The sequence below is a fragment of the Hylobates moloch genome, unplaced genomic scaffold (assembly GCF_009828535.3).
Source record: "Hylobates moloch isolate HMO894 unplaced genomic scaffold, HMol_V3 SCAFFOLD_16, whole genome shotgun sequence".
Taxonomy (NCBI): domain Eukaryota; kingdom Metazoa; phylum Chordata; class Mammalia; order Primates; family Hylobatidae; genus Hylobates; species Hylobates moloch.
In genome coordinates, this window is record NW_026652291.1 from 9,656,533 (window position 1) to 9,728,621 (window position 72,089).

Consider the following 72,089-nt stretch of genomic DNA (forward strand, 5'->3'; position numbering starts at 1 on the left):
ACGAATAGCCAATACGTGGCAGTGTTGGGACTTGAACACAGGTTTTCTGCTTCTGAATCCCAGTTTCATTTCTGGATAACTTCCTGGCTCTCAGAAAAAAAAGGGGGTGGTCCTTGAAGAGTGAGGATCGGCTTTCTGCACACACTTACTGCTTTAGTACTCACAGGCAATGGAATTATCCACCAACTTTCCTGGAGGAAAATGGGATAGGTGAGAACTATCAGCAGCTTGGGTGGCCAAGCCAACAACAAACCAGAACAGCCTCTTGAAGCTGAGTTCACACAACTCTTCAATACTGAGGCAGTCTCAGAACTTCAGAACCCAAAATTCTATAGTATAGTCTTTAGAACTAAAAACACTAAAGCGAGCTCTTTAGAAATGAAAACAAAGTACCAAAGAAAGAACATGGCCACAGCTGGGCGCAGTGGCTCATGCCTGTAATCCCAGCACTTTGGGAGGCTGAGGCAGGCAGATGAGAAGGTCAGGAGTTTGAGACCAGCCTGGCCAACATAGCGAAACCCTGTCTCTACTAAAAATACAAAAAATTAGCCAGGCGTGGTGGTGGGCACCTGTAATCACAGCTACTCGGGAGGCTGAGTCAGGAGAATCACTTGAACCCGGGAGGCAGAGGTTGTATTGAGCTGAGATCACACCATTGCACTCCAGTCCGGACGGCAGTGTGAGACTCTGTCTCAAAAAAAAAAAAAAAAAGAAAACGAAAAAAAAGAACATGGCCAACCTTGGTCAGGACGACAGAGGCTCGGGTGGCAAGAAGGGGAGAGAGTTATGGTAACCATGGGCAGGACGCCGCACTGTGGCGGCTGCCCAGTTTCTGTTCTGAGAATTATGAATCTCTTTGGAAACTGACTGAGGGGCTAGGCAAGCTAACCACACATCCCCTCCAATAGAAGCTACACTGTTCATTCTGGCATGCGCAAGCTCGTGAGGAAGCGCCTGAAGTCAACCTTCCCTGTCTCGAGGTCTCAGAGATGAAACAGCCTGTCTGCATCTCGGCAGCTTTGAATTGTGGCTGGACCACACGGATGGTTCAGTCAATCTGTGCCTTTGGCCTTTCGTGCTAGAAACAACCCCTTCCTGGTTAAGAGAAAGATGAGATAAGGGAGACATAAAGTGTAGGCTTTGGATCTTGCCAGAATTAAGGCTGACTCACCTCTCTGTGTTTGTTCAAACTTTGATTCTTTTAGTCCCAATGAGATAGATACGAGTTAAAAGCGCTGCCCTCTTATTTGATTAACTACAATGCTTAGGGCTATTCAGCTATGACCCGCCTGCTTCCTGCTCTTGGCTGGGAGGTGGGATATTTCTGCTGCCCCAACATGATGCTGAGTTGTGCTGTCCTCTTGGTAGTCAGGGGCGGATGACAGTGTTGGATGTCTCGGCTTTGAAGCTGAGCATCTGTCTATGTACCTGGCAGCTGCTGTGTCAGGGAGGGAGGTGCGAGGACCTTTCATTACTTTCCCGTGGAGACATGCAACTATGACTCTTACCCCATTCTGGAAAAGTTTCCCCATTACTCTCTAATGGAAGTGGAGAAAGTAAACAAATATGGCTCTTAACAAAGAGTCTTTCAAGAGAAAATTTACAGCTATGTAATCTTGCTTCTCCTGGCAACATGTAGCCCATCTTCTGGGAAAAGTATCTAAAGTTTTATGTAACATGTTTATGAACAACAGAAAATATTGACAGTCTGTTCATCCCATCTGCTTCCCATGACAGGGAGGAATCATTGCGTAGTGGTGCCAGAGGGTCTCCTGTTCCATAAGGGGATCTTTCTGGAGGTGTCCTGTTATAGGGGTCCTGCCTTCAGGGAGATGGAGGCCACAGAAGTCTCCTAGGTGAGCTCTTTTGGAAGAGGAATCAGGAATTTGGCCTCTGGAACTTTCTCTTCCTAATGCATGGCATGCTCCTAGCCAGTCTGGGCTCATGAAGTCACTGGTAGGAAAGTGCCTAAATGGCCAGTGGGGTTGTTGGTGTGGAGAACAGTGAGACAGGGAAGGGGGTGGGCTTTCTCATGCTCTGCAGGCAGCTGGTGGGAAGAAGGCCCTAAGCTAAGCATGGGGGTGGCAACATGTAAAGGAGAGGTAAGTGAGCTGAGGCCCTGGTGTTTAGAGGAGGAGGAAGGGGAAGGAGAAAGGAGGAATAATAAAGAGAAGGACAGAGGGAAAGGCAGAGGCAGATGGAGAGGGAAAGGCAGAAAGCGAGGAAGGAAGAGGGAGAGGCAGAGAGGAACAGAAGGAGAGGGAGATAGGGAGGGAGGGAGAGGGAGAGAGAGAGGGAGGGGCAGAGAAGAGGGGAAGAGGAGGAGGACAGAGAGGCAGAAGGGGGGGGAAGAGGAGAACCAGAGGAGGAGAGGAGAAGGAGGAGGGAGAGGGACGGAGGGAGAGGGAGAGAGGAATGGAGGGAGAGAGGGATGGAGGGAGAGGGAGAGGCAGAGAGGGAGGGAAAGAGGCATATGTCCTTGAAGCTTGCTGTAAGTGACACTACCTGAGACCACTCTAGGGGATCATGGGGGAGACATGGACAATGCTTGGGATGCTTTAAAGAGCAAGGCTGTATGGTTCGTGGCAAAACAGTGACAATGACCTTAAGGGTCAGCAGTAAGAGAACAGGGGAATTTGTGATGGTATCGTCTAAACCACAGAACACTGAACAACCATCACGAGGGCTTGCCCATATAGATCCATTGATGTGGAAGCATATTCATAGTTGCCAATGACAAAATTATTTGGAGGCAATGCTCATAGCATGAGGCCATTTTTTGTAAATTACAATATCCAATCTACTGTTAATGTCTGGACAGCCATTCAAGGATGTCATCTAGAACATCTTGTGACCCAAGTTACAGAAATGTGGAGAACTGTCCACTGCAAGACTGCAGGGGCCACGGGGGCGGTGGCCAAAGAGTGTGCCCTGCCTGAAGACAAAGAGATTTCAAAATTCAAGAAAAAATGGACTCACCAAACAGATATGCAAGCCACCTGCTCTATAAATTACACACTAAATATTAATAGTGGTTACTTCTGGGTGGTGAGATTTGGGAGTTACCTTAATTTTAAAAAGTGCTTGTATAGAGTTTTTAGAATTTTAATTTTTTGACTGTGACTATGAGTGTGTGATTTATGAAAAGACAAGAAGAGTAGGACTGAGTTGCCATGTGAACTTCCCTTTCTGTTGCTGGCATAAGGCCCCTCTCTGGTCCTCCCTGCAGGCGAGGGAACCATGCAGACTGGAGGGAGTGAGGCCAGGAGAGGCCCCCAAAATATATGCCCAACGGCTCCCTGACTGCCTTCATGTAGCAGCAGGAGCTTAGCATGACCTGAGCATGAGCTATGGGCCAGGCCTGGTGGTGCCGGCAGCTTCAGCTGGTCAGGCTCCTTTAATCCTCGCAAAGCTCCTCCAGGTGGGACTGTTGTTATCCCCTCTTACAGAGGAGGAAAGCTGACACTCAGAGTTCCTGTGAGCTGCCTGCCATCACTTAGACTGAAAGAGGCAGAGATGGGACTCAGGACCAGGAGGTTTCTGGCCATAGAGCAAGTCCCCTGTGGCTCCAAACCACCAGGCTACACTTCCAGCAGCATGGCTGGCCCTCCAGGGCTAGGATCTGGCCTTTCAAAGTTGCCTTCCCAGAGGAGAGGTGAAAGGCCAGTTGTATTGTGATCAATACAGGGCCAGCTGTATTGTGGTCAAGAAGTGCCAGGGCTAGGCCGGGCGTGGTGGCTCACGCTTGTAATCCCAGCACTTTGGGAGGCCGAGGCGAGCGGATCACGAGGTCAGGAGATCGAGACCACAGTGAAACCCCGTCTCTACTAAAAATACAAAAAATTAGCCGGGCGTGGTGGCGGGCGCCTGTAGTCCCAGCTACTCAGAGAGGCTAAGGCAGGAGAATGGCGTGAACCCGGGAGGCGGAGCTTGCAGTGAGCCGAGATCGCGCCACTGCATTCCAGCCTGGGTGACAGAGCGAGACTCCGTCTCAAAAAAAAAAAAAGAAGTGCCAGGGCTGATGGGAATCTGTATATTGGGACTGTGCCAGCCAGATGGTTCATCACACCACCTGGGCCAGGCAAGGTGCTGACGGCTGGTGGACATGGGGCAAAGACCTGATTCTGCTGGTTTCTGGTTGTGCAATTTCAGAAAAGTCAATTTGCTTTTTTTCCTCATCTTGTAAAGTGGGGATAAACACACACACATCTCATGGGATTGTTCTGTGCCCAACAGGATGAGTAGAAAGTGCTTGGTAGAGTAGACGGCCCTGGCGTTGTTTTGGGTATTGCTATTGCTGGCCAAGCCTGGGCTCGGGGCTCACTCAGATGTTGAGGATGGAGGGGCACTGCCAGCCTCTCCCTTCCATGTCCCTTCGCGATGGCTTCAGATCTGGGGGAAGCTATGAGTTTGCCCAGTGTGTGTTCATGGTTTCTACTAAATTAGAAAGGAAACAAGACAGGGCGTGCTGGAGCTATGGGAAAGGGTGTCACTGCTCTGTTCAACATTGAACAGGCAGCTTTATTTCCAGGCTGTGGATTAGCACAACTTAGAAGAACCATCCCGGGAGCAGAGGACTGGAAGGGCACTTTTCCCCCTCAATACATTTCAAATTCGTATACTTGAAAAACCACTGAGGCTTCTATAGTCCACACAAAACAGTCTCCGTTTAACAGCATCACATTGTTTTTTTAAATAAACACTATGTACAGGCAAAGGAATGACATTGAAATGTTTTATATCCCACAATGTTGAAAGAAAAGACATGGAGTATTTTTTTCCATTGCACCTTTATTGTTTATTCTGTTCACTGTTCAGAATTTTCATACAGTCTTTCTAGAACCACACAGAGCCTATTGAGTAGCTCCTTCCCCCGACATTGCTTTATTTCTAACCAGCCTCCTCTCGTCCCTTGTCCTTGGTATATGATATTCTGCTAGTGTCCAGGGAGTTCCCAGGGTTGTTTTTACAGGGGAGAGAGAAGGGTGTGCAGTGGTATTCCTGCAGCTTTCTCTCCTCTCCACCTCCTTTCTTGTTCAGCAGCCTCTGGACCCCCAAGGGCTAAGGAATCAGACACATCGGGTTTGGATCCTGACTCCACTAGGAGCCATGTGATCTCAGGGACATTTCTTGACCTCTCTGAGCCCTTTTTCCTTCTTCTACAACGTGCAGGAAAGACTCCCTCTTTCACAGGGTTACTATGAGAATTCAATGACTCCAAGTACCCAAGGCATCTGGCACAGTGCCTGGGCACACAGTACGCCCTACATGCACCTTACCTTCCTTCCTTCTGGCAGGGAAGAGTAGATACCTGATAAGTCAATGCCAGAGCCAGCTGCTCAGGGGCATTTGCTTTATGAAAGAGCCTGGTCCCTTTAACAGAGCCCAAGAAATGACTCTCTAATGGTGGAATTTCAGACACCATAGCATGGGTTAGGGAGAGATCTGGAGGCATAGACTATAGAAGCCTCAGAATCATTTGAATCCAGCCAGGCAGACTGCTGCTGCTTCTGCCCAGGGGCAAGGCTGGTGATTGATAGAGTTTGGCTGTAACCTCACCCAAATCTCATCTTGAATACCCATGTGTTGTGGGAGGGACCCGGCGGGAGGTAACTGAATCACGGGGGCAGGTTTCCCATGCTGTTTGCATGATAGTGAATAAGTCTCACGAGATCTGTTTTAAAAATGGGAGTCTCCTTGCACATGTTCACTTCTCTTGTCTGCCACCATGTGAGATGTGCCTTTCACCTTCCACAGTAATTGTGAGGCCTCCTCAGCCACGTGGAACTGTAAGTCCAATAAACCGCTTTCTTTTGTAAATAGCTCAGTCTTGGGGATGTCTTTGTCAGCAGTGTGAAAACAGACTAACACAGCTGGCAATGGCAGAAGGAATACCAACCTTCTCTTTAAGGCCATGCCACTGTAGCCAGGCAAGGGCCCATTTCAGGGAGCCAGGAGAAGGGAGCTAATTTGTTTTTATGCAACCATCCCTGCCAGAGAGGAAGTAGCTTCATGTGGGTGTAAATAAGGGCTTTAAAAATACAGCAGTCCTTTAGAGCAATCATTAAATCCCCTCCTCATGCCCCTGAAAAGTCACTTGTCACAGGGCTGTCCTCACAGCCTGAACCACCATGAGCTCTCATGGGGGAGTTCTTGTGTCATTTATACCCTACCCGCTTTTGAAGAGGATCCCAGGTATCTTGCAAAGGAAGGAGTAATGCACCTGATACTGAGCTTTCCGCCTTGTTCTTCCCAACTCTCACGGCACATGACCACTAAAATCAAAATCTGATAAATGAATGGTCACAAGAATGAAACAATAACGCTGCCAGTAAGAAGCTGAATATTCTGTTCAAAAGTTCATCTGCAAATATAGCCACGCTCTTCTTCCTCAACGCTAGTCCTTTTAATTAATTTTAAGCTGATCTATCACTCAGCCCTTATTCATGCATAATTCTCAGTAAAGATAGGGTGCATCTAAGGTCTGCATGCCCACAGTCATTTTATATCTCCAAGATAACAACAAAAAGCCACCCAATGGACAATCTTAAAACATGCACCCAAAACCACGGCTGACAGTATGGGAAAATGTCCTTCAGACCAAAGAGGCAGAGAGAGAGAGGAGAGAGAGAGAACAAGAGCACAAAAGTAAAAGATTCAAGATGAGACAAAAGGACTAGAATGGCTACACAATAGAACATCTGCAGTTGGGGGAGGAGGGGACAAAGCAGATAAAACTAAGGAAAGCTCTATGGATCTGGGAGCGCCTCTCCAAGTATTTGGTTCATGCTAAAAAATAGAGCACATTTATTAAAAATATATATTTATAAACCTTGATATGAACAGATACACATGTCAAGCCAATGAAAAAAGAAAAATAAGTTATCTCCCTGGTATCAAATAGTTAGACACTTTTGATGAATGGGATGCCTGTCAAAGGGCTGCCCCTGTGGTTTTTCCACTAAATAGCTCGTCAAGTGAAGATGAAACACTTGTCCTGGGAGACACACATCTGAGCCATGTCTGCCCTATTCATCTTTTCAAATATGTGATATCCGTCAGCGATCTGGAATAATGAATTTCTGCACCCATCCGCTCACCGATGGTGTCAGAGGCTGGTCTTCCAAGCATTCTTCTGGGCCCCCTGCCAAAGACGTTGAGTTCCTAGTGCTGTGAATGAGTTTTGTTGGAATCATTGTGCTTTAGTGTCTGCTCCCTGCAGCAGGATCGGTCTATTTGTGTGACCTTTTGTAAAAAGTTTGAAGGTGCATTTGATTGGGTGGTGTGTGTGGGTCAAGCCTGGTTGTTCTCGCAGGGTCTGGTCAGTGATGCGCCGACACGCAGGACTTCCGTCTTTGGCCATTCCAAGGCCTCTGAGGACGCTCTGGGCCATTCTGGGCCATTCACAGGGTGGTGTATATGTAGACAAATATGATCACAATCAGATTCAGAATGGTCCCGATAATCCCCAGCATTGCCAAGACACTCTCCTCTTTACTTTCTTTTTCTTGACCTCCTCTGTCTTCATCATTTCCACTCGTGATTACCATCTTGGTTGCAAATGTCTTTATCTTCCTTGCCAGGCTAACCTGTAATTGGAAAGAGGCGGCACAAAAGATGATCATTTATAAGCATGCCCTCCACAGCCAGGCAGATCTGCAGTGGGTAGTGATCTGCTTGCAGATCAGACCATGGTGGGAGAATGACAAATCACACAAGGATCCTATTTTGGGACGCCTTGCTCTTGGCCATGGGAAAATGGCAGAACACGGCTAATTGGTTTAGAAGATGAACGTCCTGACATTGGTACAAAGAGAGGAGCCTTAGAAGTCTACCCGGGCATCACCCACTTTGTTGAGCTGGTTTTCGTCCTTTCCCTTGAAGGAGAAACTGGGTCAGCTGCACTGCAGTGAAACTAAAGTCTGTGCCCTCCGTCCTCGTGGTGGGGATTTCACATACTCTCACATATTGAGTTACACGCAAGAAACATGCTTTCCTGAGCATACACAAAGTGTGTATGGGCATCACAGTCCTACCATGCTAAAGCTCTGACTGCGGTATGGGTAGGAGTGGCTGGAAGCCAGGGAAGGTGATTCATTGAGACCAGCAGGATGGTAAAGGGTCTATGCACGGTGTGGATGAGTAGCACCGTGAGAAATTCTCATAATCCCTGGCAGAAATAGATATTGCTACAATCATTCCAGAAAGTTTCCTGGAATTAGCTAGAAAAGTAACAGACATATTCTACCACTGGGCACCTGCTCTGCCAGGTTATACCCTAGAGAAAGCCTCACTTCTGTGCACCTGGAGACATGGACAGGACTGCTCCCATGGGCTTCATCTGCCATAGCAGAGAACTGGAAGTTACCCAGATATGCACCGAGAGAAGAGCAGATGAACATGTGGTGGTCAGTCTCTACAATGGAATATTATATGATGGTGAAATGAATGAATTACAACTACATGCAACAGGAATAACAAAGCCCAGACACTTAGCGGAGGGAAAGAGCACATGGCAGACAAATTTGTGCAGTACAATTTGATTTATAAAGGCTCAAAAGCAAAATCAAGTCATCTATTGTTTTAGAGATGTGCTCTTTGATTTTCATAAGAAGTAACGGAATGATTGGCACCAAAGTGACTAGCGCAAAACTCAGGAGAGTGGCTTTCTCCAGGCAAGAGTGGAGCAGGCTGCCATGAGGGAGGGGCACCAGTAGCCTTCAGATACTAGTCATCTGCCATCTGTTAAGCTTTAAACTGTTCCTTTAAACTGCAGGCGTATCTTCTAGCTACTCTTTTTGTATGCATGATATATATTGCAATAATCAAAATAACTTTTTATTTTCGAAGACAGAAAACATGGCCATCCAGGAGGCAGACTGGGCAGCCAAAGCCTTCTTTTCCACCAATTGCTGGTCCAAACCATATGTAAAATAGGATCAGTGTGTGTGCTGGTGGCAGCCCATCCACTTGTGACGTGATGTGCACCAGGCCAGCCCCATAGCTCATTTCCTCCATTGGAGGGCTGCGCCTTTAGAGCCAGAAGGCTTTTCATGCTTCAGGGTTTGATGATAGTTAAATTTATGTGTCAGTTTGACTGGGTCATGCATGCCCAGATAGCTGGTCATGCGTTATTCTGGGTGTGTGTGTCAGGATGAGATTAACATTTGAACTGGGAGACTGAAGAAATCAGACTGTCCTAAATGTGGGTGGTGACTGACCAATCAGCTGAAGGCCCGAATGAAACAAAAAGGCTGACATTCCCCCAAATTCCTCCTGCCTGCCTGCCTTCAAGCTGGGACAATGGCTTTTTCCTGCCTGTCAATTTTCAGGCAGCTCTTCCTGGGACTTGAGACTGCAGGGCTTCGGATGGAACCACACCACCGGCCATCCTGGGTCTCCTGCTTGCTGACTCACCCTGCGGATCTCAGGACTTGCTGGTCTCTGAAATCACATGAGTCAATTCTGTATAATAAATCTCTTTATATACACCTATATATATCTTACCGGTTCTGTTTCTCTCATTTGAATGCTATCTTAGGGCACATATCCAGGAAGGATCACAAACAGGAATCCAGGAATGTGGGAATGTGAAATGAGACGGGAAATGAAATGTCTGCAAGCCCTCCCTCTGTGCACGTGAGCCCCTGAAAGGGCTGAGTTGCTCGCACCTTACAGAGCGGCTCTGGATCCGGAGCACAGTACATGTGAATGAACATCTGTATGAAGGAGAGGCAGGCACATCAGTGAAGAATGCAGGAACTGATGCAACATGAAACTGTGCATAAGTGAACAAATGAACACCCTAAAGGCAAGTTTCATATTCTTCACAACTTCGGTTTACTAGATAGGCCTACAGTGGGTTCCTACTCCCATAGCTCAGCTAGGGAAAGCTTCTAGTTGGATTCATTTGGTTTTCCTGCTTTTCCTCCCCTCGTATACTTTTAATGATGTATAGTAAACATGCAGGAAAGTGCATAAAGTTTAAATGTACAGCTTGATACATTTTCATATCTGTTTAGCACCGAGATCAAGAAACAGAGCCTTCCAGCACCCAGGGGCCTCCCACAGTGCCCCATCCAGTCACTGTCCCTAGCTCCTGAAAATCATTATTGTGGCTTCTAACACCATTGATGAGCTTCGCCTGGTTTTGAATTCTGCGTAAATGGAATCATACAGTATGTTCTCTTTTGAGTCTGATTTCTTACAACACCGTGTTTGTGAGATTTGCTCACGTCGTTGTGTATAGCTGTGGCTCGTTCACTCTTATATGTGAACAGTATTCCATTGGATCACTACACCCAAAATTTATGTCTCTATTCTATGGTTGATGGGCATTTTCACTGCTTCAAGTTTGGGGCTATTATGAATAATGCTGCTATGAACATTCTTGTATATATCTTCAGGCAAGCATATATATACATCTTTCCCAATATTTCATATGAAGTTTTTTTAACATACAGCAAATTTGAAGGAATTTTACAGTGAGCACCTATAAACTCACCATCTCAAATCCATCACTAACATGTTCCCATACTTGCTTTGTCACATATCTGCCCATTCCTTATTCATCTATCTTCTTTTTTGGGTGCATTTTAAACTACATATATCGTTATTACTATTATTATTATTATTATTTTGAGACAGGCTCTTGTTCTTTTGCCCAGGCTGGAGTACAGTGGGGGTGATCACGGCTCACTGCATCCTTGACCTCCTGGGCTCAAGCGATCCTCCTGCCTCAGCCTCCCGAGCAGTTGGTACCATGAGCGTGCACCACCACGCCCAGCTAAAATTTTTACGTCTCTTTTTGTAGAGACTGGGTCCCGCTATGTTGCTGGGCCGGTCTTGAACTCCTGGGCTCAAGCAATCCTCCTGCCTCAGCTTCCCTAAGTGCTGGGATCACAAGTGTGAGCCACCATGTTTGGCCTAAACTGCAGATATTATTTCATTTCCCCGTAAACACTGCAGCATGCTGCATGTTTTAAACTACAGTTCAGTATTTATTTACAGTTTTCTCTTTTAATGTAAAATTCACATGTGCATTTCGTATTGACTACATACATACCTAGAAGAGGAGCTGCTGGGCACAGGGTATGCGTATGTTTGACACTAGTGGATCCTGCTAAACAGCTTTTCAAAGTGGTTGTGTCTGCTAGTTTGTAGGTATTAGTGGATCCCCCCTCCTTTTTATTTTGGTGACTCCATGGCTCAAACTTTGCACAAAGCCATGAGAAGTTGGTTGTAAGAACCTTAGAAATCCACTCCCTTTACTGCCCTGGACAGATGTCTATCCAAGCACTAATCATCTCTTTAATGGAGTCTCTGGTTTATCATCCATCTTGTCAGAAAGACTGCAAGCCCTTGGAGGAAGGACTTTTGAATCCCCACCTCCAAGTGTGGTGCCGGGCATGGAGCAGGCACTTAAGAAAATTGTGCTGAATGAATGAGTGGGTGCTCTGGGGCAACCTGGCATCTCCCAGTCTCTGCAGGCCAGGGAATAGATGGCCAGGGTTGGTTTAAGAAGATGCAATTAGTGCTGCCTTTATAACCAAAGACCCATCATCACAGTCACTCAAGCAAAACAAAGTGCCTGTCATGGAGGCTGCTTGGTTTCAAGGCTTAATTTAGCCTCTTCCCTGAGTTAACTCGAGACAACTCTGACTCAGGAGGAAGTGGAGGGGAATAATCAGGTCGGCTGTGTTTACTTTCCGAGGACTCTGAAGCAAACAAAGACCTAGAAGAGACCTTCTCCGACTCACAGAAGAGTTGCATCTCGAGTGTTTGTTTCCAAGTTGCTTAAGTCATCAACTTGAAAACTTCAATTCCCCTGTAGACACCACGTTGGGAGTGTGGCTTGATTCCCAGGGGGGTTACTGAGGGCTTCCTTAAATGGAGTAGTTAGAATATTGTTTTCTTTGGAAAAAGTTATTTGGCCAGGGTCTGGAGGATGAGCAGTGATGGAGGAGACTCATAGAATCCAGGAGATTATCCTAGAAACCAGAACAATAACAGAGATGCGAAAGGAAAACAAACGATAAGCAACAAGTATAATAATAACCGCACATTTTAAAATGGATTAGAGAGTGTAACGGGAATATTTGCAACTCAATGGATAGATGCTTGAGGGGATGGATACCCCATTCTTCATGATGTGTTATTTCCCACTGTGTGCCTGTATCAAAACATCTCAAGCACCCCATAAATATATACACCCACTATGTAGCCACAAAAATTAAAACTTAAAAAATAAAATTTAAAAAATTAAAAATAACAAGCAAAGGCTGGGGCCAGTCAATGTCTGACATAAAGCTTGCTAAAGGTTATACATTCATTAATCCACTCAATCATTTACTCATTTCTTCCTGTCAGGGGCTGGGTGGAGGGGGAAGTGGGGATTGGCTGATAACAGTAAACGTGTTTCTTTTTGGAGTAATAACAATATTCTAAACTTAGATTTTTAGTGACAGTTACATAACTCTAAATACACTAAATATACTAAAGCCATGAAACTGTACACTTCAGATAGATGAATTTTGTGGTTTGTGAATTATATCTCAATCAAGATGTTAATTTTTAAAAAACAGTATTTGCAATAGTATCTGAACTATAAAGTGCCCAGAAATCTAATAAAGATTTTTTAAATTTGATGAAGAATACTGTAAAACTTTACTGAAAGACATAAAAGCAGATCAACATGAAAAAGAAGACATACCATCTTCATGGAATGCTAGATTCAATATGCCAGATTCAATATCCTAAAAACAACAGTTTTTCCTAAAGTGTTCTATAGGTTTGTTGCAGTTCCAGTCAAAATGTCTATGGGGTTTTTGGTGATATTTGACAAGTAGGTTCTAATATGTGTATCAAAGAGCAAATGGACAATAACAGCCAAGATGTTTACTAAAGAATAAGGTAGGGAGATCTGCCTCATAGGGCATCAATATGTCTTAGGTCTAAGGCTTATACAGGCCTTAGACAAATAGGCCAAAGAAACAAAAACAAAAAGTCACACACACGTAGACACTGCTGATCCACAGGGGTAAATGGGTCTTTGATGAGCAGTGTTGGAATACCTGAGTAACTGTATGAAAAAATAAATGAAATCAAATCAGTAGTTCATCAGTTCCAGATGGATTATAGAAAAAGAACACTTCAAAACTTTTATAAGGCAATATAAAGGAATATCTGTATGACCTTGGGGTAGAGAGAAGGATATCTTAACAAGACATAAAAGCTCAAACTATAAGGAAAATTATGAAATTCAATGACCTTAAATTCAGTATCTGTTTATCAAAAATAAAATATCAAAAGTGAAAAGTTAAGCCACAAACTGGGATATACACTATACATCATTTTAGTCTCAAATGAGTAAGAAAATGATAAATATCCAGCAGAAAACTGGGCAAAACCATGTCCAGGCATGGTTTACAAAAGAGTAAACAGCCGTAAAGAAGCTAAACCTCAGTATCAGAGAAATGCCCATTGAAACACAGTGAGCTACCATCAAACAGCCATCAGATTGGCAAGAACTAAAATATCTGACAAGACCACCGAACACTGACAGAGTCTGTAGGGTAGCAGGGACTCTCAGATACCTATTGCAGGAGTATCAGTGGATACTGTCACTTTGGAAAACAGGATGGCATTATCTCGTAAAGCCAAACATACTTACACCCCAGCGACCCAGCCATGCCACCTTGAGATACACACCGAGTACACCTGCACATGAGCAGCAGGGTACATGGATAAGAGCATTTAAAGACAGCAATGTCAGCATAAGCGAAATGCTGGACCCAGTATCAATGGCCATCCGCAGTGGCCTGGTTCTACCGTTGTACGTTCTCATGCTGGAAAAACACACAGTGTTGAGAAAAAAATGAAATGCTGGAACGTGCCATCACATGGATGAATTGCAAATACAATATCGAGTGAAAAAGCATGTTGCAAAAGACCACAGAAAGGATGTTCCCACTTATGTGGGAAGTTCAGAAACAGGGAGAATCTAACAATATTTTATATGGAGATACAAGTGTGATAAAAACACAAAGAAAAACAAGAGAATAATAAATCCCAAAGCCGACGTAGCGGTTCCCACTAAGTGGACAGGATGGAGAGGATGCTCAGGACTCCCTAAGCCACTGGCAATATTTCTCAAGCTGGTGGTAGGTACGTGAGCGCTTGCTCTTTATACTTACATTCTAAATATGCTTCTCATATCTATCCCATACTTAATAAGTTAATTGGTGATTTAATACTAGTTAACTGCATAATTCACAATAAAACAATACTGATATTAAAACTAATTAATTAGCAAAAACAATTTTTTTTTTTTAAAAAAAAAAGGGTTTTAAAGACTGGGTATATTAAGTGCTATGCTGAATGCTAAAAGCCCTGCATGGTAACCAGGAAGGGAGCCACTTTTCTGGAAAGACAGAGTGCTCCTCATCAGCACCCCTACTGTGCTAAGGCGATGGGCGACTCACTTTCAAGCAGTTCCCAGCAAGCCAGTCCTCTGCCGGGCTGCTTCCGATGAGCACACTTGAGAATTTTTAATCATTTGCTTAATTAGGATGCATGTCTTGGAAAATAAACCACGAGTATACAGTGACACAGTGCTGTGTGTGGCCTGGGCCTAGAGGCTGCAGGGCCGCTAGGGAGAGCCCTGCAGGGGGACTCAGGGTTCAGTGTGGAATCCCAGCCGGTCAGGGCTAGAAGGCACCGAGATCATGGCTCACTGGGCCTGCCCAGCATTCATGGTCTTTCTTTGGGTATCAGTGTCTCGATTTTCCTCTGGAAAATTACCCTTCCCAATGGAGGCTGTCAATCAAGCTGCCACGGGGATGGGTCTGGATCCTGGCTAAGCCTATAAGATGCCCTGTCTCTGGAGCCTAGTCTTAGGTAGGGTGATAGCAGGTGGCTTAACAGTAAACACTGACTCATCCTAGCCACAGGGCTGAAATGAGGTTCCATTAGCTGCTGCCGCCTGGATGCCTGGAGCCAGGCTGACTTTTGCCCTTTTTAAAGCTCAGCTCACCATTTCCTTCTATCCCACGAACTACCCCATATCCCTGCAAAAAACAGTGTTTCTGCTTAAGGCAGTTGGAACCCATTTCTTACCAGTATCTGTTGCATGCAACCAGAGCTTTTACTTGTACAGAAGGGGTATTCAAGGTTATTTTGTTGGCTTCTTTGAGCTCCCCCTAGAAGAACACACAGTGCTAACCAAGCCTCCTCTTGAAGACTTCCTATCATTCTGGAATTTACCACCTCTCAGGAAGTATATTCTACCTGCCGACAGCTCAGTCAGGAAAGCCCTTTTGCTTTAAAACAAAATATTCTCCCTTAGCTTGCACCCACTGGAACTACTTTTATAACCAGGAACTAAACAAAACCAAGTTCTTGCTATCCTCTGCAAGGGAGCACCACGGTTTTTGAAAAATTGATACTGAAGGAATGACAACTCCGGCTTCAGATATAGCTGGGATCCAATCTTGTCTCAGTGGTTTATCAGCTGTGTGACTGGGGCAAGCTGCTTCATCTCTCTGAGCTTCAGTTTCCTCACCTATAAAGTGGGGATAATAGTAGCTTGTAGGATTAAAGACATTAGTTGTAAGTCTCCTAGCTTGATGAATGGCAGCCACTATGATTAAGTGGTGATGATGATGATTGATGATGATGACAATGATGATGACAGAGGCTCATTCTCATGACTTCACAAGCCCCTTTGTCCAGCTAAGCACTTTCTGTTCCCTACTCGTCCACATAGCCACTCCTAATTATAATCCCTTCTCCTGGGAAGGCCTACACTAAAATCACAGCATGCATAAGGAAAACATAAGGGAAAGTTTTTTCAGCCCACTCCCTCCTGGATGTGGCACATCCATGGATGCTAATAAGAACCACTTCACTTTGGGGCCACCACAGCATGCCGTGACTCATGATGCTGCAAAATCACATTGCTCCCTGTTTGGGGAAGGTGAGCACTTTTAACTCGAGAATAGGACTCAGTATTTACATTACAGTCCAGGGGGCTGGCCTCTGCCCACTGTGCCAATCTGTTGAGTTTGCCTTGGCTCCTAGATGATTGTCTTCCTACACAGTCACTCTCCTCCCAGCTTCGGATCATCCACACACTGGATGTGCACACTCTCCATAGTTTACAGTTTTTGACTAGGTTTCCAGCTTAATACCAACTGGTTCATTAGCACTCTTCCAAGGCTGTCAATCGGTTACTGTTTGCCTTCTCCTCTGGCCCACATTTATCCAAGGTTGCTATAAAGTCCACCTAGGGGCTGGGCACGGTGGCTCACGCCAGTAATCCCAGCACTTTGGGAGGCCAAGGCGGGCAGATCACAAGGTCAAGTGATCGAGATCATCCTGACCAACATGGTGAAACCCTGTCTCTACTATAAATACAAAAATTAGCTGGGTGTGGTGGCCCGCACCTGTAGTCCCAGCTACTCAGGAGGCTGAGGCAGGAGAATCGCTTGAACCTGGGAGGCGGAGGTTGCAGTGAGCCGAGATAGATTGTGCCACTGCACTCCAGCCTGGTGACAGAGTGAGACTCTGTCTCAAATAAAAAAAAAAAAAAGTCCAGTCCATCTAGGACTTAGAGGTCTCTAGGTTGGTGACCCTGCTGGACAGACCATGGCTGCATGATATCCAAGATGCTGGGTCCTGGCACTTTCTGCAGCCTCTATTTGCTGGTGAGGTTTCCTCTTTATTACTTCTCTAGACCAATTTCTCAGAGCCAATTCTAAGAAATGGAGTTTGTCCCTTGCCAAGCCACTCAGTGATCAACAGTAAATTGGGGAATGAAAAATTCATGTGATTACGACTCACTGATGCATTACCTGGCAGCTGAAAATGATGGTGACCATCCTCAGCAAACTAACACAGGAACAGAAAACCAAACACTGCATGTTCTCACTCGTAAGTGGGAGCTGAACAATGAAAACACATGGACACAGGGAGGGGAACATCACACACCGGAGCCTGTTGGGGAGTGGGGGGCAAGGGGAGGGAGAGCATTAAGACAAATACCCAATGCATGCGGGGCTTAAAACCTAGATGATGGGTTGATAGGCACAGCAAACCACCATGGTACATGTATACCTATGTAACAAACCTGCAGGTTCTGCACATGTATCCTGGAACTTAATGTAAAATTTAAAAAAAAAAGAAAGAAAATGATGGTGACAAAGACCACGTGGTAAAAGAAAGGAAGATGCCCGGCCGGGTGTGGTGGCTCACGCCTGTAATCCCAGCACTTTGGGAGGCTGAGGCAGGCGGATCACGAGGTCAGGAGATGGAGACCATCCTGGCTAACACGGTGAAACCCCGTCTCTACTAAAAATACAAAAAAATTAGCCAGGTGTGGTGGCGGGGGCCTGTAGTCCCAGCTACTCGGGAGGCTGAGGCAGGAGAATGGCATCAACCCAGGAGGTGGAGCTTGCAGTGAGCTGAGATCACGCCACTGCACTCCAGCCTGGGCGAGACAGCAAGACTCTCTCTCAAAAAAAAAAAAAAAAAAGGAAGATGCCCACAATGTGATAAGGGGAAAAACACAGGATATTAAAATTCAGTTCTACTTATGACTGCAAATAATTTTTTTATTATTTAAATAGTTTATTTTTGTTAATGATGGGAATATTTTCTCAGTAAGTTCAAACAATTTTGTAACAGGGAAGGATAAGCTAGTGTTAGACCTAGAACAGTTAATACAGCATTATCTTGAAATTTCAGGGGGAAAAAGTGGTTGACTGGAACTTCATCTATCTTTTTTAACCAAACAATGTTAAAATAAATGCATTTGAATGGAAAACTGTATCTAGTTCTTTTATATTTCAAACGTAAAATACTTTAATAGAGAAAATTCCATTTTTCTGCATCTATTTAGACAATATTACAATAAAGGGCAGTGTGGCTTGCAGAACGTAGCTAGTGAGAATATGAGGTACTATAAATTTAAGAAGAAACTAGCTTTTCCATATTAAATAAAATCAATGATCACATAAATTCAACATGATTATGGGGAATAAAGTAAAAATACAAAGTACAATACAGTGCAAGTAAGATTTTTAAAACCTTACTTGTTTAGGAAAAACATGCTGGGGGAAAAATTCAGAAATGTTCTATAACATAGTTGATTATGTTAATTTACTTTTATCACGTTCAAAGCAATCAATATACAAACAAAACTACGAAGACTACGAGTCCTTCTGTTTTCCAACAATCCTCGAAGAACCTCACCAGCCAAGTGACAAGAACAATGCCGGCGCGCAAGGAGAAATCTTTGTGTCAGTACCTCTCTGCTTGAGAGGCTGGAAATCGAAAACCAAAAGGGGTCGTTGCTATATGTGAAAAATGACAAATGAGAGAGGTTCTGACAGCCTTTCTATAATACAGCAGAGATGTTCAGGCTGAATGGGAGCTGGCTTTTGGGTCATTTAATTCTAGTCCCAACTTGTTTGTCAAAATAATGCCAGCCTCAGAACTAAATCTTTGCTCCTTGATGTGCTAAAAGGTACCAGACATTCCGGAAAAGGAAGACAGGGATTACTCTATCCAAATTCTTTCCATTACTTGCTGGTGCTTTCAATGGAGTGGCTCAGGCTCAACTGTAATTCCAAGTGTTTCTCCATCTTGAGAACATTTCCATATTTTGGAGCGGGGAAGGTTCACGCTGATCCTATCTACAAGGGCAAGCTCCTGCCTGGAAATTTAGCATAGCTGTTTGACAAATCTAGCAGATGAGGCCAGAGCACAGAGGAAGCATCAACTTCTCCCCTCCAAGAAGAGACCTCAGTGGTCACCTAAAACACAGCCGCCCATAACAATGGGCATATACAAATGGAAGACAAGGGCTCTGGCCCTCAACGAGCTCATGGCCCAATGAACGGAAAACACAAATTGATCACTATGGTGATGAGGGCCCAGGGCACTGCAGAGAGGGCATGCAGTGAACTGTCTCCAGAAGATAGGAGGTCTGAGCTGAGACACTGAAGGCCAGTAGGACCATCTCAGCTGATGGTGGGAGAAGGGCACCGAGGCAGGGGACTGGCAGATGTGAAGAAAATGTGGAAGTGCAGAATGCTACGTCGAGTAGGGCTGGCGCAGCAGCATGGTGAGGGGGTTGTCCTAAGAGCTGAGGCTGGAGGGGGAAGCGGGGACTAGAGCAGAGGCCCTTGTAAGTCATGCAAAGCACTTGTGGAATTTATTCATTCGATGCAATGGGTACACGGATGTTCAATTCCTGTTTATTTTTTCAATCACACATATACACTGTATACTCTTGTATGCATTAGATACTTCATATTAAATTTTTGAAAATCACTTGGCTCCTAAAATCAAACCACAGTAAGTAAAACGGGTAAGCGACTCTCCAGGACTAAATGTCTGGACAGGGTGGCCGCCAGCTCTGGCAACATTCCACAGCTGCCTTCCACGCTTTCAGGAAATGAGCTGGGAGCCTCTGAGTGACAGAGTCTGAACCCAGGCAAGGTCTTCATCAGGGGCTGGGCAAGAGTTTTCCAAAGGACAAGCTCCTCCACATATGCCCATGCCCAGCACAGGCAGCCACAGAATGGCCTGGCTGTCATCAGACAGCCACTCAAGGGAGACGGCAGCCAGGCCATCCCTGGTGACAGGAATTACTCCCAGGAGTTCCAAAGAACCAGTGAAGAGAGAAAATATCTGTAAAGCATTTAGTCTGATCAACGGAGGTTCACAATGATTAGTATTAATTACAGTGCTTTCCCTCCCTAATTGCCAAGATGTTGCTGGATCTGGCTTTGTACTTGATATCTGTCATGATGGGGCCAGTAGCTACTATCTAGCCACACATGATGATAAAAGTCATAGCTACTAATTAGTAAATACACAGTTCCTCCATCCATTCACCCACTCAACAAATATTTATTTAGTATTTAATCTATGCTGGCCCCATTCTATTTTGTTTTTTAGAGATGAGGTCTCACTCTGCTGTCCAGGCTGGTCTCAAATTCTTGGGCCTAAGTGATCTGCTCACCTCCACCAAATGTTGAGATTACAGGTGTGAGTCACCATGCCCAGCCAAGACCCTATTCTAGAGACACAGTGACAGCACAGACAAAAATAAGCATTATCTGCATTTTAGAGATAAGGAATTGAGACTTAAATAATTAGTGAACCTCTGCAACATTCCAGGAAGTTTCTAGGTACTGGGGATATGGCAGTGAAAAAAGTAAAGAAATGATCATAAACTGAGTTGTGATTTAAATCACGCAGCCGACATGACTTCCAGGTATTGCCCTTCTCCTGCCTGCCCTCAAATGCCCACCACATTCCAGTCCCACCACCGCCTGCTAGGGCTCTAACCCCTGTGCATTTGTTCACATGCTCTTCCTGGCTTGGATAACGACTGCTGGCCCTTTGAGGCTCGATTCCATTGGTAGCAATTCCCAGGACCCTGTCTTCGGATGTCTGGGCAACTCCTGCCCTATCCTGTGACCATCTCTTGATTTGGGTCTTTCCCCACTAAACTGAGCTCCTTTGGAGGGACAGGCCTGGGTGGGTCTGATTCACCTCCATGTCCTCTGGCCCCTGAGCCTGGCCTGGGGCAGTTGTGGTGTTCAGTACTGAGAGTGAGTGCATGCATTGGCTCACTCTGAAAGGCAGCTGAGATGGGGGGTAGGGACAGCATAGCCCAGCCCGCCTAGCTGGATTTCCCTATAAAGAGATGGCAGTGGCCGGGTGCAGTGGCTCATGCCTGTAATCCCAGCACTTTGGGGGGCTGAGGCGGGTAGATCACAGGGTCAGGAGATCGAGACCATCCTGGTTAACACGGTGAAACCCCGTCTCTACTAAAAATACAAAAAATTAGCCAGGCATGGTGGCGGGTGCCTGAAGTCCCAGCTACTTGGGAGGCTGAGGCAGGAAAATTGCTTGAACCCAGAAGGAGGAGGTTGCAGTGAGCCAAGATCGTGCCACTGCACCCCAGCCTGGGTGACAAAGTGAGACTCCATCTCAAAAAAAAAAAAAAAAAGATGGCAGCAAGGATAACCTTGCTTATCTTCTTTCTCCCCCTGAAGTCTGATGGAAAGGAGGATTAGTTTACTGTGTGTTGAGTGAGAAAAGTTTAAACACTGATCTAAAGAGAGAAAAAACAGCTCCCTGTACTGACACTTAAGAGTAAATTAATCAGTATCTCCTTTGCTCAATGAGAACACGTTTTTCAGTTGTGGGAAAAGTTAATTCTGTTAGTCTAGACTTCCCCGAGGAACCCAAGTCATCAGGTATCTCTGAGGAAAGGATGCTTCAACAGCAGAGATGAGACGCAGGCCTATGGTGCAGACCTCCAGCCCAGCAACGTCACTCCCCGCCTGCCTGCCACTTCCACTGGGCCATGGACCCCACCTACCAGGGGGACTCTACCTCCAATTCCCAGGACTAACAGGGAGTAGGGGAAGGACCCAGGGATTTGGGTTCCAGGTATGGCCCTCAATGAGCTGTGTTAACTAAAATACATCAACTTCTCTCTCTGGTCCTCATCTGTAATGGATTCATGATGGGCTCAAACTGGGTGATAGCCAAGGCCTCTTATGGTTCCAGTAGTGTACATGGAGAGGGGAAGAAGGCCATAATCTGAGAAAACTGATTTTGAGACTCTTGTGATCCCAACTAACTCTGTGACCAAGGGAAAATCCCTTAACTTCTCTTAGCCTCAGTTTCCTTGCCTTTAAAATGGAGCCAACAAGTAGAGTAAGCCCAGATTCTTCATGAGGTTGTTAGAGAACAAAACGAGGCAGCGTGTATGAGAGCCCTCAGTAAGCTGTCAGGGAGAGACCAGCATCTGCCCTTCCTTGATGCTAAGAGGACAGATGGGAGGACGCACTTTGCCTGACAGATCGTTGCCTGGTGAGAAAGAGCCTCCATCAGAGTGATGGCAGTGGCAGGCTGTCTGGAGCGGCTGAGTAGGCAGAAGCCCCACCCCACTGGGTGCAGCTGCAGCTGCCCAAACCATGGCTGCAGACTCAGGCCTCCCTGCACTCTTGGGGACCTGGGACGTCATCCCTGCCCTCACAGCTTTGGAAGTGCCTCTTCCCACTGTCTGACTTCTCCCTGCTCTTGGCATCTGCTCTGATCTCAGAGCAAAACTGGGGCCAAGCCCAGGTGCCATGAACAGCATCAGGAGGCAGACAGATTCCTGAGCAGAAGCAGGTGGGTCCCTAGGAAGGCTCCACCTTAAGGCCAGGGAGGGCCTGAAGGCTGGAAGCCAGGCTGCCAGTCCTGCAGATCAAACTGGGGACTTGTGGTGCCTTTTCCAGGCCCACCCATGGCTGCCCGTGGACCAACTGGCACACACTTCCTCTCCTCTGAGGTCCATATAAGCCCCAGGTTCAGCCAGAGCAGAGCAGAGCAGAGGACAGAGAGACCACAGGAGGACCAGCTGCAGAGAGGATCTATCCTCTCTACTGAGGGCTTCAGAGATCTGCACAGATGTTGAGACTCAGCTGCAAAGAGGAGTCACCCTCTTCAGCGCTCCTCTCTGCTGAGAGCTGCAGAAATGGTGGGACGACCTGCTGGCATAAAGGAGCCACTCACTCCAGGGCCTCTTCTCTGCTGAGAGCTGTACACTCAATGGGATGACCTGCCCACAGAGAGGAGCTACCCACTGCAGATCTCCTCTGAGCTGTTGCAACACTCAGTAAAGCACCTCTTCATCTTGCTCACCCTCCACTTGTCTGCACACCTCATTCTTCCTGGATGCTGGACAAGAACTCGGGCGAAGGCACCACTGGCCACAGAGATTTCTGGCCAGAAAAGCAACATCCTAAAGATCCCGTAACAAGAGTAGCAATACCCCCACCTTGCCCCTTACGCTCACCATTGACTTCCAACAAGAAACAAATATTTTCCAACCCTTGAAGGCAAAGCTTTCTGGAAACAAAATTGGCAACACTTCACAAAACCACATATACATTTCCCTTCCAACTATGCAACTGCATTTCTTGGACTCTACCCTGAAGATAACCTCCAATGCTACGAAAACACACATGCAAGTTCATCCACTGCAGCATCATTTGTAAATGCAAAAATACGAAAAGCAACCTAAATGCTGATATAGGAGAAGGGCTGAATAAACCATGGCACGTCCACACAGAGTACGATGTGGTGGCAGAAAGGAAGGAGGAAGGACCCTATGAATGGACTTGGAGAGATTTCAAGGACCCAGTGTTAACTTAGAAAAGCAAAGTGTGAAAGTGCATGCTACAGACATGTAACATACAACAGTACGCTACACCTCATGGAAGAAAGGGGCTACAAAAATGCATGCATGCATCTGCTCGCTTGTGCAAAAGAAATATAGGAAGGGTAAACTAGAAATTAAAGAGACTGGTTCCCTAGAGGAGGTAGGAGAGAAAGGGATGCAGAGAAGAGGTGGGTAGGATCACGGTGGCAAGGATGGGGAGGAAGTGATGCTTCTCTGAGTATATCTTTTGCTATAGATCTGATTCAGGAGCACTGCAGTGTTTAGCATGTCTTTCATATGTCCACACAAAACAAACCAACCAAGACCTGAAGGAAACCCAAAATGGAATGTAAACATTAATAAGTGGACCAAACTATTACAAATAAATAGTATTACCACACTGAAGGGGGTGGGAAAGAAAAGAACTCACCTAAGTAATTTTGGAAAACAGTATTTTGATTGGATAGCATAAGGCTGAGGACAAAAAGACTGTACACAAACGCTATCACCCACTCAGTAATTGGTTAAATGTGCTTCTCATGGGGGCATGGGTTAATAAATCTGAAACACTTTAGTGTATACTAGAATTAAATAAATATATTTTAGCTAACAAAAGCTGAGTTTCTTGCTTTTGGGGAAATAATTGCAGGAAAGGGAAAAAGTTAAAATGAGCCTTGCGATGTTGGACTAGAATTAGAGACACCAGTATAAACACGTGGTTTTTAATATACATCCACGTAGGTGGACACAGAAATACAGATGAGTGTGCACGCGTGGATTAGTGCCTGTCCATGTCATTCCCAGCTATGTCTCCTAAAAGGCCTAAAAGCAATGACAGCTCAGTGGCAATAAACATACCTGGCGCCCAAACCTTGGTTTCTCTATGCCATTCTCCAATAAAATGAACCAGGGCTCCTTGGAGAAGTGGTTGATTCCAGAGTTGAGGAAGGGAACATACAAGATAAGCCTTGAACATTTTGTGATACCAGAAAGTTAAGGAACTCTTCCAAAAACAGGTGGGGGTGGAGGGGCTGGTTGAAAACACAAGAGCAAACCTGAAGGAACTTCTGATGGCCAAAGCTGGGATAATTTGAGCAAGAAAATAAATAACCACAGTATTAGATTATAAGTCACAGGATAAAAGAAATGTCTATGAGTTTTCATTGACATAAATAAATAATCACATACATAAATGGGGGAGAAAGACCAGTTCTTTCTTACCGTAGCATTTCAATAAATAAATGTAGGACTACAAAGAGAGAGAGAAACAGAAAAATCACCAGTAGGCAATCACCACAGTAATAATTATCGTGGACAAGATCTACCGATGGATGCTAAAACTAATGAGCTCATGTTTGAGGAGAAAGAGATTCACATGGTCTCAAAGTATTTCCTCCAAGGTATTTATCAATTACGAAGAAAAGATAGCAACTTTACAGTAAGCCTGGCAGACATCCCTTTAACTCAGTGATAGAGGTCAATGTCACCAGTGACGTCCACACCAGGAATCCCGATATGGGGCACCAAGAAGGCCACAACATCAGCTCTGTAGGATTCTTGCCAAAAGTGCACAACCTCAGTCCAAAAAAGAACTTCAGACAAACTTAAACCGAGGGACATTTAAGAAAATAGCTGACAAGTGCTCTTCTGAAGTGTTAGGGTCATGGAAGACAAAGAAAGACTGAAGAACTGCCCCAGATTGGAGGGGAGTAAGGAGACATGGCGACTAAGCAGTGTGGGATCTGGAACGGGATCCTGGACGGAAGGACATTCGTGGGAAAACTGGTGCAATCTGAATCGGCGTGCAATTGAGTTAATAGTATTACACATTGGTAACTTCCTGGGTTTGCTGATTACACTCGGGTTATATAAGATGTTCACTGGAGGGGCCACTGGGTGCAGAAATGAATTCTACATTAGCTCAAAATTTTAAAAAGAGGTAATGCTTAAGTCCCTTATTGAATGATTTCACAAACACTTAGACCGAACCACCAAGGCCTTTGCTAAGTCCTACTTAAGGATTTGCTCTAGAATCAATCCCTCCAGAGGATGCAGGGAACAGAGGCTAAGGAGTGCTGGATTTGAACCAGAGCTTCCAGGGCCCTGGTGGAATGAGCTGGTTTTTGGTGACAGGCTCTGGGACAGTCTTTGGTCACAGAAAGCCCCAGAACTGAAGGGATCTCTGGAACATCCTGCGCAGGTCCTCAGCCGGGGCTGGTGTCCTGAGGGGAAGAGGATATAAACTCAAGCCCTGCGGGGTACCCAGCCCGGGCAGCCCCTCCACCTCCTGGACTTTCCTCTGCAGACCTTACCTGCCTTGGTTCTCAGAAGCAATCAGGGCCCGAGGCCTGGAAGGGGCTCCCCACCTCTCTGGGGCTGAGCCTCAAGGGCCCTGGGTTATGGGAACCCCAGCTACCGTGTTTCAGGGATGACACCTGGGCTTTACCAGTACACAGTGTGGCCCACCTCTTAGGACTCAGCCTCTGGCTGAGCTCCTGTCCCAGGAACCTGCTTGGCGACCCTGGCCTGGGCTATTGACTTTCATGCCTGTCCCTCACCCGCCGGAGAGTGGTCTGCCCTGCACCTGCCTGGTGGCCTTGGCTGTGCTCCTGAGGCCTGGAGGTCAGCTTGCCTGCCTTCCTGAATCCTTCCAGGGCCCACCTTTCCTCTCCCACTCCCTCCCACCGTGCTCTGCCTATCCCCAGCGTGTCTTCCACAGGCCTCGCATGTTGACTGCTTGCCTGGGTTCAGTCTGTTTGCCAGAGTGACCTTTTCTCAGATCCCCAAAGAGGCAGGTTCTAGTCTAAGCCAACCACCCAGGCCCCCCGACAGGAGCCAGTGATGGTCTCTGTCTCCAGCAGGATCAAGCAAGGCTCCAGGTTTGTGCTGAGGGACCTAGCGGAACCCATGTTACAGGGGAGTGAACTATTACATACTTAGCCCTCCAGGATCTGCAAAATCCTCCTTGCCCAGCAATGGGGGATTACAGATGGCCACTCACTCCCTTCTAATCATGAGGCAGGGGTCCATGTTCCCTCCCCTTGGGGGAGAGCCCATGCAGGTTCCTGGGCCAGCCGTACAGCCCAGCAGCTTCCATTTCCTGTGTCTTGGAACACTCCCTCTTGGGAAGCTGGCTGCCATGTCAGTATCCAACTCCCCTGAGGCCACCTGCTGTGATGAAGCCCCCAGATAACCAGGTGGAGAGAAACAGGGGCAGAGAAGCCCTACAGCCCTGGCTGTGCCGGCCAGCCCAGCCCAGTTGCCAGCCAGTGGCTCCAGCCCCAGCCACCATCTGCCCCCAGTACCCAGGAGATCTAAAGTGAGAACCACCAGCTGAGTCCAGTCAACTCACAGAACCCCATGAGATAATAACAACCTTCTGTTTCAAGCCACTGAGTTTTAGACTGGCTTGTAACACAGCAATAGGTAATGGGAACACTGGCTGAAAGAGGCTTTTGTTTGCAATCCTTAAGGAAAAGAGGGCTTTTTATGAATGTCAATTTTTTTCATCTGTAAAGTAGGGAGAATAATTCCACAAGTAACTGGGCAAGAACTGTGTGAGCAGGACAATGCTCATTTGTGACCTGTGTTGAGTGTCTGTCGCTGGTGAATGTTTGTTGCTGGTGATCTCAAGGGGTCTCTCGGCTTCGAGCTTGGTCTTCCTGCACAGGGACAATCGTGATGTCATCATCTCTTACTTCCTGCTTGCTGAGTGACCGTGGTCACATTTAAAGCAGTCAGCAGAGCCCCTAGCATTGCTGACTGCTTCCCAGGGGCCAGGTAATGTTCTAAGCATTTTATGTCCATCAAAATTTTAATGCTTGCAACAACAGAAGAGAGGAAGGCGCTATCATCACATTTTATAAATGGGCAAAGTGGAGTCAGCGAGTGGGAGAGTCAGGGTGTGAGAGAGCTGGGATTCTCTCGTGTTCACCAAGGCCATACTCTGAATGGCCCCACTCTATTGTTTCTGAGCCTCAGTTTTCCTGTCTACAAAATGGAATAACAATGCCCACCTGATTACTGCTGTATGGATTCAATGAGAAACAGTCATGATGTCTGGTACACATTTGTCTCTCTCTCTCCACTCCCACGTTTTATGGCTCAAAGTTGCAAATAACAGATATTTACTAAGAAAATCTATGTTCTCAATGCTTTTTCAAAGACCCACCCATGAAAGGAGAATACTTTTTAAGGAAATCCAGCTTAGAGTCCCTGATAGGATCAGAAATAGAAGTTGAAACGATGCAGGGAAATGCAGACCCCTTCCTCTTGGGAAGGTGGAGGTGACACCGTCTCTAGTCTTTGTCCCCAAGATCCATGCTGAGAGGTTCAAATAGATGATGAAAGCGATGTGGCCAGACTGTCCTTTTACCAAGCAGGCTCCCCCACCCCATCCCATGATTACCCAGCACTTGAGCATCCCCATTTCCAAATGCCCCTGGAGAGATCAGGGTTTGCTAAGGGCACAGAACAGCTCCCATAATTGCGATTTCCTAGCGCTCAGGTCTTGCTGAGCAAATGGCTTGGCCATGCTAGCTGTGGATCAACAGCCTGTATTTCATGAATATTTTTCTTTGGCGGGCTGCACCCATCAACATTTCACTTACTCAGGAGCATTTGCATTTTAATGTGATTTTTTTTCTGACATGACTAGACAGCTGGGTGGGTTTTACCACCTTCGGAGATACAAAAATTCTCATCTCTGCATATGGATCCCTCCAACTGCATTTGCGTCCAGCCTGGAAATAGCATCCTTCTGAATGATAACTTTTTGAAGAAACTGCGGCTGACATGCGGGGAGAAGTCAAGCTTACAATTTTGATCCAATACTTGTCCAGACTAACAAGGGTAAAAAAAAAAAAAAAAAAAAACTTGAAAAACAACGACTTTTCTATAAGATGCTACACTAGAAGAATACACTAGCTATCTAAATTCCTGCTACTCTCCCCTCTCTGTCAATCCCATCACAACTACAGGACTGAACATCCTTGATCTTTTTTGAAAACACTACCCCAGGGCCTTTACACTGGCTGTCTCCTCTACTGGAACACACTTTGCCCAAACTTTTGCACTGGCTGGCTCCATCACAGCATTCGGATTGCTCAGATACCGTGTCCCTGCAGCAAAAGTCTTCCAGGTCTATTAAGGTCCCCTATTCCCATCACTCTCCAGCTATGTATCCTACTTCATTTTCATCAAAGTACTGAAAAAAGTAGGATTCCCTACTCCAAAGTATGTTATGTTTTCATTTCTCCCCCCTACTTTGAAGAGAAGCCACTTGACAGCAATCATGTCCTTCACTGCAGCCCCTGTGTCGAGAACAATGCCGTATGGCAGAGGCTCAATGAATGAATATCTGCCCATTTTCCAGAAAAGGAAGTTGTGATTCCTTGGGGTTAAGTAATTTGTCCACGATGGTCCTGCTAGGCGCCAGGGCTGTCAACCCTTGGGGCTGTCCTGAGCCCAAATCCATAAGATTAGGGCTGTCAACCCTTGGGGCTGTCCTGAGCCCAAATCCGTAAGATTAACTCCTGTACTCTACATTTGCAAAATTTACATTCTCCTGCCTCTGTCCCTTAACTTCCTTATTACTGGCATCTATATGGGGCCTGGCACCCAGGAGAGGCTCACAGAAGGAGGGTCTGAATACGTGAGCAGAATTCCTGGCCCCCAACTCTCTGGGGAGGAAGAGAATGTTCAGGCTTTTCCAGTCTGACCACTCATTGAACCCTCATTCCCTTCTCTACTAGTTTCACCAGATGGTTGCCCAGATTTTTGCTTGAGCATTTCCAGGGCTGCATGAATCACCTCCCAAAGCAGTCCATAAGCAATGGCTCCTGTCAGCTCTGCCGGTCAGAAAGCTCTTACACCGAGCCAGACAACAGCACTTGCTGGCTTCTCTGTTAAACACACACCTTCTGAAGCTGTTGCCTGGACTGTCTCTCACCCATCTCACACATTATGCTAGAAAAGAAAAGAGAGAAATCTATACATGAGTACTGAAACTAAAAAGCAGGGAAAAATATGCTCCCAAAAAATAGGTAAAGGGCGCAAAAATAACTAGCCAACTAAATAAACAAAAAAAGAAGCAAAAGGCACCTATAAACCACATGCCTTCAGTCCTGTCTCACCGCACATAAATGAGCTACATCTGTCCTTTACGAGCCTGTTTGCCTGTCCACAAAATGGCGATGTGGAGAAGGTGGCTGCACCCTTTCTAAGGGGCATCTGCTTCTCCCTTTTTGCCATGAACTGTTTTTAATGCCCACAGTTCTTTGAAACCCGGCACCACTTGCTCTCCAAACTAGTATGCGCTCCAAGGCTATGTGGAACTGTTGGCCACCTTGTCACAAGCAATGACAGCTAACTTGGATTAAGGCTTACTATGCAACCATCATGGAGCCCACCTCCTGCCCCAGCTGGCTCATTTACTCCGCAGCATAGACCTAAGGAGGCGGCACTGTGCCCTCACCAAAGAAGAAACCCAAACCTTCGCATGGTCAAGTCCTTTGCTGCCCTGGACTCCCACCAACTGGGGCCAGCAGCCCTGGGACGGGCCTGGCACTTGTGAGCCTCTGACCCCTGGCTCTTGCTCAAGCCATGCCTTGCTTTACTAGTTCCATCTAAGGACACTCAACTTACTGTCCAGCCCAGCCCTGGTGCCGTCTCTGCTCCAGTCTGCCTCAGTTCCCCCGAACACAATTCATCACTCCTTTCCCCGCAATCACGCAGCCCACTAACTGTACCTCCCAGCAGCGCAGCCTTCCCTCCGCCTCACAGTGCACCTGTTCACACATTTGTCTCTCCCTCTGAGTTGCAGGGCCCTCGAGGGCAGACGCCACGTCTTAATTGCCTCTGCACCCTTCTCATCTCTTGTATTTAAGCATCGTTTTATGTTTACAGGAAGATTTCATATACATCTGCTGAATAAATGGGAAAAAGGGAATAAAGAAAAGCTCCCAATAAATGGCTCAGTCTCAGATTCCATGTGATCTAAGGAGCATCCCAAAGCTGGAGGACCAAGAAATTCCTTTGAATGATTTCACTGTTTCTCTCTGCAAGTCAGAATATTCTATAGGAGAAAGTTCCAGGAGCAGAAGATGAGGATGACATGAGCTAAAGTGTCTATGGTTTAATGGTTTCTTCCACATTTTCCTAATTTTGCACTGCTATGATCTAAATGTGTCCCCCCAAAATTCATATGTTGAAATCTTCACCCTCAAGCTGATAGTACTAGGAAGTAGGGCCTTTGGAAGGAGATTAGGTCATGAGGGTGGAGCTCTCATGAAAAGAATTAGTGTCCTTATAAAAGGGACCCCAGAAGACAGCTCTCCACCCCTCCCTCCACTAGGTGAGGAGGCAGCATGAAGACGGTCATCTGCAAACCACCAAGTGGGCCCTCTCCAGGCACTCAATCTATTGGCAACTTGATCTTGGAATCCCCAGCTTCCAGAACTGTGAGAAATAAATGTGTGTAGTTTAGAAGCCACTGAATTTATGCTATTTTGTTATAGCAGCCCAAATGGACGAAGACAGGCAGCCTGCCTGCAGTCAAACAGCCCCTTGAATTATTCCACATGAAGGTGAAGATTTACTTCTAACCAAGCCTCGGGGACCCAGGAATCCTTCTAGTGGGTGCTGCTCCACTGTGGTCCCCATCTCAGAGCTGAGGGTCTCCTGTTCTGAGAGGGAGAAGTCTGAGCTTTTTGTGGGGGGCTGTGGGATACCTGGGAGTGGATTCTGGGGCCTCACCATTGACAAAGGACATCAGGCCAATGAGAAGCCACCAACCATCCCAGATGTGGCTGCATGGTCTCGTGACAACCACAGAACTCCTGGGGCCTCCGGCATACCACGGAGGACGCACAGACCCGTGATGGGAAATGGGAAAGTCAGCTTCTCCCACAGCCCCAGTTACCGAGAGATGCCGGCCTCCGTGCAATCAGCAAAGTGGGACAAGTCTTGGCCTAAAATCTACTTGAAATCAATCAAGTTTTGGGGGGAAGAGAAGCAGAGTAGAAATCAGAAGACTGGGGTTTGGTTACCAGCTACTCATTTCTACCTGGGTGACCCTGGTCAGTTACCCAGTCTTTCTCAGCTTGTTTACTCATTGGCCAAAGAACAATCTCACAACAGCTGCTAGACTTTTTTCAGCTCAAAACGAAAAGGCACAGGAGAAAGTGAGTAGCAGGAAGAGCAGAGTCACAACAATCAAAAACTGACCTTAGAGGAGACAGAAATAATTTTCATGGACTAAAGCAAACAAACAAACAAAATGCTCTAATTACTATTCCAGCACTCAGTATACTAGTAGCTATAAAACGAAAATAGATTCTAGGAAAAGAAATGATCAGAGACAAGAGAAAGCTCTCAGAGATTAAAAATGTTAGTGCCAACATGTTTTGTAAAAGTTAAAAAAAATCAAAATGACAAACTGGAAAATGAAGTCAACAAAATCTAGAATAAAGAGCAAAAAGGCAAAGAAATGAGAAAAATGTAGAAGAATATAATCCCTTTCTGGAAGATTTTAGGCCGACAAGAAAGAGGCTCAGATATGGAGAATGGAAAACAGATGAAGGTTTTAAAACAATCAGTTCCGTTAGAATCTCCCAGAGCTGAAGGACGTGGGCTTTCAGATGAAAGGGGTCCACTGGGCGTCCAGAACAATGAATAAATGAAGACCCACCCTGGAGACTATCCTCATGTAATACATGAACCCCGTGAATGAAGAAGAATTCTTAAAGTCTTCTGCACAAGAAAAATAGAAAATAAAGAATCTACGAAGAACCAGGAATCAGACTTCTCATCAGCAACAAGAAAAACTCTAAAGTCTTCAAAATTCTGAAGGCAAATGATTTAGAACCTGGAAATTGACCCTCAGTGTGAGCATAAAATACAGACAATTTCAGACAGTTTACTTTCCATGTGCCTTTTCTTAGGAAGTAACTTGAGCAAACAGAGCCTCCAACCCATGAAAGCAATGACGGCGAGCCCGAGATGACCTGGGAGCAGCAGGCTTGGAGAGGATGCAGTACCCTGGGTAGAGGAGGGGAGAGCATCCTGAGAGGGGTTAGCTCTCCAGAAGAAAACAAAATAAAACAAAAAAACAATGGGGAAAGGCTCAATGGAACAGGTGGTATGAAAAAAGGGAAAGTATGAAAACGGCATATAAAGCAAGAAGAAAAAAAGAAAGGCAACCAGAAATCCCAGAAAAAAAATTCTGCGCAATAAAGTCATGATCCAAAGATGACGCAAACTACAATATGGCATGCTTCCGAGCAACTGACATTGCGTAGGCGGGAGAACCCACTCGAGTCTGTTCTGGGCCATTCTGCTTTGAGTGGTCTAGGGGTTCTGACATTGATCTCCAGAGAAGAAAAGGTCATCCCAGCGCATGAGTTAACCCAGCATTAGACACCTCTGATGTAGCAATAATTATAGCAATGTCACCTACTGTTCTCAACATTCAGAGTCCAGCTATGGACAGTGCATATGCTAGAGTGTTCGGGACGGGATGCAAACTTCAGCAACCTTGAAGGAATGTCAGCCTGAAGGAAGTAGGTGGGTGGCACCACGGCTTGAGAGGAAAGACAAAAGAAACAGTATGGATTAACAACCTCATCTTATGAAATAAGGAGACAGCACCCTGTGCAAGGGTGCTGGAGAAAAATGTATCTAAAGATTAAGAAGTAACAGACAGAAGCACTTTAATAAGCATGGATGAAACTGAGAGGAGGAGAAAGAGCCACTAGTACGGCAGTGGCTTCCTCTTCCACATCAGGAAGCCCATGACTGGGGCTCAAAGACGATCAATGCACTGTCTGGATGCAAATCCTGGATCACACAAAGTGGGGACAAGGTTGTGATGAGGATTAAATGAGTTTATAGGAAAAACATCCCCAGAACAGTGCCTGGCACAAAGCAAGCATTCAGGATGTGTCAGGGCTTTTATGATATACTTGCCTATACAATCTGATTTGTGACAATGCGCATGTGTTAACTTTTAAAAATGGTTTTACTGTGGAATAAAAACATATGCCAAACAGAGCTATTTGAAGGAACAAATTCCAACGCAAGCCCGAATCATGGCATAAACTGTAAAGTACGATTTTAGAGCCTGCTAAGCAGGCAAGGCAGCCCACTCTGGGAGCTGGAGAGTGTCATGGAAAACATGGAGGGCTGTGGTGAGGAGGCTTCCCAGAGCCAGGCTGCAAGGAGACCCTGCCCTTTGCATTCCCAAACTGCAAACCGCAGAGTACTCTGCTGCTGCATGATATCGACATAACAAAGCGTTATTTTTTGCAAATGGAAAATAAATGTTTCCACCTTTTGGGGCACCTGGGCACTTTTTACAAACTGCTTGCAAGTGGGATTCAAACTGCTACTCTCCTGATTCCATTTTTATTTGCAGAGTAAGGCAAACAGAGCAGAGGCTTTCTACTTCCATTTTTGCCAAAAGAAAAACAAGTGAGGCTTGGAATGGCCTCTAGAGTTCCAGAAGGTATGGTGCAGCTTCTGGCTTGCCCCTCACCCAGGCCAGTCCCTTCATGGTAGTCCCAGCTTTATTCCACACAAAACAGGGCAGGAGGTGCTTCGTCCCAGGAAGTGGGGCTGCAGTGAGCCTTGTTGCCACAAATGAAGTCTCCAGCGGGTACAGGGTCATGCCTGTGTACTGCCCCTACTCAGCTGGAACAGCCCAATCTCTATTTCTGGGGTTCTGCCTCAGTTTCCCCATTGAGCTTGAACACTGACACCCTGACACCCCTGCCTGGCTCACTCCAGTGCCCACCTTCTAGAAGACCGGACTCTGAGCCCCATTTCTCCCACAGCTGACTGCATAATTGTTGAGACCGGTAGGAAAGGCAGCAAGTGGGTAGGTGCAGTGAGAGGTGCACAGGAGTGGGGCCAGCGAGAAGGCCGGTTTGAATGTCCACTCTGTTACTCACTGGCAGCAACGTTTTTTAACACCTTGCTGAGCTTGGGCTTTCTCAAGGATTCAATAATTTAACAAATATGCGACCAAGTGCCCACCTGGGGCCAGATACCACGCTAGGCGTTGAAGATTTGAGAGGTGCACAAAGCATGTTGCATGCCTGTAAGGAACTTACCAAGAAAAAGGCCACCTGGTGGTGGATGCTATGATGGGCAGGCACCGTGTGGTGGAGCAGCCCAGAGACACCGCAGCAACAGTCTGCAGTGGAAGGGACCAGGGTCAGAGAGAAGGCGACCGCGGGCTAAGATCTGAAGGAGGAAGAGAAGCGGGAGAGTGTTCCAGTGGAGGCAACAGCACATGCTATGGTTCAAAGGAAGAAAAAACTGGGCCTGAAACACCTTCCTGAGGTCTGGGGCACGGGGTGCTGGGGGTGAGGGAGATGCCAGAGAGCTGTGCCAGGAAGATCAGAGACCTTGGAAGCCCTTGGAAGGGCTTTAAAGCATTGGTAAAATTCCCACTTTGTAGCAATGTGAGGCTGAGCGAACCATGATCCTGGAGGATGCGTTGGGAACTCCCTTGTAAAACAGATGTTAACATGACCATCCCACTGCCTGGGTTTTGGCTTGCCTCATTTGACAACTCTCCGCTCCCTTTCCTCCTATGCATGCACACACACACATACACACACGCACCACACACACTAAGAACATGCACACGTGTGCTTTGCTGGAACTCAGGTCTTCGGCTACTGAGCTAAAACAGGGCCCCACACTTCCCTCACTCTATCAAACCAGCAGGCAGATCTTTCTGTCTTGCCCAGTCCTAGCTTCCTGCCCTTCCCGCTGGCCCACGCTCTCCTCCCACTGGGCCATGCTCTCCTCCTGGGTTAGATACATCTGTTCTTCCTGCCTGGACTGCCCTTCTGCACATAGCTAACTGCTACTCTTCCTTTAAGATGCAGCTCAGATGTCCCCTCTCTGGAACACCTTGTATGACCCTCGTCCAGCTTCAAGGCAGGTTCTGCACTTCCTGCACTTACCTGGCAGACAACATGTCACCATTCTCTGGAGATGCTGGCTGTCTGGCTTGACTCCCTGCCTTGGCCATTTCTGTGCCCTCAGCTCCAACCTATCGCCAGGAGAGAGGTGGTGCCCAGCAGGAACGTGTGGTTGGGATGAACGCTCCATCCCGCAGTGCCCTGCACCAATATGCACGGGCTGTGGACTGCATGAGGAAGCCACCTGTGGCTGAGGACAGGAGGTCTCTGGGTCCTCACTCTCTCCTTCACTGCAACTGCATCTACACCTTCCCTGTGTGTCATCCCAATCCCATCTGACCCTTGCTTAAAAGAGTCCTTTCTTTTAAGATCTCTTGAAGCTGTGCAATATGCAGAGAAGGAGGCCGACCTGTGGGAGAGCTTGCTCTTCCAGGCATGGCCTTAGCGGCTTTTTGTTTTATGTAACATTCCAACAATCTATAGACCTACAGCTCAGCACCTGCAGAAGGTCATGGGCCTGGTTCCAAATCTTTCTCAATCGATTGGGAACAGTTTACACCAAGAAAAAAGTGTTTTGACAAGCAGGCCCTGCAAACCCTGCTCTTCTTCAAGTTGGCAAATCCTGATCCTCAAGTGTGAATCTCTCCCTCCCCGCCCTCCTCCTGCTAGTGTGGCTGTCCTGGGTTAAGGTGCCTGGGGAAGGGGGACCCAAAAGCCACTGGGCTCCAACACGGCATGACTTTGTCTAATTTGTGTAATTCATTTAGGGGGTCCCCAAGCCCTTGCACAGATGCAGCACATAGCGTGTGTTCAATGAGAGCTCGTTAACATCAAATGCACTGCCTGATCCCAAAAGAGGGGAATTTCTGACAAAATGGCATTTTTCATTGAAAGGAGACCTAGACCAAGGAAATGTGTTTCTTCTCCTCAAACACTCTCAACATCCCACAGGACCTTAACGCTCACCTTAAACCAGTGCTTGAAGCCAGACGCTAACCCAGCTTGGATGATCCAATCAGCAATGGCTGCTCCTCTTCCCTCTTCTGGAAATCTGCCAGTTTCCCTGAGCAGTCATCTCCACAGGGGAGCTACCCACCAAAACAGGGCAAAATCGTCTTGCGAATTTGAATCAGCATTAGCCAGGGTGGCTCTGTGTGCCAGGCACACATTGGACCCACCATGTACGTTTCTGCGAGGCTATTTGCAAATGACTGAACAGGCCCAGAAAGACCGGGCATGTGCCCACATAGTGCAGCCACAGTTTGGAGCTGGTGGTGAATCTTAACAATGAATGCAGCGTCCATGAGCAGCTTTGAAAATGCCTGGTGCCAGGTTCCAGCTCAGACCAACTGCATCATTAATACAAAGTGAGAAGGCCTGGGCATGAGCATTTTTCAAATGCTCCTGGGAAGGTTATTCTCATAGACAGCTGGGTTGAAAACTCCAGCACTTGAGCAAAAGCTGCCTCTGGCAACAGGTCTTGTCTATTTTTGTTAACTGAGCACCTGCTATGCCCCTGGCACTCTGCTGGCTGCTTGACGGGGAGTGGGGTGGGGGGATTCATGGTCTTTCAGAAGCAGCTCCTGCTCTCAGGGAGCATCCAGGTAGCTTTAGGAATCAAGGACACACACAGAACCGGAGGACAGACCCAGCCCCTTAGAGCCATAAGGAGTGAGGGCGGCCGCTTCCCTGTTGGCCCCTGGCCACTTTCAATTCCACTTTGCAGCAAACTTTTCCTTCACAGGCCAAGCAGTCAATATTCTTGGGTCTGCTGACAGCACTGCCCAGCCAGGTTGCTCCAGGTTCCTGCCTCCTGAAACCCTGGATTCCCATCCTGCAACCCTGACTTTCCCAGGCTGTCTCCCATGCTGCCAAAAGGAAGCTTCCTCTTTTCCAAGAGCCCACGTGGCCTCCCACCTCTCCCACTATCCCTGTCCCCAGCCGCTTGGGTTTCCACTAGTCCTTGGCAGGGACCCTCACGAAACTCTCTGGAGAGTCTGTGTTCCCTCTCTCTGGTCTCTAGTGAGAAAATTTTCCCATCCCATTGGCCATGGTCACTGCAGACTCAGTAGATCTAAAACTTGACGCGTCTTCAGAAATTCACTTGAAACTGCAACAGGTTTTCAGAGGGGCCACCTCCTTGCCCAAATCTACCACCTTTTCCTATAAGTGGCTCCCACTGGGGCTACATGGCCACCTATCCCTGCATTGCCAGACATATCGAGGTGCTGTCTTCAACCCTATTCTTCAGTCAGGTCCTGCCACTTCGTCCTGAGGCATCTCGCAGATAATAAGGACAGCTGCGGGCATTTCAAGTCATGCATGGTTTTAAAATGCATCATCTCATGGGACCCCACAGCAGCCCTGCAGGGTGCTCAGAGAGTGAAGAGACTTGCCCAGGGGAGCCTCACAGGGTCACAGCAATGTGGGACTAAAGCTGCAGAAACATGGCAGCTCCCATGAGCCTGAAACTGCTGGAGGGGAAATGGAGATGGCCAGGCATCCCTGCCCTAGAGACGCTTGTCATCTGGTGGGGAAAAAGAACCAGGCCAGCTCGAATGTCTAAGCTCCATGCCACTTCCCCAAACATAGCTTCCTCGGCCACCCTGAGGTCAAAATGATACCCCAACCCAGTAATGTACCAGGTGCTGCCAGGAGCCCTGAGGAAGGTGACACATCCAGCAGGAGGTGGCCTGGCTCCCCGGAACACACAATGTGCTCACACTGCCACCCACTCACTGAAGCCATGCACTTGCAGCATCTCAAACAGATGCGAAAATGGCACAACCCGTCCCCAGGCTGGCAGCAGCTGACTTCATGCCCCTCCTGGCAGAGGGACTCATGAGCACAGCCCCTACTGGAAGCATCTCATGGGCCTGGGCAGGGGACTGAGGAGATGGGAGAACAGGGATGGGAGAACACTGACCAGGCACAGAACCTTCTGGGTAAGAGTGTGGTCCACCAGGGGCCCCCTGGCAGCGTCTCAGTGTCATAGGGGACCTGTGTACCCCCAAAAGATATGCTCAAGTCCTAACTGCTAGTACCTGTGACTTTATTTGGAAATGGCATCTTTGCTGATGCAATCAAGTAAAAATCTGGTCACATGAGTCAGGGTGAGTAAACCCAGTGACTAATGTCTTCATAAGAGAAAAAGAGAGCATTTGGACACAGACAAATAGACACACAGGGAGAAGGTCATGTGAAGACAGGGGCAGAGGCTGGAGTGGTGCAGCTGCAAGGCAAGAATGCCAAGGATTGTGGGCAACCACCAGCAACCGGGAGGAGACAGGGATCCTCCCCTGGAGCGTTCCGATGGAGCACAGCCCTGCTGACACTTGGGCTTCAGACTTCTCGTCTCCAGAACTACAAGGCCATACATTTCTGCTGTCTTAATCCACCCAGCTTTTGGTATTGTTATGGCAACCCTAGGAGACTAAGCACCCAGCTAGGACACATAACAGACAAGAGCCAAGATCAGGAACAGCCTCCCAACTGCATGTGTAGCAAGTGTATAGTCACAGGGAGATGAACTTGGCAGCAGAGACTCTGGTCTAATTCCTGCTCCATTTCTTAGGAGCTGTGTGGCCCTGGGAAGGCTCCTGACGGAGTCTGAGCCTTTTTCCTCATCTGCCATTTTGGGCCAGTAAGCCTTGCCCTATCCCAGACTTGCTAAATTTGACCTGTGCCCACGAAGGGGTTTTATAAACAGAACTTATATGAATCGCAGGGCTCTTGTGGAGAGACGGCAAAAATTATTCCAAAAGCCAGTGGTTTTCTCCAAAACAGGAATCAACCATCAAAGTTGACATCATGAACACAACCGCTGGCAGCCTGTGTCTTCAGACTCGGAGGTGGGTGAGTGACAGGTTCCTCTCAAGCTCCAGGGAAAACCCCCGAGCAGGTGGGACCTTGGCTCTAGCTTCCGAATGGGGATGCACTTTCAGAAATCCGTCAGTTTGAGTGTGTCTGCATATGCCAAACATTTGCTCCATTTAAAAGTGTTTGCCAACACAGATTTCTAATTTGCGAATGTTAGTTCAACCTCCACATGGCCGAAGGGCTATCTTTCTAAATCACAGACTAGATCATGTCGCTTCCCTGCCCTCCAACTTCAGCAGGCTCCAGACACAGGTCGACTCTTTTTGCTGCTGTCTGGGTTGTATTATTATTGTTAAAAATGATCTCTGAGGACTCCGAGCGCTGTGGGTCCCGGTGTAAGTCCACAGACCCGTTCAGCTCTGTGACCAAAGTCTCAGCTGTCAGTGGTGAAATGGGAAAACCAAGAACAATACACTCTGATTAATTTAATTACATTCGATTAATTTGATTAATGAATAAATTTAAAATACTTTTACAATTCTAATATTAAGGTCTTCCTGTTTTCTAAATTATTTATCACATGCTGATGAGAGAGGGCAGATTAAAATTGGGCAATCTTATACCAATTTCTCAACTAAACAAATATCCTCTTCTACGGACATCAAAAGGCTGGCAACCACCACCCTAAACCAGGAATTGGTTTTGAGGCAAAGGTGTAGTGAACGTGCTATTTCTCTCTCCCTTCCTGCACACGCTACCTGGGGGAACCTGTCCCAGTGACAGCCTCGAGGGACAGCTTTCCCTACCATGTGACACCACCTCCCAGCCACAGCTGTTTAGAGCAGAGGGCTCCTTGCCAAGCCAGGCCATGCTACTTCTCTCTTGGGAATTTAGGCCCCGGGGAGACGGAGTGAGCTTTGAGGCCACACAAATGTAGGGGTGGGGCTGCCATACTGGGGTGACCATTGTTTGGCCATATGCTCGGAGGACAGGAAGAAAAACCCAAAGTTGGAGAGGAAAGTTAGAGACAAAGGGTACCAGATGGTGAGACCTGGGGCTCCAGACAGAGAGGAAGGAAGACATCCTGGTCACTGATGGCTTCATTTCTCCTTCACGAGGCCAGACTACACTTCTTGCTTCGATTTCCATGAAATGCCAATTTCTTATAAAAAAAAATCTCCCATTGCTGGGAAGCTAAAAAAGGAGAAGTGCTCGAGCCTAGAAATTCAAGGGTGTAGTGTGCAATGATTGCGCCTGTGAATAGACACTGCACTCCAGCCTGGGTAACACGGTGAGACCCCACCCCTTGGGGAAAAAAATCTCCCATTGCTTAGAATCATTTGTCAGTTTTTTTTGTTTTTTTTTTTTTTTGTCTTTGTGTCCCTCTAAATTCCATGAGGAAGGAGACAAGATAGGCCTCATGAAATGCTCACCAGTAAAAAGCTGTTTCCTAAATGGTTGAGTGGAGGATTCATGGATGGAATGGGCTGGCTGGGGTGTCGGACGCAGGAGCCAGAAGAGCAGCCGTCTCTGCACTGCCACCACCCCTGCAGGTGCACAGGCAGGGAGGTCCTTCCAGTACTCTGCTATGAGAGACCAGCCAGAAGCCAGACAGGGGTGACGGCTCCGTGGGCTTACAGGGAAGATGAGTCTCTGCTTAAGTTCCTCCTCATGAGGGAGGTCTACCCTTGGTGAAGGACCAGGAGACAGGAAAGCCAGAGTTACCGGGAACAGTCAGCTCCCAGTCACGGGGCTTGACCGGGGTGCAGAGAACCTGAAAGTTCACAGCCTAGGAGAGGACAGCAGCCTGCTAAGTGGTGGCCAGGGCAGGAGAGTGAATAGCGGAGGTGGAGCAGGAGAAGGGGGAGGGAGAGGAGGCGGTGAGGGTGGAGGGGGAAGGGCAAGCCAACTTCTCCTTCAGATGCAGCAGGCACAGTGCCCAGGGCCCACAGAAATGTTCCAACTTAAAATCAGAAGGAAAACAACGAACTTCTGGGTAGAAGAAAATGTTTTAATATATAACATTAATATGTTCATCTTTATATCAGCTCAGTCCTAAGAAATAAATTAATTTTTCTTTCTATGGAGGAAGAGGCCCATGAAAACAGAATTGCCCAGGACCCAAGGAAGTGAGAACGTGGCTCCAGGTGAAGGGAAGGGAGGCCAGGGACAGCAGGGGAGGGGAGGGGAGGTGGTCTGCCCCAAGGGTTGGTATCAAGGCCTCTTTGAAGCTGAGGAGCAGCAGCTGGACTCACACACAGCTCTGCTTCCTTCTTCAGAAAGGACATCTGAAGGGGAAACAGCTCACATGCTTACAGAAGTCCCGTTTCACAGGGCCTGTGGTGCTTCACACTTTACACTGCAGAGGGGTGACGGCCATGCTCGGGATTCGACACCCCACTCTGCTGCCTTGCAACGGTCTACCTTGTGTAAGTTACCTAAGCACTCCGTGGTGGCTTCACACATACTGGCATCCTTCGGCACTCCTCCCATCAAAGGATGGAGTCTAACTGCCCCCCATCCCCTCGAATATGGGCTGGCCTTAAGGACTTGCTTCTGAGGACATGCTGGAAGTGATACTATGTGACTTCTGAGGCTCAATCACCAAAGAGGATAGAGACAGACACCCCCACCCACTACAACCTCTTGCTCTCTCTTGGGGCAATGGAGCCCTAGCCTACAGGTAAGCAGTACAGCTACCCAGCCACACGAAGCGTCCACAGAGAGATGGAGAGTCTCAGCTGTGCCAGCCTCCCCACTCCCCCCCTCAGGCTGTGCGCCCCTTCTCACTCAGGTGCCAGACACGTGAGTGAGGAAGCCTCCCAGATGATTCCAGCCCCAGCCACAGTCTGACTGCAACCTCACATGAGGCCCGCAGCAAGGCCACCTAGCTGAGCAAAGTAAGTGATTACTCATGTTCAAAACCACTATCTGAGGTGTTTTTGTATGCACCAATACATACTTGAAGGCTTAGTATTTTCATCTGTAAAACGGGAATAATAAAAGTAACTCCTTTATCAAGCTGTTGTACACATTCAGTGAAAGAATCCATGGAAAGGACTTATTGCACAGGGTCCCTACCCCGGTAAGCACCCAGCAAATATTAATCAAAGCTGGGATTACCATTAATTGTTGTTATTATGCCCATTTTTCAGAAGAGAAAACAGGACTCATAAAGACTGAAGCAAACTGTCCAAGAATCACACAGGGAGTTAGAGGATAAGCTCAGATTTCAATCCAGGTCTGTCCAGTCCCTCACAATCTGACTCAAAGAACAGCTTCAAATAAAAGGTGCATGTCCCCCAAAGTGACTGTGACAGCCATCAAAATCCTGTTGAAGAACTGCCAGTCCAATGGTGAGACTGTAGGCACAGAGTGTCGCCAGCCAAGTGCAGCAGAATCTGGGAGGTACTAGGTCCTTGCCCAGGAAAACAAAAGGAACTGAGGTCAGATGCTTAGAATGTCTTAATAATAATTACCCTGAATAACCACACAGAACTCATACATTTTCTACACTGTTTGTCATCCATCATCTGGTCGGGTCCCCAACCTATGAGGATAGTTTTTATAGCTTTGCTCTCGTCTTTCATTAAAATGAGAGTCAATAAGGTGGTGAAACCTATGAAATGTGCCAGCAGGTAGATTAGTTTTGTCCGAAACTGCAATAATTTATGGGCCTCCCAAGATTATTTATCCGATACATATATTTACTAAGTTTGGGGGTAATAACCTGGGAAAGTTTGCAAACAATTCCTTTATGTTGCACGGGGCTGTGATGGATGCATTTTATGGGCAGGAACTGTACTTATAGATCTGCCTAATAAAGCCCTGAAGGTTTTACTGTTTTGAAGTCAGCCAGCGGAGCTGTCATCAGCTTCTCATGCATTTAGGAGAACCTACTTGATAAGGTGAGAAACAGTCAGGAGTGCCAGGCTGCCCCAAAAGCTCAGCCAGACTGACCGCTGCACAAGTCCCTTTGCACACTGCATCCCCCATCCAGTCACTAACAGGCAGGAGTAACTGCCAGGTACCAAGCAAGGTTCACCCCAGGTACTGAGGATCCAGGGAATAGTCAGTTGAAAGAAGGAGATGGAGCCAGCGATGATGACCTCACGAGACGGTTTGGCTTAAACTTATGTATGTAGGTAAGTGTGCACTAGGGGCTCTGAGAACCAGGATGAAAGGCTTTCCCAGGACCTGATGGTGCATTTCAGGAGCCCTAGAGCTCCAAACAGAGAACTCAGCCCCGTCGATTTCCATGCCCAGATCCTGACAACCATTCTATTCTGCTCTGATAACTTGCTACTAAATTCCTTTCTCTGCTTGCATTCAACTTCCACGCAAGCTTCAGAAACCAAGAAGCAAACAACGGGTCAGACACCTAGGGGTCATGCCCAGCCCCCTGGCTCTGGGCCTGGGTTCCAAGAGGGAAGACAGATGAACAAGGAGAAAGCCACATCCTCCATGCCTGGCGGGCAGCAAGGCAGTGTGAGGACAAACTGTCCATTTCCAGGTGGACTGCTGCCAGCAATGGGCACTGGGCATTGGCCGGCCTCAAGGATCATGACCGACTCCAGAATGATTTGATGTGCCACGCAGCCACAATTCCACTTCTCTTCTCTTGGCCTCAATTTGTTGAGCTGTAAATGGGACCCATGGAGGGTGGAGCTGCATTCCCTTCCCAGGCCCACGTCCTGGGGCGGGGAACCCTCCAGAGGGTAGCAATCTTCACCAGGAGGCTGACTGCCCGGGATGCCATGCCCTTGGCACCATCTGGCAGTCAGCCAGTCATGAAGAGGGCTCTCTGCCAGGCCCAGACTCCACAGAAAACAGCTAAGAATTTGCCCACTGGCTTGTGGAACACACTTTTCTCTCTCTCTCTCTCTCTCTCTCCTTAGCAATAAGAAGGTGAAGTTCAAGGGTAGCATAACCACCCATGACCCTGAGACACCATTCCCTTCTTCATGTTCCCTTTCTCCAGCTAGCTTTGCAAAAGTCACTGGCCCTGCCGAGCACGTTGATTTCAAAGCAAGTGGTCACTGAGTGGCACACGCCTTGATTCCAGACCGTGTCCCCCTTTTCCACCCACTGAGCCCACTGCTGGGGGAAGCTCAGGGAAGCTGGCTGGCAAATGTGTGCCCTGGATTCTCTCAGCTGTGGATGTAGGTCTGGGAGCATTGTTTTTAGGCCAGGAGCAGTCTGAATGCATTTGCAGAGGCACAGGGAGACCCATGGCTCGGTGAATCAGGCTGGGACACTGCCCGCTCCATTTCCTGTTGGCTAGAGTCCACGATGGCTGGGCAGCAAGTGCTGAAGCCAGCAGCTACCTTGCTTTCCTTCCGAGCCCCAGCAGGGTTGGCGGAGTTGGGGTCTGGGCAGCAGGGCCCAGAGGATCAGTCAATAGATACAGACAAGCAGAGACACTGCAATCAGAGAAACGGTGCCTGAGGTTACACCTGGGACAACCATGCTCATTCCCACACAGTATTTCTTCCTGAACGTTGTACGCATCTTCACTATCCCATAATATAGAGGGTATGGGGGGTCATAAACAGGGCTACCTGCTATCTTTTTAATGCAAATCCTCAGTCAAACCCCTCCCACAGCTCCCTGTCGCCTGTAAGATGTGGAACCCTCCTTAATCTAGCATTCAAGACCCACTCCCATCTAAGCAGGAGTGACCCAGCCTTGTCCCTGCCTCACAGCCTCAGCCTGACTCTACAGACCTGTAACACATTCCCCTCTCCGCAATAAACAGGCCTCTGTGCTTCTGCTCACACTTGCCCTCCTACCTAGAATGCCTTTCTCGCTCATCTCTGCTCAAGAAATTCCTTCTCATCTCTCAGGGCTCAAGTCAAACGCCTCCACCCTCCCCCGGCCAAACCCATCTTTCCTATCTCTGCTTTCTCAGAGCACGTCAATCACTCTAATTAGCTACAGGTAGTTACGTAACACGTTTTCCCCAACTGTCTCTGAATCCATAAAAGGCAGGGAACATCTCTACTTTCATCCTCCACCCCACTTTGCTAATGGCCTCTCAGCGAAGGCTTGGTCAATGTGTCCACAGAAAGCATCCCTCCTTATGATTCAAGGTAAAGCATCTGCAATGTCAGACCCAAAAGGGTCTGAAGTTGTCCTGGCCTTTTTCACTCGTTTGCACTGCTGGGCAGGCTGGCTTTCAGAAAACCAAGGCTTGGCCCCACACGCTGAGCACGCATCCCATCTGAGAGACCCCACAGATCTTCCAGTTACGCACTCAGCTCGCCTTGGAGGTGAATCTCACAACATGGTCCACCTTTCCCTCCTACTTGCCAAGGGACTGATACTTTCCAGTGCAGTTTGCTTAACCTAGGCCTTAACCTCACAACATGAATCTTTCCCTCCTACTTGCCAAGGGACTGATACTTTCCAGTGCAGTTTGCTTAACCTAGGCCCCAAGAGGGCTGCTGTTGATACATAGGCCAGAGCAACTATTTCTCAGTAGGAGGGAAAAAAAAAAAAGGCCAGAAATACTTTCCGGACCACGTCGTTTCATCTGTAAGCAACAGCGGCAGTCAGAGATACAACTACACAGACACAGATTGTGGGGACTGCAGTGCCTGGACGTAGCAGGTGTCTTGTGAATATTTGCAGAAAGAAGAGAAGGAGGGATGACAGGGCCCTGGGATCAAAAGTGGCTGAGTTAATAGTCCAGCCCAAGAGGGCTGCAGTCTATATCCAGAAACTTCCTCTGAAAAAAAGTTCTAGAGCCACTTTGACAATGCAGTCCCATGATGAGTCACCCTGTAACACGGTGCCTGGAATTAAAGAGCTGCTTCTAAATTTACTTTTACTATGGTGGTGGGCAGGCCCAGAAACAGATTTGCCCAAGTGGGCTTAAGAGTGTCAGTCTGCAGGGGTTTCAGCGTAGTGGCAGGACAGAAAACAGAGCTTCACAGGGCTCTGCCCCACCTCCCGGGGCTGGCACCCTGCCTTGCCAGTCCCCAGGTCCTGTGGCTCCTCAGAGTGAATGCCTGGCAGTTGGGTGGGTTCTAGGACTGTGACACGAAGAGGGAAGCAAGGGGGCAGGTGGTGGGAGAGGAGGTGAGATGGAGAGCCAGATCGTGCAGGGCCCTGAGGGTCACCTTAAGGTCCCTGGCTATTGGGCACAGGGGGCACTGAAGCTCTCCCAGCCGAGGAGAAATGAGATCCTTTAAAAGGCTCACTCTGGCTACCATATGGGAAACAAACTGTAATGCGCAGAGGAGGAGGAGCGGGAAGCATGGTGAAGAGAGAGTCGAGTGGCTTGGACAGCACGGCGGTGGGTGAAGGCGGGGAGAGTGGCCAGCATGGGCGTTGAGTGCCACATTCTGAGTCCTTTAGAGCAGGGAGGGGCATTACTGATCTGCTACCTGTGAGAACCAGTGCTTCTCAAACACCACTGTGCTCGAGGTGAGAGTGACCTGGAAGTGTGTTAAAAATATAGATTCTGGGCCCCCCATCCGCAGGAGTTCTAATTTAGCAAGTCTGAAGCAAGGTCCACCCATATGTATTTTAATAAGCTCACCTGGTGTTTCCATGGAAGTAGTCCTTGGATCACACTTGGAAAAAACCTGCAGTGGCCCAATCTTTGCACTTGAAACCAATGAAGGGTCAGAGTCGGGGGTGGCTTGGCCCTAGGCACCCAGGTGAGAGGAGAGAGAAGGCCCCCTGCCTCCCAGCCTGGGCTCTCCCCACCAGCCCCAGCGTGCCTCCAAGTCTGCAACAGCTAAGTCCTCCAGATTCTGAACAGACCCCTTAAAAAGGACAGAGGGTGACGTCCCAGGCCTACTAAAACAGTAGCAGCCTATGACACACTACAGCTGTCTGTGTCCACCACTGCAGCCTCAATGCCTAGCAGTGCCTCGATCAGAGCTACTGCTCCATAACTGTTTGTTAAACTGTTGCCCCCGATATCTGTCTGAGGAAAGGATGATGGTGTGTGTGGGGAGTGGATCCTAGTAACCAGACAGGACCAGAGAGAGGCATGCTCTGTGGAGGAGATGGCTCCATGCCTGCACAGATGGACAGAGCCACTCTCAACCGCCACAGCGACGTCCTCGAGCAGACGGAAGGACAACCAGCCCTGCTGTAGAAGCTGCATCTACAGAGAATTTTCAGACCGAAGCAATGTTATCTTGTCAGTAAAACAGAGAGGAACAGTCTCAACATTCCCTTTTAGAAGCCGGGTGTATTTTTCCACTCTTCCTTTTCAGATGAAGAACACAGGATGTGGCTTTCGCTTCTACCTTTAGACTTGAACACTGCAAAACTGGACGTACTGTTTTAGAAGTATTCAATAAAGCCCTCTGAATAAGTTAAAGGATACTGTATCCATTCATAAATCATTTTAAACTCGCACGTGATGTTCTCGGGGGCATTTACTTTATTTAAAAATATAAGACTTATCAGTATTGATCATTTAAAAAAATGATTGTCATTATCATCCATTTTCTAAATTAAAAGAATCAAGAAGTGGATCAGGATCCCCAGATCATATTAGCAGATAGAGACAGAGATATATGGAAGGTTGGGAAAATGCCCTGGGCATTCTCTGTTTGCTCTTTTGCTCGGTGATGCTAAATGAGGTACATACAGCAGCTCATCATAGATTATTAAGAAACAGAAGCACCTGGAAATACATTGACCCTCACCAAGACCACCACCTGACCTTGGGAGTCAGGTTTCAAAAATGCGGGTCCACCAAGGCATTTAGCCTAGCCTCTCTCAGCCACCATGAAGGACTTAGGAAGGTGGAGGTTTTTAACCACATGAAGTGCCACCTGCACTTGTCATAAGCCACACAGAAAGACAACAAGAAACACAGCTAAATGTCTTAGTGAATTTATTCTGTGATTCTTGTTGCTGGAAACGTGTGTGAAATAGTTTCTACTACCATGCCCCGAATAAGTGTTCGCAGTAATCACGTATCAGAGGCCATGAACTTCTCTGTCTTTTTATCTTATCCTCTCTGGTGACTCTGCAAAGCTACTCTTGCATTTTTTACTTTTTAGTAACTACACATATTAGAAATCTAGCCCAAAGCTGAAGCCCTGGGGTACCTGTTCTCTCAAAGTTTGGGGCGGGGGGCAGAAGATGCAGATTCCATGGGCCGCACTGAGGACACGCAATGTTATTCCTCATCTACCCAATCAAAGACTTGTGCTGACTGCTGAGATGTGGTATTTTACAGATTGTAGATGAAGCATAGTCAAGCTTTCTAACTCATTCTGTCTGCTTTTTCTCATTCATCACCTATCAAGAAACTTGAAGCTTTTGGCACATAAGCAGCTCAGTGATCCAAGGGAGATGGAAGGAGGGGGTCTATTGGTAAAGACATCACTTGCGTGACACAGGCAAGGCCAGCGTCAGAGATGGAAGCATTCTCAACTGCTGGTGAAGAAACCAAGCCTGAGTATCATTAGCAGAATGTAAAGCCGCGCGATGGGGAGACAGTATTTCAGGGATTTTCCTTTGCTCTTTGTAAATTGAGTGTTACTGACAGGACTCTGGAATCTCCGGTCCTGGGAATGGTGGATGCTTGGCCAGCTCTGCACACTTACAGCGAAGAACAGCAGCAGCTATACTCACGTGGGTGACCTTCCAAAGGCCGTCCCCAACATCAGCTACGATGGCATCTCTACTCAGTAACGTGAAAAGTTCTTTGAGACCTACCTTTCCTCCCGAGTCCCAGAAACTCCTAAGAGCTGCAGGTGAACCGTGAAGGTCTTACATGTGTTCCTCTGAATACCTTCTCTAGTCTGTTGTTTGGGGGAGGATTAACTCATGGGCATCCTGGAGGAGGAGAAACAGTTCTTTTGAAAGCTTCTGTTACATAACTTTTATTGTGTCCCTTTTTCAGGAGGAGCAGCCTAGTGACAACTCCTCAGACTGACGTCGCATACGTCAGTTTGTGTTCACCTCCCACAGAACCCCAGGGGGATGAATGTGGGACCCAGGAGAATTCTTTTAGCTTTTCCCAAAGAATCACCAGCACTAACCCTTTTAGGGTTACACTTGGCTTATTTAGGAATCTTTTTGGAAATGGACACGTTTGACATCGTGTAGTTAAAAGAAATCTAATGTACTAACAAAACTCGTGGTGAATTTAGAGGTTTATTGACAGCAAAATCACCTCTGTATGTTACTTAAGTCAAATCATCTGCGTGCTTTTTTTTAGTGCCATGGTTATCTAGAAATTGGGGAGGAAGGACACAATTTGGTTGCCAGACAGACAAATGGCAGCAACAGTGGAAATGAGGTCCAGCACGGGTTGATTTAAACCCCAGCAGAGTCCATTTAAAACATTGCTTGGTTCTGCCATTCGATAATTATTAGAGACTAAGAAAGACACTTCAGCTCTCTGAGCCTGGGTTCCTCATCTAGAACACGGGCTTCATAATATCTACTTTGCAGAGTTGCAAGGACGAAGTGTTTAAGGGCTGGTGGTTCCTTCCTCGTGCCCTATCTGAAAATGACTGCAGCTTCACCAGGGAGCCTGACCTCAGACAACACACCTCCTTAGATGTTACAAGGGAAGCCTGCACACAAAACCTGGTAAAAAAAAATACCACTGCCAAATTGACAAGCTTCTTCCTCACTATTTCCCAGCTTCAGCTGAGTTCAAGCCTCTAACTAAAGTACTCTCCATTTTCAAAACAACTGCAAACAGTAATTACATACTTCCCCCTCCTTACCTTCCAGGAACAGCCTGAGATTGAGGCGAAATCTCCAAGTCCCCTGAACTCTAAAGCTACACAGATAGAATGTCATAGTCTTCTTACCCCATTGACCCAAATTACATAATGGTTCTTGCATCTTCTGCCACACGGATCCTAGAGAGGGTCATGGCTCATTCTAGCGCTCTCAGATTTGTGCCGAACCTCTATCGTGCAAGGGGACTCTGACGGGGAAGCCGGCATAATCACCTTTAAGATCAAAGCTCCATCCTCCTTCACACACTCAGGGTATGGAGTCTCCACTTAGGGTAATAAACAGCATATCTTCTATAATCACCAATTTCTTATTGTTTATAGGAATGTCTAATTGGAACATTATGTAACCTTAAAGTACAGAGCATTCTGGAGCAATTAATAACCAGCTATACCCAAATTTTGAGGATTCTTCAAACAGAGTTTGGAGGGTGATGTCTGGTACCAATACACACACATATACATGCAAACGTACACACCCATTGCATATATGTAAACCCAGACCCAGCAAATGGAAATAATTTGTCCAAGGCCACAAAGCCAATTAACAACTGAGTCGGGAATAAACCCCAGGTTTCCTGGCCTTTGGAAGCTGTTCTTTTCCTCCACACCCTGATCAGTCCAGGTGTGCATCCTCACTGATGCAGAAACGCCACAGCACTCGGGCTGTGTCCTCATGATGCTAAGTGTGGCAGCTGCAATCATGAGGGCATGTTCTCAATCCCGGACTTAGAATAGTAAGCAAACAAGGGAAATGTCTCATCGTTGTTATTTGCTTATGATACATAACCCTCTTGTTCTCCCAAAAGAAATCTGAGGCACTTAAAACATATTTTAACATGAGGCCGTTATATGTATGGTGTGGAAGAGTTCAGCTTTAGAGATCTTACAGAAAAAAAAAAAAACTGGATTTAAGACAAAGAAAAACTGAAAAGGAAGAATTTATTCTTGATGGTTTATTTTCATACTGGGAGAAAAAAAGCAAAAAATATGAGAAAACTAATGAATTAAAAAATAAGTATCAGTAACAAGAGTAATGTTTTGTGATGTAATCCAGCTTTGGCTATGAGTAGTATGATCTATGACACAAAAATCGTTATTTCATAATTACCTCAGCATTTTCAAAAGCAACTTAATGAAGATTGTTTCTCTGCCTTCATTTTTATTCAAATCCTTACCAGTTAATCATGAGAAGCTAAAACACACAATGCTGGGAGATTAATATCTCCACACAAGATGCATTATTTTTCCTTTGCAGATCCCTATGAGCCTGTCAAAAATGAAAGCTTTGCTCTGGTTTTGTGAATTTCAAACAGTCACAAAACCCGCTGAGAGCCAAGTTTCTGGGAAAAAGGTGGGACATGCCCATTTCATTTGGGATTCGGCAACACTTTAAGAGGTTCATTAATTCACATCTTAAAAAGACCAATGACAACCCCATTAACGACCCATAGGTCAAAGTGATGGATTTAGCTCTAATCTACAGCCAAAAACTAACTCAGGGTCTGAACATCCTTCAGCCCACCTTCCCTGTCCCAGCCCCTCTGCAGCCAAGCTAAGGCCGGCTCCACGCATCGCTAATATACTCAGCAAACAATGGAGTTGGAAGAGTCTAAAAAAAAAAAAATCACTTTATTTATTTGCAGTAATTGTGCTGGGAATGTTTTACCTATGCAAATATGATTGATTATTTTTGAGAGGGGCAGGAAAAGCTCACCAGCTTGCTGCTTTCTAGCCTGCTGGGCATCTTGTTAATGCATTGTATGTCACCAGTTCTTAGGAGCTAATGTCATCTCTCCTACTGAAAGGCCTAACCTAACCCATAACCCCAATCTGGTAGCTTGGAACATTTTATAGCCACTATGTGTTAGCCCAGTAAATAATCTATTAAGCACAGCTCGAGCTTCACCTCTTTTGGGCTGAACCTCAATCTCACAGCTCCCTGGAAACCGAGTCCTCTTCTTGGAAATCAACAACCCATTCAGTGTAGAATGTTCGTCCAAATGACTGGACTAAGACACCCTAGCTCAAGCCTGTAACTTACTAGTTTTGTCACTCATAGAATCATTTCGCTGAAGGGGGTCTGAGGGACTGGTCAGTCCACCCTTGCTCTTTACTAACAGAGACACAGACGCCCCTACTGCTAAGGGACTTTCTCTGCACCAACACAAATGTGCATGTAGACAACTGAGCTCAACACTGTGACTCCAATGGAACAGCCCCTCAGACCAGGACCAAGTGATTCCATCTGGCTTGCCCCTTCAGGATTGAACTAAATGCACTTGAGCAAACAGCTAACAGCAGCAAGCCAGAGAACTGGGGGCATGCATCAGGCATCGTATCTGCATTAAAACTCCTTTTCTTTGGAGCTCAGAAGTGTTTGGGGCTCAGAAGTTCTGCTGACACTGAGGGCTGGCAAATATGAGCCAACACTGGGCCAGCCCCTGCACAGTGGCCATCTGGGATCAGCCCCCGCTCCGGTTAAGTAATCATCTCCAAGATTTACAAAACCAGGGGCAGGTAACCTTGATGAGCCCTGCCCCCAAGGAAGGGTTTAGGATGCAGTTCTGAGGCCTAGCATGTGCTGGGCACACAGGAGGAACCACTGTCCTTTCCATCCTTCAAGAGGACTGGGAAAACCCCAGGAAAGAGAACACCTAGGAAAACATATTATCCTCTCACCTGAACTAAAAAGTAGCTTTACACTTGGAGTACACATTCGGGGTGGGCAGCAACGTGATGGCAGGATGGACAAAAAGTGCTTGCTACAGGCAATTTATTTCATCAGAACAGATACTCATTGGAGCAAGTATTTTCACACACATGCAATGACTCTTGAGACGGAAGCAGTTAGTAGAAGAAATGAGACAGGTGTGTGTGTTACAAAGGGAACAGTCTGGCAGGGAAGTAGAGTACCCTGGTTTCCAATCCTGGTCTCCCACTTCCTAACCTTGTGACCTTGATTAAGTCATTCAACCTCTCTGAGCCTCAGTTTCCTCATCTGGGCCAAGGAGAAACGGGGACCTATTTCCCAGAGCGGCTTTGAGGCACACTGCCCGGCACGGCCTGGACACCCACTAAATAAGAGTTGTTGCCCCCAGATGCTAAGTCTGAACCCAGCTGCATACACATGCCGTTATCTAGACCAGACAGGTCTCCCGCCTGCATGTCAAACCCGCATCTTTCTCCAGAAGGCAGAGGAAAGCACCAGGTCTGCCCGGGCAGTTCAGCCTCCAGGCGGGGCTTCGGGGCAGGGGAAATTGAAGGATTCAATCGGAAGCCCGAATGTTTCCAGGCTGTAAGTGGGGAAGGAGGGTAGGACAGGGGCCCGGAGGCGGCCTCCGGGCCCTGCGAAAGGAGCTTTATTCGCGAGGCGGAGGGCCTGGCTTACCGAGAAGCGCATCCGGAGGCAGTTGAGGGGCGCGCGGGGCACGCAGCAGAGCCACAGGCCGGCCCGGACCCGGAGCGCCGGAGCCGCAGGAAGGCGAGGAGGAGGAAAAAAAGGAGGCTGCCGCCGGCTCCTGCCTCATTCTCCCGGGCAGCGTTGACCCGCGGGCCGCCGCCGGATAGGGCTGGCCGCCGGGCGCGGGACCCCGTGCGTGCTGCTCATGTCCCCGTCTGCCGCTGGCAAGGTGTGCGCGCAGCCTGCTCGTCTCTGGGCGGCACCCGGGGGCTCCTCATACCCCGCGCCGGGGCTCGGCGGGAGGACCTCGGGGAGGCAGCGCGGAGGGAAAGAGAGAGAAAGAGACAGCATGAGAACGCGCAGAGCTGCACCCTGCGGGGGCCGGGGGCGGGCGGGAGCCAGCAGGACCGCGCTGCCCCACCCACGGCGCCTCTGCGCCCCGCGCTGCGCGCCCAGCGGGGCGCCGAGCCCCAGAAACTTTAGCACATGGCCGGTCCGGCGGCCGCGGTGGCCGTAGCTGCCCTGCTCTTCCAGCGCCCCCCACTGCTTCCTGCCCTAGCCCCAGAGGGCAGCTTACCAGCGGCGACCACGACCGCAGCGGCGGGGCGCCCACCCGGCCGCAAGCAGAGCAGTGCGCACCTGCGGGAAAGGAGGAAGGAGCTGGCGGCGTCGGGGTCCCTGCAGGGGAGGGGCACCTCGGCGGCAGCAATCGGCGCAGATTAAGGCATCCTGGGCGGGGGCTGAGCGCGAGCCAGGTGTTGGCAGGCCGGGATGGGGGAGGGTCTGTGCGCCCCCCGCCCCGCGGCGCCGCTACTGACGATGCGCGCGGGCTTCCCCGGCCCCGGGTCGGCGGAGCCAGCCCCGTTACCTAGCGACTCGCTCCGGGGAGCCCACGCTGATGCGCGCAGCTAGCTGGGCTGCGGCAGCCGAGGGGCGGGGAGGGAGGGGAGGGGGAGCTCCAGTGCGGGGAGGGCCGACGGCTGCGGGCCGAGCTCCTCCCTCCGCCTCCCACTCCGCGTTGGGGAGGGGGCCCGGGAAAGACTTGGCCTCCGCCTGGCCCTGGAGGATGGGAGGCCTTCGCGGGGCGGGGGGACGGAGGGAGGCACTAAGTGCTCCTGTCCCCGCAGTGGGGATGCAGCAGCAGGTGGCGGCTACGTGGCCTGTGGAGGCTCGGCACCCAGAGGCGCGTGGTGAGCCCGGCCCCGGCGGGAGCGTGGCGAATGTGGCTATGGGCGCGTGGGTGTGTGGGACACGCTCCCACCCACGTGGCGTACATGGGGACCTGGGGACGCGGATGAAAGAGGCGCCTCCTCCTTCCTCTGTTCTCTCTCCCTCCTTTCTCTGGTCTCTCTCCCTCCTTCCTGGACATTTTGTTCCTGCGCTGTCTCTTTCTTCATCATGGAAGCCCAGGTTGCTCAGTTCCCCACTCCCAGCTCCTCCTATCTTCCAGGGAACAGGAGGATGGCCTGGCAGCTGAAGGTAGTTACGTCGTGGTCAAACCACTATACCCCCAATCCCTGCCGCCCTTTGGCGCCTCCCCAACCCACCCCCATGTCCAGTTGCCTACCTTGTAGGCCCTATAACCTGCCTCGGGACGCTTTCCGCTTTCTTGGAAGACTTGGGACCTCTGACACAGACTGGGGTTCACATCCAGGCCCCTCCAATTGCTTTCACTACGCAGGACATTTTTACCGTCTTCAGGAAGATGGAATCCTTGTCTCCAAAGGTCATAGCTAAGCACTAGTACCTAAGGCCTTCCATGAATGTGAACATGATTTTCTAGAAGATAAGCAGCCTGTCTCCTGGTTCTCTGGCACCTCACTAAAATCCACCCCAACGTCCAGGGAAGTAAGGCAAGTGCCGGGAAACATGGTCAGAGCAAGCAGCGACCATGGTCTCTATCGATGAGGGGGGCAAATTGCCCAGTTCCGCTGGGTGCCTCAGAAGCAGAGCTGGGGGAAGAACTCAGATATCCTGGTTAGCAGGTTCCCAGGGCCCACCGCTATGCCCCTGCCCCAGTTGGATGGTGCAAGGAACCTTCTGCCCCTACTTCTCAGAAGATCCTCCTGCCTACCAAAAGGCTGCTTCCCTCCCATCCCTGCTACAGAATAGGAATCACCTACCACCTCACCGACACCACCAACCCATACCCTCCCTAGCTGGCCTTTCTGTCTTCCTCTCTGGTATGGATGTGGGGAGAAAGATGCAGAGGAGAGACTCAGCAGAGATTTAGGGGAATCAGGCCTGCCCGGGAGCACCTACACCCCAGCCCTGCAGCTCTACAGGACAGAGTCCCTCCATGAGGGGCTTTGGGAAACAGCAGAGTCTGAGTGGTTTTTGTTGGCTTAGTGACAAGACATTTCCTCCAATTATTATTGAGATGCCAGTAACTCCTGTTGAAAAACCCTGTAAGTCCATGGAAACAGAAACCTTATGTCTTAAGAAACCAGGGTCCAAAGGCCACAGTTTTCTGAGAAAAGCACTTTGCATCCCAGCCTGTGTATAACAGTTGCATTCCAACATTTTCCAGCGAAATTGGGAGCAATATCTCTGAATTTCCCAACCAGTTATTATGGGTAGTTGCAGACAGGGAGCTGGTCCCCAGAAACTCCAGAAGGACTATTTCTACGTGCCAAATTGGCAGCCGGCTCTTTCTTCAGCCCCAATTTCCCAATCTGCAGGTAGAGTTTGACACCTAATTTGGTCAGGGAGCCCAGTGCTTACAATAAATGAAACCTCAGAGCTTGGATTCCATGCGTCCCACCATTCCAGGAAACAAAGCAGCCTGTAAGGAAGTGCGATTTGACAGCACAAGTGTCTCATTCATGGTTTGCAGAGATTTGAAAAATGTTGTTTGAGCATAGCAAAAGCCGGCACATACATGTTTTATTGGTGTGTATATGCGTGGGGAAAAAGGCAGCAGGGAAGACTCCTCATTACATAGTCATTCTTCCTGTTTTTCTCAAATAATAGGAAGTGGGGAGTGCACAGGAAAGCCAGGATTGAGGAAGCCCATGATCCCTATGGCCAAACAGGGATTGTTCCTCAGCAATGCAGTGGAAGAACACCACCCTAAATTTGTAAGGAGTATCTACTGAAGTCGGGCACAGTGTTAGGCACCAGGGATGCAAAAATGACTTCGATAAGTCCCCTGTCTTCTGGGTCCTCATAGGGGCTTTTATTGAGGGCTTAACCTATGCCAGGAACTCCAGGTGCCGAGAGTTTTATCTAGGAAAGCTCATTTTAACCTCACCAAACCCTATAAAGTGGGTCCATTATCTTTGCTTGGGAAGGGAAGCTCAAAAAGGTTATGTAAGTTCCCTAAAGTCATGCAGCTGGCAAACGATGGACTTGGGGATTTGTAACCCAGTCTTCCTAACCCCAAGCCCAAGTTCCTAACTTCCTATACTGTCCGCCGGGCTAAAGGAAAAAAAGAACAATAGTAACATAGCTGGTGGCTGCTTGAGACTTAGGATTGCCAATGAGATGTGTGCGTGGAGTCTCCAGCAGTGTTCCCGGAACAGAGTGAGCTATTGATAAAAAGATAGTTATTGTCGTCACTAGACCCTCATAGTTGTTGTGAATTGTTATGCTCTATCTTATAGAGGTTACCAAATACTATTCTTGGAGGCATAGAGGAAAGTGACTATACCTATCTGCAGGGACTGCAGCTGGCTGCCCAGAGGAGGTAGCATCTGAGTTGGGTCCCCAAGGATCCATAAACATTGGCCAGGTGATAAGGCAGAAGCAAGAACAAGCTAATCAGGAGGAATATGCAAGGGAAATCCCAGAGCTGGTAACAAGCAGCTCTTGTGTGCAGGAGCTGAGAGAGACCCAAGGCAGATAGTCAAGAAGTTGAAGACATGCAGCAAATCCTAGGGATGCTGAAGGACACAGGTGGAAGAAAAGTCTCAAAATTGTGCAGGGACTGCCTTTCTTTTGAGCTCTCAGGGAGGCAAGTAGAGAGGGAGCTAGGGGAGCCCATGCCTCCTGTTGTGCTGGTTTCCTCCCTGGAGGAGCAGGCAAGGCCATCTGCTGAGTCTGGCCTATGGGGTGGTGAGTGTGAGACAGTGGAGCAGGTAGCTGTAAGAGGATCCAGCCTCCAGACAGCCACCCAAGCCAAGACTTAGTGGCTGTGCTTGACTGAGGCTCCTCCCATCATTCATAAGGACGATGGGGTCCTGATCCCTACCAGCCTCCACACTTTGCAGGGACGTGGCAAGGCACACAGTACGCTTCACCAGTCCCTCTGTGGGAGAGTGCTTGGCAATCGGTAGTGAGTTTAATGTTTGCATGAGACACATAAATAGTACATCTGTTTCCAGCTTTTTGCAGATATCAGCCTATTGGATCCACAATCTATTCATTCATTTGTGCACTCATTCATTTAATAAGTGTTTAATCGAGCACTTATTAGGTCATGTGGTTGCACAAAAGAGAGGCCCTTCCTTGGATCTAGGAGATTGAGGAAGCCTTCCTGGGGTGAGGGAGACTTCTAAAAGGAGTCTGAAAGATAAGTGGGAGTCAGTCAAATGAAAGGGAAATGGTTTGGGGGTTGGGGAGCAGAAATATTTCAAGTCCAGGAGCAGCACTTGCAAAGACTTTCAAATACTGAAAAATAGAGCCCACTGAGAAAGGTCAAACCTAGTTGTTCCTTTTCGAGAAGAAACACTATGTGTAGTGCAGTCAGACAAGTGTATGATATGGGGTTGGGGGTGGTAGGACCCAAGAGGGAGAAAGGACTTCCTTAGAAATGACTCAGGAAAGATTGGAAGCTCCCTTCCTTTCTAAAAATCAGTATCTCTACTGTTCATGACTTTTTTTTTTTGATAGTGCTCTGAGGTTTTCAAAACTGCTCATTTCCCACATTTCATTGGCTCTCATCATATACATGGGGGTTTGGTCTGGAGGATTCCTCAGTCTCAAAGCTGATACCTGACAGACCCCGTGACTTGAACCTGGGGCTTCCTCCTGGGTGGTCTGGTCATGCTAATTTTTTTATTTTTTTATTTTATTTTTATTTTTTTTTGAGATGGAGTCTCGTTCTGTCGCCCAGGCTGGAGTGCAGTGGCACAATCTTGGCTCACTGCAAGCTCCGCCTCCTGGGTTCACACCATTCTCCGGCCTCAGCCTCCCAAGTAGATGCGACTACAGGCGCCCGCCACCACGCCTGGCTAATTTTTTGTATTTTTAGTAGAGACGGGGTTTCACCATGTTAGCCAGGATGGTCTCGATCTCCCGACCTCGTGATCTGCCCACCTCGGCCTCCCAAAATGCTGGGATTACAGGCGTGAGCCACCGCCCCCAGCATGGTCCTGTTAATTTTTAATACCTGCATATGGCTCTTTACAGTTCACAATGCATGTCCATCTCCCTGAGCTCACTTGACTCTGTCAGCATCTCCAGCTTCAAAGGAAGAAAATGGTAGCCCAGGGAGGGGCAGCATCTATCCAGCAGAGCTCCCTGGTTAGCCGGAGGCCAGGAGGGTGACTGCGGCCTCTGGGCTGAGCAGCAGTTTGACTCATTTGCATTCACGCGAATAGGACAGCCTGTGTCAGTGGCAGGGCCTGAGTGAAGAGTGACATAAAGCACAGGTGAAATGAAGTGAAGAGCACTCAAACATTTGTTTAGGATCAGCTTTCAGGTCGGAACTCTTGCTTTGCAACACCCAAGAGGTTATCAAAATGAGATCATCAACTGACCACACCAAGGAGGTGGTGAAAGATTGAAATTGGGGCAGCTGGGAAGAGCTGAGAGAAGTGGCAAACACAAAACAGATAATTTGGAAAGAGGATACCATCAATTTCAAATAGCTGCAGGGGTTTCTTATAGGAGAGAGCTTGATTACCTCTCACAGGTGGCCCCAAGAGGTTGAACTAGGCCACCAGGAAGACAATTGCTTTTTGTCCAAGACAAGAAAGAGCACCTTCACCCTTAGAGCAGTGGTCAGCAAACCACAGCTCATGGGTCAAATCTAAGTCACTGACCGCTTCGGTAAACAAGATTCTAGTGCCCACCCATTCGTTTTTGTCGTGTCTGTGCTACAAGAACAGAGACGAGTACTTGCTACAGAGACTGAATGGCCCATTAAACCTAAAGCATTTAGTGTCCAGCCCTTTACAGAAACAATTTTCCAACTCGTGACTCACAGCAATCCGAATATCAAATGGGCTCTCTTGGTAAGTAGTGAGTTCCCCGTCACTTGCGGCATTCAAGCAAAAGCTGAAGCCTTGTTAAGCAGTGATGTTGAAAAGGGTCGGAGTAACCTGTAAGGTCCCTTTGAGATTGTAAGAGTCCAACAGTTAATGACAATTATTCAATTTCTTTGCTGTCTACCTGTTACAATAGTCACAACTATAAATGAATAATCAATGAAGCAGCCTCAGCAACCTTTCAGGACTATAGCTTTTCATGCCAGTATCCAATGCCCATCAAAGTGAGCAGTGGCTTTCTCTGCCTGTTTAATATGACAAGATAGATGAGGTACAAATTCAGGCAATCTCAAGGGTGAACATGTTGGAAATCTTTTTACACCCAAGCCTCTCCCACTGGGAAAGAGGCACTCATTGATGAATAAGCTCATTAATGAATAACTGCGTGGATCATTTCTGGGCCACCATTATACCCATGTGGTTCACAGATTACTATGTGTTTGAAAGGGATTAGGTATGGTATCAGCGAAATTAGTTTTGTTGGGCTTCTGTTGGTGTATCTGGGGACATCATTCAGCAAACTCGCCGCCAGACCTTGAGCTGGTCAAAGCACCTGCCCTTGAGGAGCTGGTCACCTCGGCCCCACCTAGCTTGGCCAGAATGTGATGAGGATCTGGTAGATTCCAAAGGCAGGGAGGGATATACTCAGCCGGTGGTGAATCTATCTAGCAAAGCAACAATACTGCACAATGTTATTAACTGAAATTTGCTTTCTTTCCAAATAGGATCACACACACAAACATAAATAAATAAAAATCATCTGTTAGAAAAAAAAAAAAGGCCCTGGCTGTTTCATTATCGTTTTCTCAACCAGATTGAATATGAACAGGTTCCATTTTCCCATCTCAGACTCTCTTGCAAACACTGTGATGTGTTGGAAACAAAAGAGAATGTTCTTATGCAGTAATCTACAGCCTGCGTGCTGAAGCAAAGATTTCCCAACCAGAAACGAATAATGTCCCCTTATGAATAGCATCGGCAAAGGTCAAATTGATTAATTCCTGTTTCTACTGTCTTTGTGCAAAGACTGCTTCCCTCATCCTAAATGGCTCGATCCAGTCCACACCACGGTGAATTCCAGGCACTGATTTTTCTAAAGCCCTCATTGCTTTGAGTTTTCATTCCTTTCTCCCATCAAAGTAAGACAGCAGCAACAAACCCATTTTACATTTTTACATTTTACATTTTTCTTGCTGCTGTTTTTGTTTGCAGGTGACAGATAATCAAGGTGGTTGGTTGCCATTGGCAGGATTCCCCAGCTGTGAGACAGATACCTCTAAGAGGTTTTCACCTGAGAAGCATTCAGATATTATTCAGGCCTTAACACATCCACTCTCAGTCACTTAATCATGCTCAAAACCTATTTGAACCAAACTCCTGCTTGCTCTCCAGCTAGGAGAAGTCTTGGTGTCGTGGCTGTGTTTATTTAGAATTTTAAAAGACCACAGAAAGTGTTGGGGATGTCCACCTGGTGAAACATGAAAGAAGCATCACATAAAAATGCCACAGATGTTTCATGCCTTCACAAGGATACCCTCAGCCCAATGCTCCTTCATCTCCTATTTCCATTTTTGCCTGTGACGTAGATTGTCTAATCTCAGTGCTGAGGTCTCCTCTCTAGCCCAACCTTCCCCTTTCACCTCCCCACCAGGCCACAGGACACACAAACTTTAGCCTTGTTTTATTTATCTCCCCCAGCCATAGCTTGGACAGTGTTGAATTCCTAAATGAGAAGTGGTTCTTGTTTTTTTTTTTTTTTATGATAACTTACAATGCAGGGGGCAAGAAAGTAGTAGCCTTGTCACCAGTTAATTACAAACAAAATGATTCCTATATATTTTATTTATAATTAGTCGATATCAGCATGCTTGGTTTCAGCTCCCAAGGTAAGATTGGAGAGCATTGTTAAATTAATTGCTCCGTGTACACTCGAGCACATATTACCTTATTCCAAGGATAAATATTAAATGTAGTAATTCAGTTCTGCTGGGGAGATTGTCCATAAAATAGACATATCTATAAAATTACTAAAAATGTAAAGGTTGTTGAAGTCCCTCATTCTTCCTCTTAGTCTCAACTCTCCATAATATTAATTGTTCTAAAAGCTGACAAATACTCTCCAGTGACAGGGAAGCCACGGTAATTAAGAGATGACATGCCACAGAGCTGAACTAGGATCAGAGACCATTTCTCGAACCACCACCCCCAACCCAGTTAACCATGTCATCTGCCAAGTTTGAAGCAAACCGTCATATGATTGCCTCCGTCATGCTGAAGGAGAGTCTCTTAATGGACGATGAGGAAGGCAAAGGGCTCCTCATCTTGTCTTTCCAATCTAGATCCTTCCTAAGACTTCTATTTATTCTCACAAACCAGCCATAGGCCAACTCGGCCTGTCTGAAGCTCTGCATAAAGCCAAATCCAGCTGGAGTTCCTTGCACTAGATTCCTCTAAATGAATAAGGAAGGAGGGGCTTTGGATGACTTACAAATATCTCATGAAACACAGGAATATTGAATTGCTAGGGTGACCATATTAACAATCCATCTAGGAAAATGTCTAAAGACATTTCATTGCTTAAAGAAAGCTTATGTTTTCCATAGGAATAATCAGGATATTATACATCTCTGCTTAGTTTTATCATCATCATCATCATCCTTGCCAGCATTAATTGAGCCTCTATTCTGTGCCAGGCCCTTTCATGTATATTATTTCTGCTTAAAATTCATACTACCACCACAAGCTCACATCATGATTCCCATTTTTCAGATGAAAAAGCAGTGACTGAAAAAGGCTATTTTTTAATCTTCAAAGATCCAAACTTAGCTGATGAATATTTCCAATTGTTAGAAGCCATCAATTAAAAGCTAACAGTAAGATATATGTATATATGACTAGGCAAAGGCTATTGCTAATAAAATGCAACACCTGTCACATCAATGAACAAAAACGCAAAACTTTCAAGAAATAGTTTCTCACTTTTCAGACTAACGAAACAAGCAGTGGCTGACAGACTCACCTCTTTGCCTTCTTAATGGCTGGTGTGTCAAATTACTGTTATTTTCAGAGTTCACCCACTCAAAACACAGTCACTGTACCTACTTTGGACAAAGAAAAAAATGTTCTTTCATCTCTTATCTGTTTTTTTCTAAACAGTCAAGATTTAAGTATCAGCAACCTTGTTAAAACATCATTGGCATCCATCACGTTTTTAGAGATCACTGAAAATACAAGTGCAGAGGGTACCTTACCTCTCTGTTAGCTTCCAACCCACTTCAGTCTTCTTAATTCCTTTCTAAGTTTGGTCACTAACTGCATTTCATAGCAGCCATTACATTTAAAGAGCAAAGTCCTGCTGTTGGCTTGAGTAGACAAGGAAAGGTAGATGAGAGTGAAATGGGTGGATATGAAGATGCTTTTATACACTCTCCATTTTCCAATCAAATTGTTGCCTTTTTAGAAGTGGATGGCATCCTCGGGGTGTGCGTGTGTGTGTGCGCTTAATCAAATGGCTGGAGAAATTATAAAAGAGAAAGATGCAAGTGATAATATAAAAAGCAGGAAGCAGCGACGGGTCTCTCGTGATGGCTTTCAGTTAATACTCCTCTGGGGAAGACAGAACAAAAAAACGAAAGCACAAATACAGCAAAATCTGTCCTACAGAGTTAAAATCTGTTGGATCAGCCAAGTTTTTCTGGCAAAGCAGTACAGAATATCTGTTTACACTGTTAATCTTAACTATTACAACTGGAGAGTGACTAATATCTGAAGGTCGTAATCTTCGTTGGGGGTTGAACATGATGGAGGAATGATAAAGAAAATGCAGACTTTTTTTTACATTAACTTGGGAATGCTGCCTTAAAAAACTAGCACAGTGTTGCCCTTCTCTCCCCTGACATAAGATCAACTCATGAATGTATATTACAGATTCAGCCATGGTACTGAACCTGGGATTCCCTTGGTGCAGTGTGATCAAGAAGCATGCATGGTTAGGGCCAACCCTAGAAACTGAGGGGTTTAAAGCTTCCAGAGATATTTTGTCTGTCTTTCACTCTTATTCCAGAGCTAGATTTCTGGGAGAGGTTCACGGGGCCATATTGGTTCTTCCAGTAAGTGACAGACACGCACAGATTGTGAAAATCTTCTGAGGGTTATTTCTCCTTTATGCATTGTTGATGTTAGTGGTGGTGGCTGTAGCTACTGATTATTGAACATCTACAGCTAGCCCTACAGAATGCTGGCATTCCATGTCTTGTTTTATATAATCCCTCCACCAAACCTGAAAGGTGGTCCACATATTCCTCACACTTACAGAGTAGAAAGCTGAGGGTCAGTAATGTGAAGAACATGCCCAAAGTCACTACATCAGCTATCTTTTGCTGTGTAGCACATTCACAACACTTAGTGACTTAAAACAACACACACTTATGATCTCACAGTTAGATGGGCACAGCTTAGTTGAGCTTTCTGCTCAAAGTCTCTCTCAAGGCTGAAATCAGTGTGTCAACCAGGGCTGGGAGCTCATCTGCAGGCTCAACAGGGGATGTATCCACTGCAGGCCTCTTCTCAGGATATTGTTGACACAATTTAGCTCCTTGAGGGTGCTGGACTGAGGGCCTCACTTCCTAGATGACTGTTGGCCAGTGGCCACCAGCAATTCTTTGCCACATGAGCCTCTCCAGTATTGCAGCTTGCTTCATCAAAGTGTGCAAGGCAAGAAGACAAAAAAGAGAGCTGCAAGAAAGATGGAAACCAAGATCTCATGTAACCCAATGACGGAGGTGACATCCCATTACCATTGCTGTATTCTGTTTGTTAAAAGAAGGTCTTGCTCACATTCAAGAAGAGGGGCTTATACAAGGGTGTGAATCCCAGGAGACAAGGACCAGTGGGGACATCTTATAGTCTGCCCACCATACCGCTCATCTAATTCCAGTAAGTGCCCTTGCCAGCATCAGCTCTTCATAGAGCACTCCTATTGCTACTCCCTCCTTGGCACATCTTTCTTATCCTTGGAGGCTCAGCACCAGCCACCCTCCTCCAAGAAACCTTCTCTGGTAGCTCCTGCCTTCCTTTTCCTCTCTCTCCCCAGTGAATCCACCTAGTACTTATAGCAGCACATAACAGCAACTGAGAGTCAGTTCCACCTTTTGTGTAAGCTCAAGACACACTTTCAAGGGGCACATATTCTCAAAACCATGCAACATGATACCCCAGGGTTCTGCAGATCTTCTTCCAGGCTGATATTTTGGAAAGAAAGGGAGGGCAGAGTTCTGAACTGAAAAACACCACGCTCACCCAACATCTGCCCTCGTTGACTTTATATTAGATTTCATTTGAAGAAAGATTCCATGCTCAATATATATTTAAAAGACACTTGTCAGAAAAGCTATATTACAAATGATAGGTTTCCCACATGGCCCACCACTGTAATATTTCTTTGGGAAAATGCATTTAAAAATCTAAATTTAACCCTTGGTAGAGAGGAATATCCCCAAGTGTTGCTAAGATGCAGGTGGTGGGTGGGGGGTGGGTGTGCAGAAAAGAATGGTAATTTATTAAGTATTTTTGTCTACTTAAGAGAAAGTACTTTTTTATGTGCCTCCTAGGATCCACCCAGAGGTATCCTTTTCTCCATTCCCATTGCCTCAACTTTATTCCCAACATTTGGACTTCCTCACCTGAATGCCTCAACAGGTTTCCACCTGGCCTCCTTGCCTCCAATTCATCCTCCACCCTCTATGCCAAGTGAGCTTCCTAAACTATAAGAGGAAGCATGCCATTCCCTTACCCAAACCTCTTTGATGACATCCCCGGAGACAAAGGCAGAATTCTCGGTTGGCTCATGAAGACTTTCATGGGCAGCTGTCATTTATGGATGTCTTTATCTTTTGAACAACTTCTCTACACTTTGACAGTTCCCATATGTGATTCCCACATTCCCATGATGGAATAAAATCAGCATCTGCAATAACACGTTCCAGCCTTCCTTGCAGCTCGGACACAGGCAAGTGACCTGGCTTCTTCCAATCAGACCCCCACTGTGAGAGCTGGATGCCAAAGTGTCACCTGAGGCAACAGACCCAGTGGTGAGCTGGGAGATAGTCTCCTAGCAGGCAGAAGGGTGGGAAATCTAACTTCTCTGGGAGAGCTTTTGTTATCCAGTGTGGGATGACTGGTGCCAACGGTGGGGATGGGCAACCATGATGTTCTGGTGTGCTGGGTCTCACCATGGCTGCAGAGTTTCTCACTGCGTGCTGTCTTAACCCTGTGAGCCAACTAAGAATGGAGTCTGTGATATGTCACTAGGAATTCTGACTAATACCAGGTCTTTTATGTCCCAACCCTGGAAAATTTCTTCAGCCTCTTTCTTGGCACTTCCCTAGCACACTCTCCACACTGTGATCTGAGTATATTAAAGATGTTTGGAATCAACCAGATACTTCATTTTTTTTTTTCTAGAGCCTGTGCGTTTTTCACTGAGGCATTCTTAGTTGTCCTTTTTTTTTTTTTTTTTACCTGGATTTCTCCTACTCAGTTTTCAGTTGCTATCTTAAGTGTCACTTTCCCTGGATATTTTTTCCTGACTCTCAGGTTTGGGTAAATGTCCTTCTTCAAGATCTGTGCTTCCCTTACTGCAGTGCAGAAGCAACTGATTTTAATAGGCAATTAACTCATGTACACCTGCCTCTAGATCATGGGCAAAGAACATGTGTACATTGCTCACAATTTGCGATGGGCCACTACTGTTTGGCCTGCCCATAATTGCACTTTTTCTCTTGTCGTGAGAAGTGTTCTATCCAATTCAATCAGCCAGAATAAAGGCTGCTGCCTCCTGCTGATTTCCACCTCCCTGACCTCAGTGGTTAGTGGTGTGGATACCTGACACAAGCTGGGATGATCAAAGTTCTCCATTAGGAATTTTCAACAGGAAAGGAGAAAAACTGGTTTTCAGCTCTGCCCAGGTTCCAAAGCTTGAGATTCAGGTGCAGGGATTTTAGTGGCCATGCCACTAAATATATATATAATATATCTGTTATATAACAAATTACCACAAACTCAGTGGCTTAAAAAATGTACATTTGTTATCTCACAGTTTCTGTGGGTCACAAATCTGAGTACAGCTTTGCTGGATCCTCTGCACCAGGGCCTCATCTGAAAGCCGTAATCAAGGTGGGAACTGATGCCCCTGTCTCATCTCAAGGCTCAGCTGGGGAAGGACCCCCTTCCAAGTTCACATGGCTGTTGACAGAATTGGATGCTCCTGCCTGTGGGCCCAAAGGTCTGAGTTTTTTGTTGGCTGGTGTTGGTCAGAGGCTACCTTCATTTCCTACATGACTGTTGGCTAGAGGCTGCTGCCCACAGTTTCTTGTCACTTGGGGCATCCCCAAGAGGCCCACTGGCTTCATCCAACCCAGCAAGAAAAAACAGATTAGTAAGAAATATGTTACAGTCTTAGGTAATGTAATCACAGAAGTGACATCATTTTACCTTTGCCATATTTATTGGTGAGAGGTAACTCTCAAGTCATGCCCATACTTAAGGATAGGGAATTGTATAAGGTTGTGAGTGCTAAGAGGCTGGGATAATTGGGGGCCACCTGAAACTCTGTCTGCCACACACCTTCTGGGTAAAGTCATTTTGGTATAAAGGAATAAAACAGAAAAAAATAAAGATTTGAGGGTGTTGCAGGTTCTCTTTCCAATTGTACCTGACTCCCAGCTGGAATCCTACAAGTTTGGTTCATGACCCAATAAATTACCTGACATTATTACCTTTTTTTCCCACATATGCCAGTATGTTTTGTGTCCATTTCAACCAAAAAGTTTCTAATATGTAATTGTACTTTTAGTACCTGGCATAGTACATGAAATATGAGAGATGACCCTAATTATGCTTTGTTAAATCAAATTGAGAACCCTGCCAGTTGTTCAAATATTTTAGCAATATCTTTTTTTGTTGTTGTTGTTGGAGACAGGGTTTCACTGTGTCACCCAGGCTGGAGTGCAGTGGCACAATCATGGCTCACCACAGCCTCAACCTACCTGGGCCTCAGGTGATCCTCCCTCCTCAGCCTTCTGAGTAGCTGAGACCGCAGGAGCACACCACCATACCTAGCTAATTTTTGCATTTTTTTTTTTTTTTTTGGAACCTGGGTTTTGCCATATTGCCCAAGCTGGTCTCAAACTCCTGGCTTAAGCAATCCGCCTGCCACGGCCTCCCAAAGTGCTAGGATTACAGGCATGAGCCACCATGCCTGCCCTACTTTGGCAATTTTAAGTCACCAAATCATAGGATATTGGAGCATAGAGCCCTCTTTTTAATGTGCTCATTTTACATTCTGAAGAAATTGAGGGTGAGAGAAAGCAAGTGAATAATGTGACCTTGGCTACACAATTAGTTATGTAGTGATGGAGCTGGAACAGAGTTCTAAATCCTGACTCTGCATCTGGTCCTCTCAGCAGGAAAGAGACACAACTAGACCCTAACGTGAGAGGATGGGCAACTCAGTACCAGGGAGAGAGACTTGCATGTGCCGGCTCCTCTATGCCCTTAGCCTTGAATGGCCAATGGCTTGAGTCCATGAATTAAGTATTGCAATAAGAATATCTGCTGTACCAAGTACAAACTTAGCTGAGTGAAATTATTTGTTTTGATATGATTAACAGTCTCAACAGTATAAGAACTATATAGCACATTCCTCTTGTGGCTGTGAGTACTGTATAATTTTCCTTAATGCTTGTCAAAACAGGAAATTTAGATAAGTTGCTATTCTTTTACAGAAGTTCAGTGATTCTTGATAATCAATTTGTTTTAGAAAGAAATCAGCATTCTTGCAGTACAATGACCTAAAAATATGCTCTAGGAAAAAATTATTTTATAGCCTTATGCAGAATGCATGTCTTTTTTGCTGAATAATGTTCTTTGCTTCTGCAGAGTCATGTGCATTCCCCACTGGCTTGGTTCACATAGTCCAAATAGTTGAAATGTTTTGCTTGCTCTTTTTAATATTTGAAGGATGTCAGCATGCATTTTGGCATAGTTGGAAATGGCCCACAAAGGGTTCTCTTTACAATATTTGTAAAAAGTTAATAATGTCTCAAATCTGCTAGTTGTAGAAAATTGAACATAAATATTTTCAGCAGAAAAATATTACCTGACTCAAACTTCTTAATTCTGCAGTTTTAAGGCACATTGAGTGTGACTGTGGTTTGTAAGCATTAAAGCATGATAAAAATGTTAATCATCCTTGTTAGCAATAGTAGTATTGTTGCTGTGAAATTTATTATTAACAGACCTGGGGGCAGATGCACCTTTTTCATTTGACACACCCACAAAAGAGATGGCTGCAAAGACGGTTAAAAATGGTACTTCAGTATAAGCAGCTGGGAGAGGACTGTTATAGAACTCACCAAGTGGGGGTGGGTCCATCTTTGCCAGCAGATTTTGAACTCCTCAAAGTCTATTCATCTTTTCATCTGCCCCTTCCCCATGCCAAACACTAGATTCACAACAAATGTTCCTTGCTTTGCAATGAATGCCTCTCAAAGCCAAGTCACTCAAACTGAGCAGTTATGCACGTTGTGGAAGGGCTGAGTTTACCTTCTCCATCAATCACATCTTGTGGCTCTCTTTTCCTTCTCTTTTGATTTCCTTTGAAATAAAGTTGTAAAACTTCAAAATGATGCCAATTAGCAATTGGTGTAACTCATAGAGAAAACTGAAAATCTTTAAAATGGCAGCAGTGAAGATGAAATATGACAAAGGAATGGACAAAATGGGTAGCTATTTTTTACGCTATGTAGCATTTAATTAAAATTTTAATGTAGGAATTTCGGTGTGGGAAATCTCTTTTAAATGCTTTAAACAAAGCCACATCTTTCAAAAGATGAGAGCCATTGTTAGCTTTTGTCATTGTGACTCAGTCACATGAAATTACTGACCTACATTGATGACTGTTATCTGATAAGGCAGGTTCAACATCACTTTGTTTTGGTGGAGGATGATGGCCCCCTATGTGGCTAATACTGGTTTTTGATCTTTCTCTTTACTATCCTATTGTCAGCTCCATAGAATGGAAATTCAAGATGACCATGATTGATATTTCTGCCTTTTACTAATAGTGTGACCTTAGCAAGAGATTCATCTACGTCTCTGTTCTTTTATCTGTAAAATGGGGATCATAGACTTGCTTCAGAAGCTTCTTATGACAAATTAAGTTAATCTACATAAAATACTTTGTAATCTTTTAAGGGGTTTCTTCTGCCCTCCCTCCCCCTTTTCCTCCCTCTCTTCCTCCCTCTTTCCTTCCTTCTTTCCTTTCTCCCCACCCCACTGCAAACAATAGTTGTAAGGGCATTTCTATTAGAAGAAGGCATGGGGATCAGCAGAAGCAAAGGTCTTCCAGGGGATGACCACAGTTAGGATATTACTTGTAAGTGATTAAATTTCACATTGAATCTAGTAGGTTTGTTTTTAAGAAACATTCCAAATTTTATCTTTATTTTTGTTACATTTGTTGTTGATTGTTGAACACTTGGAAAATAAGCCTACTACTTGTCACATTACTGGAAAAGTTCTGTCTTCATTATGAGCCTTCAAATCATTTGTGTCTTTTCAGGTGAGCTTTGGAGATATAAACACACAGAGCTTGAGAACTTGGAAGGGCCTTAGAGAAAATGTATTCTACTTCCGTCATATTTTGGAAATGTGAGCCAAGGCCCAGACAGACCAGTAAATCAGTAACAGAGTTAAAAAAATAATGCAGGTTCTTGTCTGCGGCTCTTGTTGCTACTCTAAACCACTCCCAGCTCTGAAATCTGTTCCCATCTTCCTGCTGTCAACACCTTCTTCCCAAGGCATCATCACTTGTTTTGTAATCCAGTCATTCAGGATACAAGGTGAAACTAGCAATGCCCTGGATACCATTCTTCCAGAAAAGAAGCCACTGATGAGTGAGTGAGTTTGGCATCACGGGCAGATGTATTCTGGTTTGGTCACTTTGAAATGACTCCTACTTGCTTGGTGTGTTTTGTGGCATTCCAAAGACCCGGAAAAAATTCTAAAACTAGCGAAATCCCCGGCTTCTTATCTACACTGGGACATGTTGGAAAGAACAGAAAACTGGAAGACTCATCACTGGGATCTGGCCCTAGCTCTTCCCCTAGCTCTCTGTATGACCATGGGCATGTGTCACTGAGCTTTTTCATTCATGCATATGGCCAGACAGCTTTTCAGTGCATTCAGTCATTAAAGCTCATGCCAGGCACCGGGAATCAACCCACATTCAAAAAAGTGTCTCTTTTCTTGGGTGGGACAGTCTAGTGGGGAAGGCGAATACAGAAAATATATACTGGGTTGCATTAACTGGGATCAGGAAAGGCTTAATGAAATTGTACCAGACATATACTGGAGGTGATGTCTAGGAGAGACTTTACAATAGAGGTGAGGTTGAAGGTGAGGAAGCACTGAAGGAGTCTTGGAAAACAGGTGGATTCCAGAGGTGGAAAATAGTATTCATACATTCGTTTACTCATTCATCCTCCCATCCATCCATTTATTCCATTAACAGGTATTAAGCATCCCCTACAAACCAAGAAATAAGGAGATGAAAAACACAGTCTCTGTTTCCACAGAACTCCTGTGAACTTGAGCAAAGACTCCAGGGCCACAAAAGAGCAGACGAGTTCAGGGAACAGCAAGCAACTTGCTCTGGCTGGAGCAAAAGCCTCTTGTGTAGCAACAACAGGAAAGACTAGAGAAATGGACATGGCCTTGTACACCATGAAAGGCCTTAAGAACGGTCATAGGAAGTTTATGATTTACCTGGAGGACAGGGACGGGGCAGGGATGACATCATAGAGAGGAGGCAGGGATGACATCACCCAATTTGAGTTTCTGGAAGACCTTGCTGGTTGAAGCGTGAAGAACGAATGAGAATGAGAAAGGACAGAGCAAAGAAAAGGGAACCAAGTGGGAGGGTGTTGCTGCTGTCAGGGGAGATCTCATGTTGACCTGGACAAGAGCGTGGTAGAGGAGATAAAGAAGATCTTACTGAGAAGTAATTACAAAATCTTATTTTAGATGCTCATTTTCCAAAAGAGAAAGTTGACAGATGATATATCTTGCCCACAGGCATTACCGTGCTCAGAATTCTCCTACATGACATTTGATGCTCACTCTTGGGAAAACTGGACCCTGCATTGGTTCCACCACTGGCCAGGGATAGAGGTTCCCTTGAGTTGGGCCTCAGTTTCTTCATCAGCCAGTCTGAGACTTGAGCTCATGTTCCTCTGGCCTCAGCTCTGTGACTGTCTATGCCTGCTTCCTGGGAGCTGACACCTGATATTTGCAGCATCTGCTTTTTCCAAGGACATTTAGGGTCTTGCAACTTGGGTGATTTTAATAGATACGGTCCTCTAGGAAGACAGAGGCCAGTTGAGGAAAAGTGGCAAGAGCAGGGGTGATTAGGGAAGCCATCTTAAGAAGTAGTGGGCCTGGATGGGGTACAGAAATAAGGAGGGCATCTAGCTGGAAGAAAGGAAGCCTTCCTGGGTGCAGAACAGGACTGTGTGGTGGCCCTGGCTGCTTATGGTCAACAGCTGTCCTGATTGGCCATGGTCTCCCAGGCTGGAGGGTGAATATGATAAACATCATCCCGAGCCTAAGCCAGTAAGGCAATGACCTCCCTCTCTAGGATGCATTTGCTGAGTGGGAGGAGAGGAAGGAGAAGGAGTTGGAAAGAGAAGGAAGGGGTGT

At 46.8% G+C, this 72,089-nt stretch overlaps 1 protein-coding gene across 5 annotated transcripts; it reads right to left on the reverse strand.

Moving 5' to 3' along the window:
• Positions 1-4,786: 4,786 nt before the first annotated feature.
• On the reverse strand, positions 4,787-54,017 carry TUNAR (TCL1 upstream neural differentiation-associated RNA). 5 transcript variants are annotated; one of them, XM_058429596.1, is made up of 4 exons: positions 53,696-54,017; positions 53,107-53,424; positions 48,679-48,798; positions 4,787-7,589 (listed from the first exon to the last, which is right to left on the reverse strand). In XM_058429596.1, exon 4 carries the CDS (start codon positions 7,548-7,550, stop codon positions 7,404-7,406), a length of 147 nt encoding a protein of 48 aa, XP_058285579.1. In that variant the 5' UTR covers positions 7,551-7,589; positions 48,679-48,798; positions 53,107-53,424; positions 53,696-54,017; the 3' UTR covers positions 4,787-7,403. The 5 variants fall into 5 exon arrangements, with proteins under 5 accessions (XP_058285579.1, XP_058285578.1, XP_058285580.1 ...); XM_058429595.1 differs by lacking the exon at positions 48,679-48,798; XM_058429597.1 differs by lacking the exons at positions 48,679-48,798; positions 53,107-53,424; positions 53,696-54,017 and adding an exon at positions 15,563-15,633.
• Between the last annotated feature and the right edge of the window lie 18,072 nt (positions 54,018-72,089).